This window comes from Taudactylus pleione, unplaced genomic scaffold (genome assembly GCF_031769625.1).
Source record: "Taudactylus pleione unplaced genomic scaffold, aTauple2 ptg000026l, whole genome shotgun sequence".
Classification (NCBI taxonomy): Eukaryota; Metazoa; Chordata; class Amphibia; order Anura; family Myobatrachidae; genus Taudactylus; species Taudactylus pleione.
The window spans coordinates 91936-162403 of record NW_028284428.1 but is presented as its reverse complement, the minus strand read 5'-3'; positions in this window follow the sequence as shown (position 1 = coordinate 162403).

The window sequence follows — 70468 nt, the reverse complement described above, 5'->3', positions numbered from 1 at the left end:
AACTGAAACAGCAGAGGGGGACCTGCTGAGAAACCCTCAGAGGCGGCCGAAGCACCTACAAAAACTGAAACAGCATAGGGGACCTGCTGAGAACCCCTAAGAGGCGGCTGAAGCACCGACAAAAAGTGAAACAGCAGAGGGGGACTTGCTGAGAATCCCAAAGAGGCGGCCGAAGCACCAATAAAAACTGAAACAGCAGAGGGGGACCTGCTGAGAACCCCTAAAAGGCGGCAGAAGCGCCGACAAAAACTGAAACAGCAGAGGGGGACATGCTGGGAAACCCTCAGAGGCGGCCGAAGCGCCTACAAAAACTGAAACAGCATAGGGGACCTGCTGAGAACCCCTAAGAGGCGGCTGAAGCACCGACAAAAAGTGAAACAGCAGAGGGGGACCTGCTGAGAATCCCAAAGAGGCGGCCGAAGCACCAATAAAAACTGAAACAGCAGAGGGGGACCTGCTGAGAACCCCTAAAAGGCGGCAGAAGCGCCGACAAAAACTGAAACAGCAGAGGGGGACCTGCTGAGAAACCCTAAGAGGCAGCCAAAGAGCTGACACAAAGTGAATCAGCAGAGAGGGACCTGCTGAAAACCCCTAAGAGGCGGCCAAAGGCCCGAAAAATACTGAAACAGCAGAGGGGGACCTGCTGAGAACCCCTAAGAGGCGGCCGAAGCGTCGACAAAAACTGAAACAGCAGAGGGGGACCTGCTGAGAAACCCTCAGAGGCGGCCAAAGGCCCACCAAAAAGTGAAACAGCAGAGGGGACCTGCTGAGAACCCCTAAGAGGCGGCCGAATCGCCGACGGAAACTGAAATAGCAGAGGGGGACCTGCTGAGAACCTTTAAGAGGCAGCCGAAGCGCTGACAAAAACTGAAACAGCAGAGGGAATCCAGCTGAGAACCCCTAAGAGGCGGCCGAAGGCCCGACAAAAACTGAAACAGCAGAGGGGGAACTCCAGAGAACTCCTAAGAGGTAGCCAAAGCACCGACAAAAAGTGAAACAGCAGAGGGGAACCTGCTGAGAACCCCTAAGAGGCAGAGGAAGCGCCGACAAAATCTGAAACAGCAGAGGGAATCCTGCTGAGAACCCCTAAGAGGCGGCCGAAGCGCCAACACAAACTGAAACAGCAGAGGGGGAACTCCAGAGAACTCCTAAGAGGTGGCCGTAGCACCGACAAAAACTGAAACAGCAGAGGGTTGAACTCCTGAGAACACCTAAGAGATGGCCGAAGCACCGACAAAAACTGAAACAGCAGAGGGGGACCTGCTGAGAACCCTTAAGAGGCGTCCGAAGCACCGACAAAAACTGAAACAGCAGAGGGGGACCTGCTGAGAACCCGTAAGAGGCGGCCGAAGTGCCAACAAAAACTGAAACTGCAGAGGGGGACCTGCTGAGAACCCTTAAGAGGCGGCCAAAGCGCCGACATAAACTGAAAAAGCAGGGGGGACCTGCTGAGAACCCCTAAGAGGCGGTGGAAGCACCATCAAAAACTGAGACAGCAGAGGGGGACCTGTTGAGAACACCTAAGAGGCGGCCGAAGCACCGACAAAAACTGAAACTGCAGAGGGGGACCTGCTGAGAACCCCTAAGAGGCGGCCAAATCGCCGACAAAAAGTGAAACAACAGAGGGGGACCTGCTGAGAACCCCTAAGAGGCGGCAGAAGCACCGACAAAAAGTGAAACAGCAGAGGGGGACCTGCTGAGAACCCCAAAGAGGCCGCCAAAGCGCCGACAAAAAGGAAGACAGCAGAGGGGGACCTGCTGAGAACCCCTAAGAGGCAGCCAGATCGCCAACACAAAGTGAAACAGCAGAGGGGGACCTACTGAGAACCCCTAAGAGGCGGCCGAAGTGCCAACAAAAAGTGAAACAGCAGAGGGGGACCTGCTGAGAACCCCTAAGAGGCGGCCGAAGCGCCAACGAAAATTTAAACAGCAAAGAGGGACCTGCTGAGAACCCCTAAGAGGCAGCCGAAGCGCCGACAAAATGTGAAACAGCACAGGGGGACCTGCTGAGAACCTCTAAGAGGCGGCCGAAGCGCTGACACAAAGTGAAACAGCAGAGGGGGACCTGCTGAGAACCCCTAAGAGGCGGCCGAAGCGCCAACACAAAGTGAAACAGCAGAGAGGGACTTGCTGAGAAACCCTAAGAGGCGTCCAAAGCACAGACAAAAACTGAAACAGCAGAGGGGGACCTGCAGAGAACCCCTAAGAGGCAGCCGAAGGCCCAAGAAAAACTGAAACAGCAGAATGGGACCTGCTGAGAACCCCTAAGAGGTGGCCGAATGCTCGACAAAAACTGAAACAGCAGAGGGGGACCTGCTGAGAACCCCTAAGAGGCGGCCGAAGCATCGACAAAAACTGAAACAGCAGAGGGGGACCTGCTGAGAAACCCTCAGAGGCGGCCAAAGGCCTGACAAAAACTGAAACAGCAGAGGGGACATCCTGAGAACCCCTAAGAGGTGGCCGAAGGCCCGTGAAAAACTGAAACAGCAGAGGGGGACCTGCTGAGAACCCCAAAGAGGCAGCCGAAACACCGACAAAAACTGAAACAGCAGAGGGGGACCTGCTGAGAACCCCTAAAAGGCGGCAGAAGCGCCGACAAAAACTGAAACAGCAGAGGCGGACCTGCTCAGAACCCATAAGAGGCAGCCGAAGTGCTGACACAAAGTGAAACAGCAGAGGGGGACCCCCTGAAAAACCCCAAAGAGGCGGCCAAAGGCCCGAAAAAACTGAAAAAGCAGAGGGGGACCTGCTGAGAACCCCTAAAAGGTGGCCGAAGGCCCGATAAAAACTGAAACAGCAGAGGGTGTCCTGCTGAGAACCCCTAAGAGGCCACTGAAGCGCCGACAAAGAGTGAAACAGCTGAGGGGGACCTGCTGAGAACCCCTAAGAGGCGGCCAAACAACCGACAAAAACTGAAACAGCACAGGGGGAGCTACTGAGAACCCCTAAGAGGCGGCCGAAGCGCCAACAAAAAGTGAAACAACAGAAGGGGACCTGCTGAGAACCCCTAAGAGGCGGCCGAAGCGCCGACAAAAACTGAAACAGCAGAGGGGGACCTGCTGAGAAACCCTCAGAGGCGGCCAAAGGCCCAACAAAAAGTAAAACAGCAGAGGGGACCTGCTGAGAACCCCTAAGAGGCGGCCGAATCGCCGACGGAAACTGAAATAGCAGAGGGGGAACTGCTGAGAACCCCTAAGAGGCAGCCGAAGCGATGACAAAAACTGAATCAGCAGAGGGAATCCAGCTGAGAACCCCTAAGAGGTGGCCGAAGCGCCGACACAAACTGAAACAGCAGAGGGGGAACTCCAGAGAACTCCTAAGAGGTGGCCAAAGCGCCGACAAAAAGTGAAACAGCAGAGGGGAACCTGCTGAGAACCCCTAAGAGGCAGCCAAAGCGCCGACAAAATCTGAAACAGCAGAGGGAATCCTGCTGAGAACCCCTAAGAGGCGGCCGAAGCGCCAACACAAACTGAAACAGCAGAGGGGGAACTCCAGAGAACTCCTAAGAGGAGGCCGTAGCACCGACAAGAACTGAAACAGCAGAGGGTTGAACTCCTGAGAACACCTAAGAGATGGCCGAAGCACCGACAAAAACTGAAACAGCAGAGGGGGACCTGCTGAGAACCCTTAAGAGGCGTCCGAAGCACCGACAAAAACTGAAACAGCAGAGGGGGAGCTGCTGAGAACCCATAAGAGGCGGCCGAAGTGCCAACAAAAACTGAAACTGCAGAGGGGGACCTGCTGAGAACCCTTAAGAGGCGGCCAAAGCGCCGACATACACTGAAAAAGCAGAGGGGGACCTGCTGAGAACCCCTAAGAGGCGGCCGAAGCACCATCAAAAACTGAGACAGCAGAGGGGGACCTGTTGAGAACACCTAAGAGGTGGCCGAAGCACCGACAAAAACTGAAACTGCAGAGGGGGACCTGCTGAGAACCCCTAAGAGGCGGCCAAAGCACCGACAAAAAGTGAAACAACAGAGGGGGACCTGCTGAGAACCCCTAAGAGGCGGCAGAAGCGCCGACAAAAAGTGAAACAGCAGAGGGGGACCTGCTGAGAACCCCAAAGAGGCGGCCGAAGCGCCGACAAAAAGTAAGACAGCAGAGGGGGACCTGCTGAGAACCCCTAAGAGGCAGCCAGATCGCCGACACAAAGTGAAACAGCAGAGGGGGACCTACTGAGAACCCCTAAGAGGCGGCCGAAGTGCCAACAAAAAGTGAAACAGCAGAGGGGGACCTGCTGAGAACCCCTAAGAGGCGGCCGAAGCGCCAACGAAAATTTAAACAGCAAAGAGGGACCTGCTGAGAACCCCTAAGAGGCAGCCGAAGCGCCGACAAAATGTGAAACAGCACAGGGGGACCTGCTGAGAACCTCTAAGAGGCGGCCGAAGCGCCGACACAAAGTGAAACAGCAGAGGGGGACCTGCTGACAACCCCTAAGAGGCGGCCGAAGTGCCAACACAAAGTGAAACAGCAGAGAGGAACCTGCTGAGAACCCCTAAGAGGCAGCCAAAGCGCCGACAAAATCTGAAACAGCAGAGGGAATCCTGCTGAGAACCCCTAAGAGGCGGCCGAAGCGCCAACACAAACTGAAACAGCAGAGGGGGAACTCCAGAGAACTCCTAAGAGGTGGCCGTAGCACCGACAAGAACTGAAACAGCAGAGGGTTGAACTCCTGAGAACACCTAAGAGATGGCCGAAGCACCGACAAAAACTGAAACAGCAGAGGGGGACCTGCTGAGAACCCTTAAGAGGCGTCCGAAGCACCGACAAAAACTGAAACAGCAGAGGGGGAGCTGCTGAGAACCCATAAGAGGCGGCCGAAGTGCCAACAAAAACTGAAACTGCAGAGGGGGACCTGCTGAGAACCCTTAAGAGGCGGCCAAAGCGCCGACATACACTGAAAAAGCAGAGGGGGACCTGCTGAGAACCCCTAAGAGGCGGCTGAAGCACCATCAAAAACTGAGACAGCAGAGGGGGACCTGTTGAGAACACCTAAGAGGTGGCCGAAGCACCGACAAAAACTGAAACTGCAGAGGGGGACCTGCTGAGAACCCCTAAGAGGCGGCCAAAGCACCGACAAAAAGTGAAACAACAGAGGGGGACCTGCTGAGAACCCCTAAGAGGCGGCAGAAGCGCCGACAAAAAGTGAAACAGCAGAGGGGGACCTGCTGAGAACCCCAAAGAGGCGGCCGAAGCGCCGACAAAAAGTAAGACAGCAGAGGGGGACCTGCTGAGAACCCCTAAGAGGCAGCCAGATCGCCGACACAAAGTGAAACAGCAGAGGGGGACCTACTGAGAACCCCTAAGAGGCGGCCGAAGTGCCAACAAAAAGTGAAACAGCAGAGGGGGACCTGCTGAGAACCCCTAAGAGGCGGCCGAAGCGCCAACGAAAATTTAAACAGCAAAGAGGGACCTGCTGAGAACCCCTAAGAGGCAGCCGAAGCGCCGACAAAATGTGAAACAGCACAGGGGGACCTGCTGAGAACCTCTAAGAGGCGGCCGAAGCGCCGACACAAAGTGAAACAGCAGAGGGGGACCTGCTGACAACCCCTAAGAGGCGGCCGAAGCGCCAACACAAAGTGAAACAGCAGAGAGGGACCTGCTGAGAAACCCTAAGAGGCGGCCAAAGCACCGACAAAAACTGAAACAGCAGAGGGGGACCTGCAGAGAACCCCTAAGAGGCAGCCGAATGCCCAAGAAAAACTGAAACAGCAGAATGGGACCTGCTGAGAACCCCTAAGAGGTGGCCGAAGGCTCGACAAAAACTGAAACAGCAGAAAGGGACCTGCTGAGAACCCCTAAGAGGCGGCCGAAGCATCGACAAAAACTGAAACAGCAGAGGGGGACCTGCTGAGAAACCCTCAGAGGCGGCCGAAGGCCTGACAAAAACTGAAACAGCAGAGGGGACCTCCTGAGAACCCCTAAGAGGCGGCCGAAGGCCCGTCAAAAACTGAAACAGCAGAGGGGTACCTGCTGAGAACCCCTAAAAGGCGGCAGAAGCGCCGACAAAAACTGAAACAGCAGAGGGGGACCTGCTCAGAACCCATAAGAGGCAGCCGAAGCGCTGACACAAAGTGAAACAGCAGAGGGGGACCCCCTGAAAAACCCCAAAGAGGCGGCCAAAGGCCCGAAAAAAACTGAAACAGCAGAGGGGGACCTGCTGAGAACCCCTAAGAGGTGGCCGAAGCACAGACAAAAACTGAAACAGCAGAGGGGGACCTGCTGAAAACCCCTAAAAGGTGGCCGAAGGCCCGATAAAAACTGAAACAGCAGAGGGTGTCCTGCTGAGAACCCCTAAGAGGCCACCGAAGCGCCGACAAAGAGTGAAACAGCAGAGGGGGACCTGCTGAGAACCCCTAAGAGGCGGCCGAAGCGCCTACAAAAAGTGAAAAAGCAGAGGGGGACCTGCTGAGAACCCCTAAGAGGAGGTCGAAGCACCGACACAAACTGAAACAGCAGAGGGGGAACTCCTGAGAACACCTAAGAGACGGCCGAAGCACAGACAAAAACTGAAACAGCAGAGGGGGACCTGCTGAGAACCCGTAAGAGGTGGCCGAAGTGCCAACAAAAACTGAAACTGCAGAGGGGGACCTGCTGAGAACCCCTAAGAGGCGGCCAAAGCGCCGACATAAACTGAAAAAGCAGGGGGAACTGCTGAGAACCCCTAAGAGGCGGCCGAAGCGCCAATAATAACTGAGACAGCAGAGGCGGACCTGTTGAGAACCCCTAAGAGGCGGCCGAAGCGCCGACAAAAAGTGAAACAGCAGAGGGGGACCTGCTGAGAACCCCTAAGAGGCAGCCAAAGCGCCGACACAAAGTGAAACAGCAGAGGGAGACCAGCTGAGAACCCCTAAGAGGCGGCCGAAGCGCCAACAAAAAGTGAAACAGCAGAGGGGGACCTGCTGAGAACCCCTAAGAGGCGGCCGAAGCGCCCACAAAAAGTGAAACAGCAGAGGGGGACCTGCAGAGAACCCCTAAGAGGCAGCCGAAGGCCCGAGAAAAACTGAAACAGCAGAATGGGACCTGCTGAGAACCCCTAAGAGGCGGCCGAAGGCTCGACAAAAACTGAAACAGCAGAGGGGGACCTGCTGAGAACCCCTAAGAGGCGGCCGAAGCATCGACAAAAACTGAAACAGCAGAGGGGGACCTGCTGAGAAACCCTCAGAGGCGGCCGAAGGCCTGACAAAAACTGAAACAGCAGAGGGGACCTCCTGAGAACCCCTAAGAGGCGGCCGAAGGCCCGTCAAAAACTGAAACAGCAGAGGGGTCCTGCTGAGAACCCCAAAGAGGCAGCCGAAACACCGACAAAAACTGAAACAGCAGAGGGGGACCTGCTGAGAACCCCTAAAAGGCGGCAGAAGCGCCGACAAAAACTGAAACAGCAGAGGCGGACCTGCTCAGAACCCATAAGAGGCAGCCGAAGCGCTGACACAAAGTGAAACAGCAGAGGGGGACCCCCTGAAAAACCCCAAAGAGGTGGCCAAAGGCCCGAAAAAACTGAAACAGCAGAGGGGGACCTGCTGAGAACCCCTAAGAGGTGGCCGAAGCACCGACAAAAACTGTAACAGCAGAGGGAGACCTGCTGAAAACCCCTAAAAGGTGGCCGAAGGCCCGATAAAAACTGAAACAGCAGAGGGTGTCCTGCTGAGAACCCCTAAGAGGCCACCGAAGCGCCGACAAAGAGTGAAACAGCTGAGGGGGACCTGCTGAGAACCCCTAAGAGGCGGCCAAACCACCGACAAAAACTGAAACAGCAGAGGGGGAGCTACTGAGAACCCCTAAGAGGCGGCCAAAGCGCCAACAAAAAGTGAAACAACAGAAGGGGACCTGCTGAGAACCCCTAAGAGGCGGCCGAAGCGCCGCCATAAAGTGAAACAACAGAGGGGGACCTGCTGAGAAGCCCTAAGAGGCGGCCGAAGCGCCGACAAAAACTGAAACAGCAGAGGGGGACCTGCTGAGAAACCCTCAGAGGCGGCCAAAGGCCCAACAAAAAGTGAAACAGCAGAGGGGACCTGCTGAGAACACCTAAGAGGCGGCCGAATCGCCGATGGAAACTGAAATAGCAGAGGGGGACCTGCTGAGAACCCTTAAGAGGCAGCCGAAGCACCGACAAAAACTGAAACAGCAGAGGGAATCCAGCTGAGAACCCCTAAGAGGCGGCCGAAACGCCGACACAAACTGAAACAGCAGAGGGGGACTCCAGAGAACTCCTAAGAGGTGGCCAAAGCGCCGACAAAAAGTGAAACAGCAGAGGGGAACCTGCTGAGAACCCCTAAGAGGCAGCCGAAGCGCCGACAAAATCTGAAACAGCAGAGGGAATCCTGCTGAGAACCCCTAAGAGGCGGCCGAAGCGCCAACACAAACTGAAACAGCAGAGGGGGAACTCCAGAGAACTCCTAAGAGGTGGCCGTAGCACCGACAAAAACTGAAACAGCAGAGGGTTGAACTCCTGAGAACACCTAAGAGATGGCCAAAGCACCGACAAAAACTGAAACAGCAGAGGGGGACCTGCTGAGAACCCTTAAGAGGCGTCCGAAGCACTGACAAAAACTGAAACAGCAGAGGGGGACCTGCTGAGAACCCGTAAGAGGCGGCCGAAGTGCCAACAAAAACTGAAACTGCAGAGGGGGACCTGCTGAGAACCCTTAAGAGGCGGCCAAAGCGCCGACATACACTGAAAAAGCAGAGGAAGACCTGCTGAGAACCCCTAAGAGGCGGCCGAAGCACCATCAAAAACTGAGACAGCTGAGGGGGACCTGTTGAGAACACCTAAGAGGCGGCCGAAGCACCGACAAAAACTGAAACTGCAGAGGGGGACCTGCTGAGAACCCCTAAGAGGCGGCCAAAGCGCCGACAAAAAGTGAAACAACAGAGGGGGACCTGCTGAGAACCCCTAAGAGGCGGCAGAAGCGCCGACAAAAAGAGAAACAGCAGAGGTGGACCTGCTGAGAACCCCAAAGAGGCGGCCGAAGCGCCGACAAAAAGTAAGACAGCAGAGGGGGACCTGCTGCGAACCCCTAAGAGGCAGCCAGATCGCCGACACAAAGTGAAACAGCAGAGGGGGACCTGCTGAGAACCCCTAAGAGGCGTCAGAAGCGCCGACAAAAAGAGAAACAGCAGAGGGGGACCTACTGAGAACCCCTAAGAGGCGGCCGAAGTGCCAACAAAAAGTGAAACAGCAGAGGGGGACCTGCTGAGAACCACTAAGAGGCGGCCGAAGCGCCAACGAAAATTTAAACAGCAAAGAGGGACCTGCTGAGAACCCCTAAGAGGCAGCCGAAGCGCCGACAAAATGTGAAGCAGAACAGGGGGACCTGCTGAGAACCTCTAAGAGGCGGCCGAAGCACCGACACAAAGTGAAACAGCAGAGGGGGACCTGCTGAGAACCCCTAAGAGGCGGCCGAAGCGCCAACACAAAGTGAAACAGCAGAGAGGGACCTGCTGAGAAACCCTAAGAGGCGGCCAAAGCACCGACAAAAACTGAAACAGCAGAGGGGGACCTGCAGAGAACCCCTAAGAGGCAGCCGAAGGCCCGAGAAAAACTGAAACAGCAGAATGGGACCTGCTGAGAACCCCTAAGAGGCGGCCGAAGGCTCGACAAAAACTGAAACAGCAGAAAGGGACCTTCTGAGAACCCCTAAGAGGCGGCCGAAGCATCGACAAAAACTGAAACAGCAGAGGGGGACCTGCTGAGAAACCCTCAGAGGCGGCCGAAGGCCTGACAAAAACTGAAACAGCAGAGGGGACCTCCTGAGAACCCCTAAGAGGCGGCCGAAGGCCGTCAAAAACTGAAACAGCAGAGGGGGACCTGCTGAGAACCCCTAAAAGGCGGCAGAAGCGCCGACAAAAACTGAAACAGCAGAGGGGGACCTGCTCAGAACCCATAAGAGGCAGCCGAAGCGCTGACACAAAGTGAAACAGTAGAGGGGGACCCCCTGAAAAACCCCAAAGAGGCGGCCAAAGGCCCGAAAAAAACTGAAACAGCAGAGGGGGACCTGCTGAGAACCCCTAAGAGGTGGCCGAAGCACAGACAAAAACTGAAACAGCAGAGGGGGACCTGCTGAGAACCCCTAAGAGGAGGTCGAAGCACCGACAAAAAGTGAAACAGCAGAGGGGGACCTGCTGAGAACCCCTTAAGAGGCAGCCAAAGCGCCGACACAAAGTGAAACAGCAGAGGGAGACCAGCTGAGAACCCCTAAGAGGCGGCCGAAGCGCCAACAAAAAGTGAAACAGCAGAGGGGGACCTGCTGAGAACCCCTAAGAGGCGGCCAAAGCGCCAACAAAAAGTGAAACAGCAGAGGGGACCTCCTGAGAACCCCTAAGAGGCAGCCGAAGGCCCGTCAAAAACTGAAACAGCAGAGGGGGACCTGCTGAGAACCCCAAAGAGGCAGCCGAAACACCGACAAAAACTGAAACAGCAGAGGGGGACCTGCTGAGAACCCCTAAAAGGCGGCAGAAGCGCCGACAAAAACTGAAACAGCAGAGGGGGACCTGCTGAGATCCCATAAGAGGCAGCCGAAGCGCCGACACAAAGTGAAACAGCAGAGGGGGACCCCATGAAAAACCCCAAGGAGGCGGCCAAAGGCCCGAAAAAAACTGAAACAGCAGAGGGGGACCTGCTGAGAACCCCTAAGAGGCGGCCGAAGGCCTGATAAAAACTGAAACAGCAGAGGGTGTCCTGCTGAGAACCCCTAAGAGGCCGCCGTAGCGCCGACAAAGAGTGAAACAGCAGAGGGGGACCTGCTGAGAACCCCTAAGATGCGGCCGAAGCGCCTACAAAAAGTGAAAAAGCAGAGGGGGACCTGCTGAGAACCCCTAAGAGGCGGCCGAAGCACCGACACAAACTGAAACAGCAGAGGGGGAACTCCTGAGAACTCCTAAGAGGCGGCCAAAGCGCCGACAAAAAGTGAAACAGCAGAGGGGAACCTGCTGAGAACCCCTAAGAGGTGGCCGAAGTGCCAACAAAAACTGAAACAGCAGAGGGGGACCTGCTGAGAACCCCTAAGAGGCGGCCAAAGTGCCGACATAAACTGAAAAAGCAGGGGGACCTGCTGAGAACCCCTAAGAGGCAGCTGAAGTGCCAATAATAACTGAGACAGCAGAGGGGGACCTGTTGAGAAACCCTAAGAGGCGGCCGAAGCGCCGACAAAAACTGAAACAGCAGGGGGGGACCTGCTGAGAACCCCAAAGAGGCTGCCGAAGCGCCGACAAAAAGTGAAACAGCAGAGGGGGACCTCCTGAGAACCCCTAAGAGGCGGCCGAAGGCCCGTCAAAGACTGAAACAGGAGAGGGGGACCTGCTGAGAACCCCTAAGAGGCAGCAGAAGCGCCAACACAAAGTGAAACAGCAGAGGGTGACCTCCTGAAAACCCCTAAGAGGTGTCCAAAGGCCCGAAAAAAACTGAAACAGCAGAGGGGGACCTGCTGAGAACCCCTAAGAGGTGGCCGAAGCACCGACAAAAACTGAAACAGCAGAGGGGGACCTGCTGAAAACCCCTAATAGACGGCCGAAGACCCGATAAAAATTGAAACAGCAGAGGGTGTCCTGCTGAGAACCCCTAAGAGGCCGCCGAAGCTCCGACAAAGAGTGAAAAAGCAGAGGGGGACCTGCTGAGAACCCCTAAGAGGCGGCCGAAGCGCCGACAAAAAGTGAAAAAGCAGAGGGGGACCTGCTGAGAAACCCTAAGAGGCGGCCGATGCGCCAACACAAAGTGAAACAGCAGAGGGGGACCTGCTGAGAACCACTAAGAGGCGGCCTAAGTCCCGACAAAAATGGAAACATCAGAGGAGGACCTGCTGAGAACCCTTAAGAGGCGGCCGAAGCGCCGACAAAAAGTGTAACAGCAGTAGGGGACCATCTGAGAACCCCTAAGAGGCGGCCGATGCGCCAACAAAAAGTGAAACAGCAGAGGCGGAGCAGCTGAGAACCCCTAAGAGGTGGCCGAAGCACCGACACAAAGTGAAACAGCAGAGGGGGACCTGCTGAGAACCCCTAAGAGGCAGCAGAAGTGCTGACAAAAAGTGAAACAGCAGAGGGGGACCTGCTGAGAACCCCTAAGAGGCGGCCGAATCGCCGACAGAAACTGAATCAGCAGAGGGGGACCTGCTGAGCACCCCTAAGAGGCTGCCGAAGCGCCGACCAAAACTGAAACAGCAGAGGTGGACCTGCTGAGAACCCCTAAGAGGCGGCCGAAGCGCCAACAAAAAGTGAAAAAGCAGAGGGGACCTCCTGAGAACCCCTAAGAGGTGGCCGAAGGCCCGTCAAAGACTGAACAGCAGAGGGGGACCTGCTGAGAACCCCAAAGAGGCAGCCGAAACACCGACAAAAACTGAAACAGCAGAGGCGGACCTGCTGAGAACCCCTAAGAGGTGGCCGAAGCGCCGACAAAAAACTGAAACAGCAGAGGGGGACCTGCTGAGAACCCCAAAGAGGCGGCCGAAGCGCCGACAAAAAGTGAAACAGCAGAGGGGGTCCTGCTGAGAACCCCTAAGAGGCAGCCAAAGAGCCGACACAAAGTGAAACAGCAGAGGGAGACCTGCTGAGAACCCCTAAGAGGCTGCCGAAGTGCCAACAAAAAGTGAAACAGCAGAGGGGGACCTGCTGAGAACCCCTAAGAGGCGGCCGAAGTGCCAACAATAATTGAAACAGCAAAAGGGGACCTGCTGTGAACCCATAAGAGGCAGCCGAAGCGCCGACAAAAAGTGAAACAGCAGAGGGGGACCTGCTGAGAACCTCTAAGAGGCTTCCGAAGCGCCGACAAAAAGTGAAATAGCAGAGTGGGAACTGCTAAGAACACCTAAGAGGCGGCCAAAGCGCCAACAAAAATTTAAACAGCAAAGAGGGACCTGCTGAGAACCCCTAAGAGGCAGCCGAAGCGCTGACAAAATGTGAAACAGAACAGGGGGACCTGCTGAGAACCTCTAAGAGGCAGCCGAAGCGCCGACACAAAGTGAAACAGCAGAGGGGGACCTGCTGAGAACCCCTAAGAGGCGGCCGAAGCGCCAACACAAAGTGAAACAGCAGAGAGGGACCTGCTGAGAAACCCTAAGAGGCGGCCAAAGCACCGACAAAAACTGAAACAGCAGAGGGGGACCTGCAGAGAACCCCTAAGAGGCAGCCGAAGGCCCGAGAAAAACTGAAACAGCAGAATGGGACCTGCTGAGAACCCCTAAGAGGCTACCGAAGGCTCGACAAAAACTGAAACAGCAGAGGGGGACCTGCTGAGAACCCCTAAGAGGCGGCCGAAGCATCGACAAAAACTGAAACAGCAGAGGGGGACCTGCTGAGAAACCCTCAAAGGCGGCCGAAGGCCTGACAAAAACTGAAACAGCAGAGGGGACCTCCTGAGAACCCCTAAGAGGCGGCCTAAGGCCCGTCAAAAACTGAAACAGCAGAGGGGGACCTGCTGAGAACCCCAAAGAGGCAGCCGAAACACCGACAAAAACTGAAACAGCAGATCGGGACCTGATGAGAACCCCTAAAAGGCGGCAGAAGCGCCGACAAAAACTGAAACAGCAGAGGGGGACCTGCTCAGAACCCATAAGAGGCAGCCGAAGCGCTGACACAAAGTGAAACAGCAGAGGGGGACCCCCTAAAAAACCCCAAAGAGGCGGCCAAAGGCCCGAAAAAAACTGAAACAGCAGAGGGGGACCTGCTGAGAACCCCTAAGAGGTGGCCGAAGCACAGATAAAAACTGAAACAGCAGAGGGTGTCCTGCTGAGAACCCCTAAGAGGCCACCGAAGCGCCGACAAAGAGTGAAACAGCAGAGTAGGACCTGCTGAGAACCCATAAGAGGCGGCCGAAGCGCCTACAAAAAGTGAAAAAGCAGAGGGGGACCTGCTGAGAACCCCTAAGAGGCGGTCGAAGCACCGACACAAACTGAAACAGCAGAGGGGGAACTCCTGAGAACACCTAAGAGACGGCCGAAGCACCGACAAAAACTGAAACAGCAGAGGGGGACCTGCTGAGAACCCGTAAGAGGTGGCCGAAGTGCCAACAAAAACTGAAACAGCAGAGGGGGACCTGCTGAGAACCCCTAAGAGGCGGCCAAAGCGCAGACATAAACTGAAAAAGCAGGGGGAACTGCTGAGAACCCCCAAGAGGTGGCCAAAGCGCCAATAATAACTGAGACAGCAGAGGCGGACCTGTTGAGAACCCCTAAGAGGCGGCCGAAGCGCCGACAAAAAGTGAAACAGCAGAGGGGGACCTGCTGAGAACCCCTAAGAGGCAGCCAAAGCGCCGACACAAAGTGAAACAGCAGAGGGAGACCTGCTGAAAACCCCTAAGAGGTGGCCGAAGCACCAACAAAAAGTGAAACAGCAGAGGGGGACCTGCTGAGAACCCCTAAGAGGCCGCCGAAGCTCCGACAAAGAGTGAAAAAGCAGAGGGGGACCTGCTGAGAACCCCTAAGAGGCGGCCGAAGCGCCGACAAAAAGTGAAAAAGCAGAGGGGGACCTGCTGAGAACCCCTAAGAAGCGGCCGATGCGCCAACACAAAGTGAAACAGCAGAGGGGGACCTGCTGAGAACCCCTAAGAGGCGGCCGAAGCATCGACAAAAACTGAAACAGCAGAGGGGGACCTGCTGAGAAACCCTCAGAGGCGGCCGAAGACCCGTCAAAAACTGAAACAGCAGAGGGGGACCTGCTGAGAACCCCAAAGAGGCAGCCGAAACACCGACAAAAACTGAAACAGCAGAGGGGTCCTGCTGAGAACCCCTAAAAGGCGGCAGAAGCGCCGACAAAAACTGAAACAGCAGTGGGGGACCTGCTCAGAACCCATAAGAGGCAGCCGAAGCGCTGACACAAAGTGAAACAGCAGAGGGGGACCCCCTGAAAAACCCCAAAGAGGCGGCCAAAGGCCCGAAAAAAACTGAAACAGCAGAGGGGGACCTGCTGAGAACCCCTAAGAGGTGTCCGAAGCACAGACAAAAACTGAAACAGCAGAGGGGGACCTGCTGAAAACCCCTAAAAGGAGGCCGAAGGCCCGATAAAAACTGAAACAGCAGAGGGTGTCCTGCTGAGAACCCCTAAGAGGCCACCAACGTGCCGACAAAGAGTGAAACAGCAGAGTAGGACCTGCTTAGAACCCCTAAGAGGCGGCTGAAGCGCCTACAAAAAGTGAAAAAGCAGAGGGGGACCTGCTGAGAACCCATAAGAGGCAGCCGAAGCACCGACACAAAGTGAAACAGCAGAGGGGGGCCCCCTGAAAAACCCCAAGGAGGCGGCCAAAAGCCCGAAAAAAACTGAAACAGCAGAGGGGGACCTGCTGAGAACCCCTAAGAGGCGGCCGAAGGCCCGATAAAAACAGAAACAGCAGAGGGTGTCCTGCTGAGAACCCCTAAGAGACCGCCGAAGCGCCGACAAAGAGTGAAATTGCAGAGGGGGACCTGCTGAGAACCCCTAAGATGCGGCCGAAGCGCCTACAAAAAGTGAAAAAGCAGAGGGTGACCTGCTGAGAACCCCTAAGAGGCGGCCGAAGCACCGACACAAACTGAAACAGCAGAGGGGGAACTCCTGAGAACTCCTAAGAGGCGGCCAAAGCGCCGACAAAAAGTGAAACAGCAGAGGGGAACCTGCTGAGAACCCCTAAGAGGTGGCCGTAGCACCGACAAAAACTGAAACAGCAGAGGGTGACCTCCTGAGAACACCTAAGAGACGGCCGAAGCACCGACAAAAACTGAAACAGCAGAGGGGGACCTGCTGAGAACCCGTAAGAGGTGGCCGAAGTGCCAACAAAAACTGAAACAGCAGAGGGGGACCTGCTGAGAACCCCTAAGAGGCGGCCAAAGTGCCGACATAAACTGAAAAAGCAGGGGGACCTGCTGAGAACCCCTAAGAGGCAGCCGAAGTGCCAATAATAACTGAGACAGCAGAGGGGGACCTGTTGAGAACCCCTAAGAGGCGGCCGAAGCGCTGACAAAAACTGAAACAGCAGGGGGGGACCTGCTGAGAACCCCAAAGAGGCGGCCGAAGCGCCGACAAAAAGTGAAACAGCAGAGGGGGACCTCCTGAGAACCCCTAAGAGGCGGCCGAAGGCCCGTCAAAGACTGAAACAGCAGTGGGGGACCTGCTGAGAACCCCTAAGAGGCATCCGAAGCGCCGACACAAAGTGAAACAGCAGAGGGTGACCTTCTGAAAACCCCTAAGAGGTGGCCAAAGGCCCGAAAAAAACTGAAACAGCAGAGGGGGACCTGCTGAGAACCCCTTAGAGGTGGCCGAAGCACCGACAAAAACTGAAGCAGCAGAGGGGGACCTGCTGAAAACCCATAATAGACGGCCGAAGAGCCGATAAAAATTGAAACAGCAGAGGGTGTCCTGCTGAGAACCCCTAAGAGGCCGCCGAAGCTCCGACAAAGAGTGAAAAAGCAGAGGGGGACCTGCTGAGAACCCCTAAGAGGCGGCCGAAGCGCCGACAAAAAGTGTAAAAGCAGAGGGGGACCTGCTGAGAACCCCTAAGAGGCGGCCGATGCGCCAACACAAAGTGAAACAGCAGAGGGGGACCTGCTGAGAACCACTAAGAGGCGGCCTAAGTCCCGACAAAAATGGAAACATCAGAGGAGGACCTGCTGAGAACCCTTAAGAGGTGGCCGAAGCGCCGACAAAAAGTGTAACAGCAGAAGGGGACCAGCTGAGAACCCCTAAGAGGCGGCCGATGCGCCAACAGAAAGTGAAACAGCAGAGGCGGAGCTGCTGAGAACCCCTAAGAGGCGGCCGAAGCACCGACACAAAGTGAAACAGCAGAGGGGGACCTGCTGAGAACCCCTAAGAGGCAGCAGAAGTGCTGACAAAAAGTGAAACAGCAGAGGGGGACCTGCTGAGAACCCCTAAGAGACGGCCGAATCGCCGACAGAAACTGAATCAGCAGAGGGGGACCTGCTGAGCACCCCTAAGAGGCTGCCGAAGCGCCGACCAAAACTGAAACAGCAGAGGTGGACCTGCTGAGAACCCCTAAGAGGCGGCCGAAGCGCCAACAAAAAGTGAAAAAGCAGAGGGGACCTCCTGAGAACCCCTAAGAGGTGGCCGAAGGCCCGTCAAAGACTGAACAGCAGAGGGGGACCTGCTGAGAACCCCAAAGAGGCAGCCAAAACACCGACAAAAACTGAAACAGCAGAGGCGGACCTGCTGAGAACCCCTAAGAGGTGGCCGAAGCGCCGACAAAAAACTGAAACAGCAGAGGGGGACCTGCTGAGAACCCCAAAGAGGCGGCCGAAGCGCCGACAAAAAGTGAAACAGCAGAGGGGGACCTGCTGAGAACCCCTAAGAGGCAGCCAAAGCGCCGACACAAAGTGAAACAGCAGAGGGAGACCTGCTGAGAACCCCTAAGAGGCAGCCGAAGTGCCAACAAAAAGTGAAACAGCAGAGGGGGACCTGCTGAGAACCCCTAAGAGGTGGCCGAAGTGCCAACAATAATTGAAACAGCAAAGGGGGACCTGCTGTGAACCCATAAGAGGCAGCCGAAGCGCCGACAAAAAGTGAAACAGCAGAGGGGGACCTGCTGAGAACCTCTAAGAGGCTTCCGAAGCGCCGACAAAAAGTGAAATAGCAGAGTGGGAACTGCTAAGAACCCCTAAGAGGCGGCCAAAGCGCCAACGAAAATTTAAACAGCAAAGAGGGACCTGCTGAGAACCCCTAAGAGGCAGCCGAAGCGCCGATAAAATGTGAAACAGCACAGGGGGACCTGCTGAGAACCTCTAAGAGGCGGCCGAAGCGCCGACACAAAGTGAAACAGCAGAGGGGGACCTGCTGAGAACCCCTAAGAGGCGTCCGAAGCGCCAACACAAAGTGAAACAGCAGAGAGGGACCTGCTGAGAAACCCTAAGAGGCGGCCAAAGCACCGACAAAAACTGAAACAGCAGAGGGGGACCTGCAGAGAACCCCTAAGAGGCAGCCGAAGGCCCGAGAAAAACTGAAACAGCAGAATGGGACCTGCTGAGAACCCCTAAGAGGCTACCGAAGGCTCGACAAAAACTGAAACAGCAGAGGGGGACCTGCTGAGAACCCCTAAGAGGCGGCCGAAGCATCGACAAAAACTGAAACAGCAGAGGGGGACCTGCTGAGAAACCCTCAGAGGCGGCCGAAGGCCTGACAAAAACTGAAACAGCAGAGGGGACCTCCTGAGAACCCCTAAGAGGCGGACGAAGGCCCGTCAAAAACTGAAACAGCAGAGGGTGACATGCTGAGAACCCCAAAGAGGCTGCCGAAACACCGACAAAAACTGAAACAGCAGAGGGGGACCTGATGAGAACCCCTAAAAGGCGGCAGAAGCGCCGACAAAATCTGAAACAGCAGAGGGGGACCTGCTCAGAACCCATAAGAGGCAGCCGAAGCGCTGACACAAAGTGAAACAGCAGAGGGGGACCCCCTGAAAAACCCCAAAGAGGCGGCCAAAGGCCCGAAAAAAACTGAAACAGCAGAGGGGGACCTGCTGAGAACCCCTAAGAGGTGGCCGAAGCACAGACAAAAACTGAAACAGCAGAGGGGGACCTGCTGAAAACCCCTAAAAGGAGGCCGAAGGCCCGATAAAAACTGAAACAGCAGAGGGTGTCCTGCTGAGAACCCCTAAAAGGCCACCGAAGCGCCGACAAAGAGTGAAACAGCAGAGTAGGACCTGCTGAGAACCCATAAGAGGCGGCCGAAGCACCTACAAAAAGTGAAAAAGCAGAGGGGGACCTGCTGAGAACCCCTAAGAGGCGGTCGAAGCACCGACACAAACTGAAACAGCAGAGGGGGAACTCCTGAGAACACCTAAGAGACGGCCGAAGCACCGACAAAAACTGAAACAGCAGAGGGGGACCTGCTGAGAACCCGTAAGAGGTGGCCGAAGTGCCAACAAAAACTGAAACAGCAGAGGGGGACCTGCTGAGAACCCCTAAGAGGCGGCCAAAGTGCCAACATAAACTGAAAAAGCAGGGGGAACTGCTGAGAACCCCCAAGAGGCGGCCAAAGCGCCAATAATAACTGAGACAGCAGAGGCGGACCTGTTGAGAACCCCTAAGAGGCGGCCGAAGCGCCGACAAAAAGTGAAACAGCAGAGGGGGACCTGCTGAGAACCCCTAAGAGGCAGCCAAAGCGCCGACACAAAGTGAAACAGCAGAGGGAGACCTGCTGAAAACCCCTAAGAGGCGGCCGAAGCGCCAACAAAAAGTGAAACAGCAGAGGGGGACCTGCTGAGAACCCCTAAGAGGCCGCCGAAGCTCCAACAAAGAGTGAAAAAGCAGAGGGGGACCTGCTGAGAACCCCTAAGAGGCGGCCGAAGCGCCGACAAAAAGTGAAAAAGCAGAGGGGGACCTGCTGAGAACCCCTAAGAAGCGGCCGATGCGCCAACACAAAGTGAAACAGCAGAGGGGGACCAGCTGAGAACCCCTAAGAGGTGGCCGAAGCATCGACAAAAACTGAAACAGCAGAGGGGGACCTGCTGAGAAACCCTCAGAGGCGGCCGAAGGCCTGACAAAAACTGAAACAGCAGAGGGGACCTCCTGACAACCCCTAAGAGGCGGCCGAAGACCCGTCAAAAACTGAAACAGCAGAGGGGGACCTGCTGAGAACCCCAAAGAGGCAGCAGAAACACCGACAAAAACTGAAACAGCAGAGGGGGACCTGCTGAGAACCCCTAAAAGGCGGCAGAAGCACCGACAAAAACTGAAACAGCAGAGGGGGACCTGCTCAGAACCCATAAGAGGCAGCCGAAGCGCTGACACAAAGTGAAACAGCAGAGGGGGACCCCCTGAAAAACCCCAAAGAGGCGGCCAAAGGCCCGAAAAAAACTGAAACAGCAGAGGGGGACCTGCTGAGAACCCCTAAGAGGTGTCCGAAGCACAGACAAAAACTGAAACAGCAGAGGGGGACCTGCTGAAAACCCCTAAAAGGAGGCCGAAGGCCCGATAAAAACTGAAACAGCAGAGGGTGTCCTGCTGAGAACCCCTAAGAGGCCACCAAAGCGCCGACAAAGAGTGAAACAGCAGAGTAGGACCTGCTGAGAACCCCTAAGAGGCGGCCGAAGCGCCTACAAAAAGTGAAAAAGCAGAGGGGGACCTGCTGAGAACCCCTAAGAGGCGGTCGAAGCACCGACACAAACTGAAACAGCAGAGGGGGAACTCCTGAGAACACCTAAGAGACGGCCGAAGCACCGACAAAAACTGAAACAGCAGAGGGGGACCTGCTGAGAACCCGTAAGAGGTGGCCGAAGTGCCAACAAAAACTGAAACAGCAGAGGGGGACCTGCTGAGAACCCCTAAGAGGCGGCCAAAGCGCAGACATAAACTGAAAAAGCAGGGGGAACTGCTGAGAACCCCCAAGAGGCGGCCAAAGCGCCAATAATAACTGAGACAGCAGAGGCGGACCTGTTGAGAACCCCTAAGAGGCGGCCGAAGCGCCGACAAAAAGTGAAACAGCAGAGGGGGACCTGCTGAGAACCCCTAAGAGGCAGCCAAAGCGCCGACACAAAGTGAAACAGCAGAGGGAGACCTGCTGAAAACCCCTAAGAGGCGGCCGAAGCGCCAACAAAAAGTGAAACAGCAGAGGGGGACCTGCTGAGAACCCCTAAGAGGCCGCCGAAGCTCCGACAAAGAGTGAAAAAGCAGAGGGGGACCTGCTGAGAACCCCTAAGAGGCGGCCGAAGCGCCGACAAAAAGTGAAAAAGCAGAGGGGGACCTGCTGAGAACCCCTAAGAAGCGGCCGATGCGCCAACACAAAGTGAAACAGCAGAGGGGGACCAGCTGAGAACCCCTAAGAGGTGGCCGAAGCATCGACAAAAACTGAAACAGCAGAGGGGGACCTGCTGAGAAACCCTCAGAGGCGGCCGAAGGCCTGACAAAAACTGAAACAGCAGAGGGGACCTCCTGACAACCCCTAAGAGGCGGCCGAAGACACGTCAAAAACTGAAACAGCAGAGGGGGACCTGCTGAGAACCCCAAAGAGGCAGCAGAAACACAGACAAAAACTGAAACAGCAGAGGGGGACCTGCTGAGAACCCCTAAAAGGCGGCAGAAGCGCCGACAAAAACTGAAACAGCAGAGGGGGACCTGCTCAGAACCCATAAGAGGCAGCCGAAGCGCTGACACAAAGTGAAACAGCAGAGGGGGACCCCCTGAAAAACCCCAAAGAGGCGGCCAAAGGCCCGAAAAAAACTGAAACAGCAGAGGGGGACCTGCTGAGAACCCCTAAGAGGTGTCCGAAGCACAGACAAAAACTGAAACAGCAGAGGGGGACCTGCTGAAAACCCCTAAAAGGAGGCCGAAGGCCCGATAAAAACTGAAACAGCAGAGGGTGTCCTGCTGAGAACCCCTAAGAGGCCACCAAAGCGCCGACAAAGAGTGAAACAGCAGAGTAGGACCTGCTGAGAACCCCTAAGAGGCGGCCGAAGCGCCTACAAAAAGTGAAAAAGCAGAGGGGGACCTGCTGAGAACCCCTAAGAGGCGGTCGAAGCACCGACACAAACTGAAACAGCAGAGGGGGAACTCCTGAGAACACCTAAGAGACGGCCGAAGCACCGACAAAAACTGAAACAGCAGAGGGGGACCTGCTGAGAACCCGTAAGAGGTGGCCGAAGTGCCAACAAAAACTGAAACAGCAGAGGGGGACCTGCTGAGAACCCCTAAGAGGCGGCCAAAGCGCCGACATAATCTGAAAAAGCAGGGGGAACTGCTGAGAACCCCCAAGAGGCGGCCGAAGCGCCAATAATAACTGAGACAGCAGAGGCGGACCTGTTGAGAACCCCTAAGAGGCGGCCGGAGCGCCGACAAAAAGTGAAACAGCAGAGGGGGACCTGCTGAGAACCCCTAAGAGGCAGCCAAAGTGCCAACACAAAGTGAAACAGCAGAGGGAGACCTGCTGAAAACCCCTAGGAGGCGGCCGAAGCACCAACAAAAAGTGAAACAGCAGAGGGGGACCTGCTGTGAACCCCTAAGAGGCGGCCGAAGCGCCAACAAAAAGTGAAACAGCAGAGGGGACCTCCTGCGAACCCCTAAGAGGCAGCCGAAGGCCCGTCAAAAACTGAAACAGCAGAGGGGGACCTGCTGAGAACCCCAAAGAGGCAGCCGAAACACCGACAAAAACTGAAACAGCAGAGGGGGACCTGCTGAGAACCCCTAAAAGGCGGCAGAAGCACCGACAAAAACTGAAACAGCAGAGTGGGACCTGCTGAGAACCCATAAGAGGCAGCCGAAGCACCGACACAAAGTGAAACAGCAGAGGGGGGCCCCCTGAAAAACCCCAAGGAGGCGGCCAAAGGCCCGAAAAAAACTGAAACAGCAGAGGGGGACCTGCTGAGAACCCCTAAGAGGCGGCCGAAGGCCCGATAAAAACTGAAACAGCAGAGGGTGTCCTGCTGAGAACCCCTAAGAGACCGCCGAAGCGCCGACAAAGAGTGAAATTGCAGAGGGGGACCTGCTGAGAACCCCTGAGATGCGGCCGAAGCGCCTACAAAAAGTGAAAAAGCAGAGGGGGACCTGCTGAGAACCCCTAAGAGGCGGCCGAAGCACCGACACAAACTGAAACAGCAGAGGGGGAACTCCTGAGAACTCCTAAGAGGTGGCCAAAGCGCCGACAAAAAGTGAAACAGCAGAGGGGAACCTGCTGAGAACCCCTAAGAGGTGGCCGTAGCACCGACAAAAACTGAAACAGCAGAGGGTGACCTCCTGAGAACACCTAAGAGACGGCCAAAGCACCGACAAAAACTGAAACAGCAGAGGGGGACCTGCTGAGAATCCGTAAGAGGTGGCCGAAGTGCCAACAAAAACTGAAACAGCAGAGGGGGACCTGCTGAGAACCCCTAAGAGGCGGCCAAAGTGCCGACATAAACTGAAAAAGCAGGGGGACCTGCTGAGAACCCCTAAGAGGCAGCCGAAGTGCCAATAATAACTGAGACAGCAGAGGGGGACCTGTTGAGAACCCCTAAGAGGCGACTGAAGCGCTGACAAAAACTGAAACAGCAGGGGGCGACCTGCTGAGAACCCCAAAGAGGCGGCCGAAGCGCCGACAAAAAGTGAAACAGCAGAGGGGGACCTCCTGAGAACCCCTAAGAGGCGGCCGAAGGCCCGTCAAAGACTGAAACAGCAGTGGGGGACCTGCTGAGAACCCCAAAGAGGCAGCCGAAGCGCCGACACAAAGTGAAACAGCAGAGAGTGACCTTCTGAAAACCCCTAAGAGGTGGCCAAAGGCCCGAAAAAAACTGAAACAGCAGAGGGGGACCTGCTGAGAACCCCTTAGAGGTGGCCGAAGCACCGACAATAACTGAAGCAGCAGAGGGGGACCTGCTGAAAACCCATAATAGACGGCCGAAGAGCCGATAAAAATTGAAACAGCAGAGGGTGTCCTGCTGAGAACCCCTAAGAGGCGGCCGAAGCGCCGACAAAAAGTGAAAAAGCAGAGGGGGACCTGCTGAGAACCCCTAAGAAGCGGCCGATGCGCCAACACAAAGTGAAACAGCAGAGGGGGACCTGCTGAGAACCCCTAAGAGGCGGCCGAAGCGCCGACAAAAAGTTAAACAGCAGAGGGGGACCAGCTGAGAAACCCTAAGAGGCGGCCGATGCGCCGACAAAAAGTGAAACAGCAGAGGCGGAGCTGCTGAGAACCCCTAAGAGGCGGCCGAAGCACCGACACAAAGTGAAACAGCAGAGGGGGACCTGCTGAGAACCCCTAAGAGGCAGCAGAAGTGCTGACAAAAAGTGAAACAGCAGAGGGGGACCTGCTGAGAACCCCTAAGAGGCGGCCGAATCGCCGACAGAAACTGAATCAGCAGAGGGGGACCTGCTGAGCACCACTAAGAGGCTGCCGAAGCGCCGACTAAAACTGAAACAGCAGAGGTGGACCTGGTGAGAACCCCTAAGAGGCGGCCGAAGCACCAACAAAAAATTGAAACAGCAGAGGGGACCTCCTGAGAACCCCTAAGAGGCGGCCGAAGGCCCGTCAAAGACTGAAACAGCAGAGGGGGACCTGCTGAGAACTCCAAAGAGGCAGCCGAAACACCGACAAAAACTGAAACAGCAGAGGCGTACCTGCTAAGAACCCCTAAAAGGCGGCAGAAGCGCCGACAAAAACTGAAACAGCAGAGGGGGACCTGCTGAGAACCCATAAGAGGGAGCCGAAGCGCCGACACAAAGTGAAACAGCAGAGGGGGACCCCCTGAAATACCCCAAAGAGGCGGCCAAAGGCCCGAAAAAAACTGAAACAGCAGAGGGGGATCTGCTGAGAACCCCTAAGAGGTGGCCGAAGCACCGACAAAAGCTGAAACAGCAGAGGGGGACCTGCTGAAAACCCCTAAAAGGCGGCCGAAGGCCCAATAAAAACTGAAACAGCAGAGGGTGTCCAGCTGAGAACCCCTAAGAGGCCGCCGAAGCGCCGACAAAGAGTGAAACAGCAAAGGGGGACCTGCTGAGAACCCCTAAGAGGTGGCCGAAGCGCCTACAAAACGTGAAAAAGCAGAGGGGGACCTGCTGAGAACCCCTAAGAGGCGGCCGAAGCACCGACACAAACTGAAACAGCAGAGGGGGAATTCCGGAGAACTCCTAAGAGGCGGCCAAAGCGCCGACAAAAAGTGAAACAGCAGAGGGGAACCTGCTGAGAACCCCTAAGAGGTGGCCGTAGCACCGACAAAAACTGAAACAGCAGAGGGTGACCTCCTGAGAACACCTAAGAGACGGCCGAAGCACCGACAAAAACTGAAACAGCAGAGGGGGACCTGCTGAGAACCCGTAAGAGGTGGCCGAAGTGTCAACAAAAACTGAAACAGCAGAGGGGGACCTGCTGAGAACCCCTAAGAGGCGGCCAAAGCGCCGACATAAACTGAAAAAGCAGGGGGACCTGCTGAGAACCCCTAAGAGGCAGCCGAAGAGCCAATAATAACTGAGACAGCAGAGGGGGACCTGTTTAGAACCCCTAAGAGGTGGCCGAAGCGCCGACAAAAAACTGAAACAGCAAAGGGGGACCTGCTGAGAACCCCAAAGAGGCGGCCGAAGCGCCGACAAAAAGTGAAACAGCAGAGGGGGACCTGCTGAGAACCCCTAAGAGGCAGCCAAAGCGCCGACACAAAGTGAAACAGCAGAGGGAGACCTGCTGAGAACCCCTAAGAGGCGGCCGAAGCGCCAACAAAAAGTGAAACAGCAGAGGGGGACCTGCTGAGAACCCCTAAGAGGTGGCGGAAGTGCCAACAATAATTGAAACAGCAAAGGGGGACCTGCTGTGAACCCATAAGAGGCAGCCGAAGGCCCGACAAAAAGTGAAACAGCAGAGGGGGACCTGCTGAGAACCTCTAAGAGGCTTCCGAAGTGCCGACAAAAAGTGAAATAGCAGAGCGGGAACTGCTGAGAACCCCTAAGAGGCGGCTGAAGCTCCGACACAAAGTGAAACAGCAGAGGGGGACCTGCTGAGAACCCCTAAGAGGCGTCCGAAGTGCCAACACAAAGTGAAACAGCAGAGGGAGACCTGCTGAGAAACCCTAAGAGGCGGCCGAAGCACCGACAAAAACTGAAACAGCAGAGGGGGACCTGCAGAGAACCCCTTTGAGGCGGCCGAAGGCCCAACAAAAACTGAAACAGCAGAGTGGTACCTGCTGAGAACCCATAAGAGGGGGCCGAAGGCTCGACAAAAACTGAAACAGCAGAGGGGGACCTGCTGAGAACCCCTAAGAGGCGGCCGAAGCATCGACAAAAACTGAAACAGCAGAGGGGGACCTGCTGAGAAACCCTCAGAGGCAGCCGAAGTGCCTACAAAAATTGAAACAGCAGATGGGGACCTGCTGAGAACCCCTAAGAGGCAGCCGATGCACCAACAAAAAGTGAAAAAGCAGAGGGGGACCTGCTGAGAACCCCAAAGAGGCAGCCGAAACACCGACAAAAACTGAAACAGCAGAGGGGGACCTGCTGAGAACCCCTAAAAGGCGACAGAAGCGCTGACAAAAAATGAAACAGCAGAGGGGGACCTGCTGAGAACTCCTAAGAGGCAGCCGAAGCACCGACACAAAGTGAAACAGCAGAGGGGGACCTCCTGAAAACCCCTAAGAGGCGGCCAAAGCCCCGAAAAAAACTGAAACAGCAGAGGGGGACCTGCTGAGAACCCCTAAGAGGCGGCCGAAGTGCCGACATATATTGAAACAGCATTGGGGGACCTACTGAGAACCCCTAAGAGGCGGCCGAATGCCGATAAAAACTGAAACATCAGAGGGGACCTGATAAGAACCCGTGACAGGCGGCCTAAGGCCCGACAAAAAGTGAAACAGCAGAGGGGGACCTGCTGAAAACCCCTAAGAGGTGGCCGAAGCACCGACAAAAAGTGAAACAACAGAGGGAGACCTGCTGAGAACCCCTAAGAGGCGGCCAAAGCATCTACAAATAGTGAAACAGCAGAGGGGTACCTGCTGAGAACCCCTAAGAGGCGGCCGAAGCGCCGACAAAAAGTGAAACAGCAGAGGGGGACCTGCTGAGAGCCCCTCAGAGGTGGCCGAAGCACCGACAAAAAGTGAAATAGCAAAGGGGACCTGCTGAGAACCCCTAAGAGGTGGCCAAAGCGCTGACAAAAACTGAAACAGCAGAGGGGGTCCTGCTGAGAACCCCTAAGAGGCGACCGAAGGCCCGACAAAAACTGAAACAGCAGAGGGGGACCTGCTGAGAACCCCTAAGAGGCGGCCAAAGCGCCGACAAAAAGTGGAACAGCAGAGGGGGACCTGCTGAGAACCCCTAAGAGGCAGACGAAGCTTCTACAAAAAGTGAAACAGCATTGGGGGACCTGCAGAGAACCCCAAAGAGGCGGCCAAAGCACCGACAAAAGTGAAACAGCAGAGGGTGACCTGCTGAGAACACCAAAGAGGCAGGTGAAGCGCCGACAAAATCTGAAACAGCAGAGGGGGACCTGCTGAAAACCCCTAAGAGGTGGCCGAAGCGCCGGCAAAAAGTGAAACAGCAGAGTGGGACTTGCTGAGAACCCCTAAGAGGCGGCCAAAGTGCCGACAAAAAGTGAAAAAAAAGAGGGGGACCTGCTGAGAACCCCTAAGAGGCGGTCGAAGCGCCAACAAAAAGTAAAACAGCAGAGGGGGACAAGCAGAGAACGCCTAAGAGGCGGATGAAGGCCCGACAAAAACTGAAACAGCAGAGTGGGACCTGCTGAGAACCCCTAAGAGGCGGCCGAAGGCTCGACAAAAACTGAAACAGCAGAGGGGGACCTGCTGAGAACCCCTAAGAGGCAGCCGAAGCACCGACAAAAACTGAAACAGCAGAGGGGGACCTGCTGAGAACCCCTAAAAGGCAGCCGAAGTGCCGACACAAAGTGAAACAGCAGAGGGGGACCTCCTGAAAACCCCTAAGAAGCGGCCAACGGCCCGAAAAAAACTGAAATAGCAGAGGGGGACATGCTGAGAACCCCTAAGAGGTGGCCGAAGCGTCGACAAAAACTGAAACAGCAGAGGGGGACCTGCTGAGATACCCTCAGAGGCGGCCGAAGGCCCGACAAAAACTGAAACAGCAGAGGGGACCTGATGAGAACCCCTAAGAGGCGGCCGAATCGCCAACGGAAACTGAAATAGCAGAGGGGGACCTGCTGAGAACCCCTATGAGGCGGCCGAAGCACCGACAAAAACTGAAACAGCAGAGGGCATCCTGCTGAGAACCCCTAAGAGGCGGCCAAAGCGCCGACACAAACTGAAACAGCAGAGGGGGAACTCCTGAGAACTCCTAAGAAGCGGCCAAAGCACCGACAAAAAGTGAAACAGCAGAGGAGAACCTGCTGAGAACCCATAAGAGGTGGCCGTAGCACCGACAAAAACTGAAACAGCAGAGGGTGACCTCCTGAGAACACCTAAGAGGCGGCCGATGCACCGACAAAACTGAAACAGCAGAGGGGGACCTGCTGAGAACACCTAAGAGGCGTCCAAAGCACCGACAAAAACTGAAACAGCAGAGTGGGACCTGCTGAGAACCCGTAAGAGGTGGCCGAAGTGCCAACAAAAACTGAAACAGCATAGGGGGACCTGCTGAGAACCCCTAAGAGGTGGCCAGAGCGCCAACACAAACTGAAAAAGCAGGGGGACCTGCTGAGAACCCCTAAGAGGCAGCCAAAGTGCCAACAAAAACTGAGACAGCAGAGGGGGACCTGCTGAGAAACCCTAAGAGGCGGCCGAAGCACCGACAAAAACTGAAACAGCAGAGGGGGACCTGCAGAGAACCCCTTTGAGGTGGCCGAAGGCCCGACAAAAACTGAAACAGCAGAGTGGTACCTGCTGAGAACCCCTAAGAGGCGGCCGAAGGCTCGACAAAAACTGAAACAGCAGAGGGGGACCTGCTGAGAACCCCTAAGAGGCGGCCGAAGCGTCGACAAAAACTGAAACAGCAGAGAGGGGCCTGCTGAGAAACCCTCAGAGGCAGCAGAAGGCCCGACAAAAACTGAAACAGCAGAGAGGACCTCCTGAGAACCCCTAAGAGGTGGTCGAAGCACCGACAAAAAGTGAAACAGCAGAGGGGGACCTGCTGAGAACCCCAAAGAGGCAGCCGAAGCACCGACAAAAACTGAAACAGCAGAGGGGGACCTGCTGAGAACCCCTAAAAGGCGGCCGAAGTGCCAACAAAAACTGAAACAGCAAAGGGGACCTGCTGAGAACCCCTAAGAGGCGGCCAAAGCGCCGACACAAACTGAAAAAGCAGGGGAACCTGCTGAGAAACCCTAAGAGGCAGCCGAAGTGCCAACAAAAACTGAGACAGCAGAGGGGGACCTGCTGAGAACCCCTAAGAGGCGGCCGAAGCGCCAACACAAAGTGAAACAGCAGAGGGAGACCTGCTGAGAAACCCTAAGAGGCGGCCGAAGGCTCGAATAAAACTGAAACAGCAGAGGGTGACCTCCTGAAAACCCCTAAGAGGTGGCCAAAGGCCCGAAAAAACTGAAACAGCAGAGGGGGACCTGCTGAGAACCCCTAAGAGGCGGCCGAAGCACCAACACAAAGTGAAACAGCAGAGGGAGACCTGCTGAGAAACCCTAAGAGGCGGCCGAAGCACCGACAAAAACTGAAACAGCAGAGGGGGACCTGCAGAGAACCCCTTTGAGGCGGCCGAAGGCCCGACAAAAACTGAAACAGAAGAGTGGTACCTGCTGAGAACCCCTAAGAGGCGGCCGAAGGCTCGACAAAAACTGAAACAGCATAGTGGGACCTGCTGAGAACCTCTACGAGGCGGCCGAAGCGTCGACAAAAACTGAAACAGCAGAGGGGGACCTGCTGAGAAACCCTCAGAGGCAGCCGAAGGCCCGACAAAAACTGAAACAGCAGATGGGACCTCCTGAGAACCCCTAAGAGGCGGCCGAAGGCCCGTCAAAAACTGAAACAGCAGAGGGGGACCTGCTGAGAACCCCAAAGAGGCAGCCGAAACACCGACAAAAACTGAAACAGCAGAGGGTGACCTGCTGAGAACCCCTAAAAGGCGGCAGAAGCGCCGACAAAAACTGAAACAGCAGAGGGGGACCTGCTCAGAACCCATAAGAGGCTGCCGAAGCGCTGACACAAAGTGAAACAGCAGAGGGGGACCCCTTGAAAAACCCCAAAGAGGCGGCCAATGGCCCGAAAAAAACTGAAACAGCAGAGTGGGACCTGCTGAGAACCCCTAAGAGGTGGCCGAAGCACAGACAAAAACTGAAACAGCAGAGGGGGACCTGCTGAAAACCCCTAAAGGAGGCCGAAGGCCCGATAAAAACTGAAACAGCAGAGGGTGTCCTGCTGAGAACCCCTAAGAGGCCACCGAAGCGCCGACAAAGAGTGAAACAGCAGAGTAGGACCTGCTGAGAACCCCTAAGAGGCGGCCGAAGCGCCTAAAAAAAGTGAAAAAGCAGAGGGGGACCTGCTGAGAACCCCTAAGAGGCGGTTGAAGCACCGACACAAACTGAAACAGCAGAGGGGGAACTCCTGAGAACACCTAAGAGACGGCCGAAGCACCGACAAAAACTGAAACAGCAGAGGGGGACCTGCTGAGAACCCGTAAGAGGTGGCCGAAGTGCCAACAAAAACTGAAACAGCAGAGGGGGACCTGCTGAGAACCCCTAAGAGGCGGCCAAAGCGCCGACATAAACTGAAAAAGCAGGGGGAACTGCTGAGAACCCCCAAGAGGCGGCCGAAGCGCCAATAATAACTGAGACAGCAGAGGCGGACCTGTTGAGAACCCCTAAGAGTCGGCCGAAGCGCCGACAAAAAGTGAAACAGCAGAGGGGGACCTGCTGAGAACCCCTAAGAGGCAGCCAAAGCGCCAACACAAAGTGAAACAGCAGAGGGAGACCTGCTGAAAACCCCTAAGAGGCGACCGAAGGCCCGACAAAAACTGAAACAGCAGAGGGGGACCTGCTGAGAACCCCTAAGAGGCGGCCAAAGCGCCGACAAAAAGTGGAACAGCAGAGGGGGACCTGCTGAGAACCCCTAAGAGGCAGACAAAGCTTCTACAAAAAGTGAAACAGCATTGGGGGACCTGCAGAGAACCCCAAAGAGGCGGCCAAAGCACCGACAAAAGTGAAACAGCAGAGGGTGACCTGCTGAGAACACCAAAGAGGCAGGTGAAGCGCCGACAAAATCTGAAACAGCAGAGGGGGACCTGCTGAAAACCCCTAAGAGGTGGCCGAAGCGCCGGCAAAAAGTGAAACAGCAGAGTGGGACTTGCTGAGAACCCCTAAGAGGCGGCCAAAGTGCCGACAAAAAGTGAAAAAAAAGAGGGGGACCTGCTGAGAACCCCTAAGAGGCGGTCGAAGCGCCAACAAAAAGTAAAACAGCAGAGGGGGACAAGCAGAGAACGCCTAAGAGGCGGATGAAGGCCCGACAAAAACTGAAACAGCAGAGTGGGACCTGCTGAGAACCCCTAAGAGGCGGCCGAAGGCTCGACAAAAACTGAAACAGCAGAGGGGGACCTGCTGAGAACCCCTAAGAGGCAGCCGAAGCACCGACAAAAACTGAAACAGCAGAGGGGGACCTGCTGAGAACCCCTAAAAGGCAGCCGAAGTGCCGACACAAAGTGAAACAGCAGAGGGGGACCTCCTGAAAACCCCTAAGAAGCGGCCAACGGCCCGAAAAAAACTGAAATAGCAGAGGGGGACATGCTGAGAACCCCTAAGAGGTGGCCGAAGCGTCGACAAAAACTGAAACAGCAGAGGGGGACCTGCTGAGATACCCTCAGAGGCGGCCGAAGGCCCGACAAAAACTGAAACAGCAGAGGGGACCTGATGAGAACCCCTAAGAGGCGGCCGAATCGCCAACGGAAACTGAAATAGCAGAGGGGGACCTGCTGAGAACCCCTATGAGGCGGCCGAAGCACCGACAAAAACTGAAACAGCAGAGGGCATCCTGCTGAGAACCCCTAAGAGGCGGCCAAAGCGCCGACACAAACTGAAACAGCAGAGGGGGAACTCCTGAGAACTCCTAAGAAGCGGCCAAAGCACCGACAAAAAGTGAAACAGCAGAGGAGAACCTGCTGAGAACCCATAAGAGGTGGCCGTAGCACCGACAAAAACTGAAACAGCAGAGGGTGACCTCCTGAGAACACCTAAGAGGCGGCCGATGCACCGACAAAACTGAAACAGCAGAGGGGGACCTGCTGAGAACACCTAAGAGGCGTCCAAAGCACCGACAAAAACTGAAACAGCAGAGTGGGACCTGCTGAGAACCCGTAAGAGGTGGCCGAAGTGCCAACAAAAACTGAAACAGCATAGGGGGACCTGCTGAGAACCCCTAAGAGGTGGCCAGAGCGCCAACACAAACTGAAAAAGCAGGGGGACCTGCTGAGAACCCCTAAGAGGCAGCCAAAGTGCCAACAAAAACTGAGACAGCAGAGGGGGACCTGCTGAGAAACCCTAAGAGGCGGCCTAAGCACCGACAAAAACTGAAACAGCAGAGGGGGACCTGCAGAGAACCCCTTTGAGGTGGCCGAAGGCCCGACAAAAACTGAAACAGCAGAGTGGTACCTGCTGAGAACCCCTAAGAGGCGGCCGAAGGCTCGACAAAAACTGAAACAGCAGAGGGGGACCTGCTGAGAACCCCTAAGAGGCGGCCGAAGCGTCGACAAAAACTGAAACAGCAGAGAGGGGCCTGCTGAGAAACCCTCAGAGGCAGCAGAAGGCCCGACAAAAACTGAAACAGCAGAGAGGACCTCCTGAGAACCCCTAAGAGGTGGTCGAAGCACCGACAAAAAGTGAAACAGCAGAGGGGGACCTGCTGAGAACCCCAAAGAGGCAGCCGAAGCACCGACAAAAACTGAAACAGCAGAGGGGGACCTGCTGAGAACCCCTAAAAGGCGGCCGAAGTGCCAACAAAAACTGAAACAGCAAAGGGGACCTGCTGAGAACCCCTAAGAGGCGGCCAAAGCGCCGACACAAACTGAAAAAGCAGGGGAACCTGCTGAGAAACCCTAAGAGGCAGCCGAAGTGCCAACAAAAACTGAGACAGCAGAGGGGGACCTGCTGAGAACCCCTAAGAGGCGGCCGAAGCGCCAACACAAAGTGAAACAGCAGAGGGAGACCTGCTGAGAAACCCTAAGAGGCGGCCGAAGGCTCGAATAAAACTGAAACAGCAGAGGGTGACCTCCTGAAAACCCCTAAGAGGTGGCCAAAGGCCCGAAAAAACTGAAACAGCAGAGGGGGACCTGCTGAGAACCCCTAAGAGGCGGCCGAAGCACCAACACAAAGTGAAACAGCAGAGGGAGACCTGCTGAGAAACCCTAAGAGGCGGCCGAAGCACCGACAAAAACTGAAACAGCAGAGGGGGACCTGCAGAGAACCCCTTTGAGGCGGCCGAAGGCCCGACAAAAACTGAAACAGAAGAGTGGTACCTGCTGAGAACCCCTAAGAGGCGGCCGAAGGCTCGACAAAAACTGAAACAGCATAGTGGGACCTGCTGAGAACCTCTACGAGGCGGCCGAAGCGTAGACAAAAACTGAAACAGCAGAGGGGGACCTGCTGAGAAACCCTCAGAGGCAGCCGAAGGCCCGACAAAAACTGAAACAGCAGATGGGACCTCCTGAGAACCCCTAAGAGGCGGCCGAAGGCCCGTCAAAAACTGAAACAGCAGAGGGGGACCTGCTGAGAACCCCAAAGAGGCAGCCGAAACACCGACAAAAACTGAAACAGCAGAGGGTGACCTGCTGAGAACCCCTAAAAGGCGGCAGAAGCGCCGACAAAAACTGAAACAGCAGAGGGGGACCTGCTCAGAACCCATAAGAGGCTGCCGAAGCGCTGACACAAAGTGAAACAGCAGAGGGGGACCCCTTGAAAAACCCCAAAGAGGCGGCCAATGGCCCGAAAAAAACTGAAACAGCAGAGTGGGACCTGCTGAGAACCCCTAAGAGGTGGCCGAAGCACAGACAAAAACTGAAACAGCAGAGGGGGACCTGCTGAAAACCCCTAAAGGAGGCCGAAGGCCCGATAAAAACTGAAACAGCAGAGGGTGTCCTGCTGAGAACCCCTAAGAGGCCACCGAAGCGCCGACAAAGAGTGAAACAGCAGAGTAGGACCTGCTGAGAACCCCTAAGAGGCGGCCGAAGCGCCTAAAAAAAGTGAAAAAGGAGAGGGGGACCTGCTGAGAACCCCTAAGAGGCGGTTGAAGCACCGACACAAACTGAAACAGCAGAGGGGGAACTCCTGAGAACACCTAAGAGACGGCCGAAGCACCGACAAAAACTGAAACAGCAGAGGGGGACCTGCTGAGAACCCGTAAGAGGTGGCCGAAGTGCCAACAAAAACTGAAACAGCAGAGGGGGACCTGCTGAGAACCCCTAAGAGGCGGCCAAAGCGCCGACATAAACTGAAAAAGCAGGGGGAACTGCTGAGAACCCCCAAGAGGCGGCCGAAGCGCCAATAATAACTGAGACAGCAGAGGCGGACCTGTTGAGAACCCCTAAGAGTCGGCCGAAGCGCCGACAAAAAGTGAAACAGCAGAGGGGGACCTGCTGAGAACCCCTAAGAGGCAGCCAAAGCGCCAACACAAAGTGAAACAGCAGAGGGAGACCTGCTGAAAACCCCTAAGAGGCGGCCGAAGCGCCAACAAAAAGTGAAACAGCAGAGGGGGACCTGCTGTGAACCCCTAAGAGGCGGCCGAAGCGCCAACAAAAAGTGAAACAGCAGAGGGGACCTCCTGCGAACCTCTAAGAGGCAGCCGAAGGCCCGTCAAAAACTGAAACAGCAGAGGGGGACCTGCTGAGAACCCCAAAGAGGCAGCCGAAACACCGACAAAAACTGAAACAGCAGAGGGGGACCTGCTGAGAACCCCTAAAAGGCGGCAGAAGCGCCAACAAAAACTGAAACAGCAGAGGGGGACCTGCTGAGAACCCATAAGAGGCAGCCGAAGCGCCGACACAAAGTGAAACAGCAGAGGGGGGCCCCCTGAAGAACCCCAAGGAGGCGGCCAAAGGCCCGAAAAAAACTGAAACAGCAGAGGGGGACCTGCTGAGAACCCCTAAGAGGCGGCCGAAGGCCCGATAAAAACTGAAACAGCAGAGGGTGTCCTGATGAGAACCCCTAAGAGGCCGCCGAAGCGCCGACAAAGAGTGAAACAGCAGAGGGGGACCTGCTGAAAACCCCTAAGATGCGGCCGAAGCGCCTACAAAAAGTGAAAAAGCAGAGGGGGACCTGCTGAGAACCCCTTAGAGGCGGCCGAAGCACAAACACAAACTGAAACAGCAGAGGGGGAACTCCTGAGAACTCCTAAGAGGCGGCCAAAGCTCCGACAAAAAGTGAAACAGCAGAGGGGAACCTGCTGAGAACCCCTAAGAGGTGGCCGTAGCACCGACAAAAACTGAAACAGCAGAGGGTGACCTCCTGAGAACACCTAAGAGACGGCCGAAGCACCGACAAAAACTGAAACAGCAGAGGGGGACCTGCTGAGAACACGTAAGAGGTGGCCGAAGTGCCAACAAAAACTGAAACAGCAGAGGGGGACCTGCTGAGAACCCCTAAGAGGCGGCCAAAGTGCCGACATAAACTGAAAAAGCATGGGGACCTGCTGAGAACCCCTAAGAGGCAGCCGAAGTGCCAATAATAACTGAGACAGCAGAGGGGGACCTGTTGAGAACCCCAAAGAGGCGGCCGAAGCGCCGACAAAAGCTGAAACAGCAGGGGGGGACCTGCTGAGAACCCCAAAGAGGCGGCCGAAGCGCCGACAAAAAGTGAAACAGCAGAGGGGGACCTCCTGAGAACCCCTAAGAGGCGGCCGAAGGCCCGTCAAAGACTGAAACAGCAGAGGGGGACCTGCTGAGAACCCCTAAGAGGCAGCCGAAGCGCCGACACAAAGTGAAACAGCAGAGGGTGACCTCCTGAAAACCCCTAAGAGGTGACAAAGGCCCGAAAAAAACTGAAACAGCAGAGGGGGACCTGCTGAGAACCCCTTAGAGGTGGCCGAAGCACCGACAAAAACTGAAACAGCAGAGGGGGACCTGCTGAAAACCCATAATAGACGGCCGAAGACCCGATAAAAATTGAAACAGCAGAGGGTGTCCTGCTGAGAACCCCTAAGAGGCAGCCGAAGCTCCGACAAAGAGTGAAAAAGCAGAGGGGGACCTGCTGAGAACCCCTAAGAGGCAGCCGAAGCGCCGACAAAAAGTGAAAAAGCAGAGGGGGACCTGCTGAGAACCCCTAAGAAGCGGCCGATGCGCCAACACAAAGTGAAACAGCAGAGGGGGACCTGCTGAGAACCCCTAAGAGGCGGCCTAAGTCCTGACAAAAATGGAAACATCAGAGGAGGACCTGCTGAGAACCCTTAAGAGGCGTCCGAAGCGCAGACAAAAAGTTAAACAGCGGAGGGGGACCAGCTGAGAACCCCTAAGAGGCGGCTGATGCGCCGATAAAAAGTGAAACAGCAGAGGCGGAGCTGCTGAGAACCCCTAAGAGGCGGCCAAAGCACCGACACAAAGTGAAACAGCAGAGGGGGACCTGCTGAGAACCCATAAGAGGCAGCAGAAGTGCTGACAAAAAGTGAAACAGCAGAGGGGGACCTGCTGAGAACCCCTAAGAGGCGGCCGAATCGCCAACAAAAAGTGAAACAGCAGAGGGGACCTCCTGAGAACCCCTAAGAGGCGGCCGAAGGCCCGTCAAAGACTGAAACAGCAGAGGGGGACCTGCTGAGAACCCCAAAGAGGCAGCCGAAACACCGACAAAAACTGAAACAGCAGAGGCGGACCTACTAAGAACCCCTAAAAGGCGGCAGAAGCGCCGACAAAAACTGAAACAGCAGAGGGGGACCTGCTGAGAACCCATAAGAGGCAGCCGAAGCGCTGACACAAAGTGAAACAGCAGAGGGGGACCCCCTGAAATACCCCAAAAAGGCGGCCAAAGGCCCAAAAAAAACTGAAACAGCAGAGGGGGACCTGCTGAGAACCCCTAAGAGGTGGCCAAAGCACCGACAAAAACTGAAACAGCAGAGGGGGACCTGCTGAAAACCCCTAAAAGGCGGCCGAAGGCCCGATAAAAACTGAAACAGCAGAGGGTGTCCAGCTGAGAACCCCTAAGAGGCCGCCGAAGCGCCGACAAAGAGTGAAACAGCAAAGGGGGACCTGCTGAGAACCCCTAAGAGGTGGCCGAAGCGCCTACACAAAGTGAAAAAGCAGAGGGGGACCTGCTGAGAACCCCTAAGAGGCGGCCGAAGCACCGACACAAACTGAAACAGCAGAGGGGGAATTCCGGAGAACTCCTAAGAGGCGGCCAAAGCGCCGACAAAAAGTGAAACAGCAGAGGGGAACCTGCTGAGTACCCCTAAGAGGTGGCCGTAGCACCGACAAAAACTGAAACAGCAGAGGGTGACCTCCTGAGAACACCTAAGAGACGGCCGAAGCACTGACAAAAACTGAAACAGCAGAGGGGGACCTGCTGAGAACCCGTAAGAGATGGCCGAAGTGTCAACAAAAACTGAAACAGCAGAGGGGGACCTGCTGAGAACCCCTAAGAGGCGGCCAAAGCGCCGACATAAACTGAAAAAGCAGGGGGACCTGCTGAGAAACCCTAAGAGGCAGCCGAAGCGCCAATAATAACTGAGACAGCAGAGGGGGAACTGTTGAGAACCCCTAAGAGGTGGCCGAAGCGCCGACAAAAAACTGAAACAGCAGAGGGGGACCTGCTGAGAACCCCAAAGAGGCGGCCGAAGCGCCGACAAAAAGTGAAACAGCAGAGGGGGACCTGCTGAGAACCCCTAAGAGGCAGCCAAAGCGCCGACACAAAGTGAAACAGCAGAGGGGGACCTGCTGAGAACCCCTAAGAGGTGGCCGAAGCGCCAACAATAATTGAAACAGCAAAGGGGGACCTGCTGTGAACCCATAAGAGGCAGCCGAAGCGCCGACAAAAAGTGAAACAGCAGAGGGGGACCTGCTGAGAACCTCTAAGAGGCTTCCGAAGTGCCGACAAAAAGTGAAATAGCAGAGCGGGAACTGCTGAGAACCCCTAAGAGGCGGCTGAAGCTCCGACACAAAGTGAAACAGCAGAGGGAGACCTGCTGAGAAACCCTAAGAGGCGGCCGAAGCACAGACAAAAACTGAAACAGCAGAGGGGGACCTGCAGAGATCCCCTTTGAGGCGGCCGAAGGCCCGACAAAAACTGAAACAGCAGAGTGGTACCTGCTGAGAACCCCTAAGAGGCGGCCGAAGGCTCGACAAAAACTGAAACAGCAGAGGGGGACCTGCTGAGAACCCCTAAGAGGCGGCAGAAGCGTCGACAAAAACTGAAACAGCAGAGGGGGACCTGCTGAGAAACCCTCAGAGGCAGCCGAAGGCCCGACAAAAACTGAAACAGCAGAGAGGGCCTCCTGAGAACCCCTAAGAGGCGGTCAAAGCACCGACAAAAAGAGAAACAGCAGAGGGGGACCTGCTGAGAACCCCAAAGAGGCGGCCGAAGGCTCGACAAAAACTGAAACAGCAGAGGGGGACCTGCTGAGAACCCCTAAGAGGCAGCCGAAGCACTGACAAAAACTGAAACAGCAGAGGGGGACCTGCTGAGAACCCCTAAAAGGCAGTCGAAGTGCCAACACAAAGTGAAACAGCAGAGGGGGACCTCCTGAAAACCCCTAAGAAGCGGACAACGGCCCGAAAAAAACTGAAATAGCAGAGGGGGACATGCTGAGAACCCCTAAGAGGTGGCCGAAGCATCGACAAAAACTGAAACAGCAGAGGGGGACCTGCTGAGAAACCCTCAGAGGCGGCCGAAGGCCCGACAAAAACTGAAACAGCAGAAGGGACCTGCTGAAAACCCCTAAAAGGCGGCCGAAGGCCCTATAAAAACTGAATCAGCAGAGGGGGACCTGCTGAGCACCCCTAAGAGGCTGCTGAAGCGCCAACCAAAACTGAAACAGCAGAGGTGGAACTGCTTAGAACCCCTAAGAGGTGGCCAAAGCGCTGACAAAAATTGAAACAGCAGTGGGGGACATGCTGAAATCGCCTAAGAGGCGGCCGAAGCGCCGACAAAAAGTGAAAAAGCAGAGGGGGACCTGCTGAGAACCCCTAAGAGGCGGCCGATGCGCCAACACAAAGTGAAACAGCAGAGGGGGACCTGCTGAGAACCCCTAAGAGGCGGCCTAAGTCCCGACAAAAATGGAAACATCAGAGGGTGACCTGCTGAGAACCCTTAGAAGGCGGCCAAAGCGCTGACAAAAAGTGAAACAGCAGAGGGGGACCAGCTGAGAACCCCTAAGAGGCGGCCGATGCACCGACAAAAAGTGAAACAGTAGAGGCGGAGCTGCTGAGATCCCCTAAGAGGCGGCCGAAGCACCGACACAACGTGAAACAGCAGAGGTGGACCTGCTGAGAACCCCTAAGAGGCAGCTGAAGTGCTGACAAAAAGTGAAACAGCAGAGGGGGACCTGCTGAGAACCCCTAAGAGGCGGCCGAATCGCTAACAGAATCTGAATCAGCAGAGGGGGACCTGCTGATCACCCCAAAGAGGCTGCCGAAGCGCCGACCAAAACTGAAACAGCAGAGGTGGAACTGCTGAGAACCCCTAAGAGGTGGCCGAAGCACTGACAAAAATTGAAACAGCAGAGGGGGACATGCTGAGATCCCCTAAGAGGCGGACGAAGTGCCTACAAAAATTGAAACAGCAGATGGGGACCTTCTGAGAACCCCTAAGAGGCAGCCGAAGCACCAACAAAAAGTGAAACAGCAGAGGGGGACCTGCTGAGAACCCCAAAGAGGCAGCCGAAGCAACGACAAAAAATGAAACAGCAGAGGGGGACCTGCTGAGAACCCCTAAGAGGCGGCAGAAGCGCCGACAAAAAATGAAACAACAGAGGGGGACCTGCTGAGAACTCCTAAGAGGCAGCCGAAGCGCTGAAACAAAGTGAAACAGCAGAGGGGGACCTCCTGAAAAGCCCTAACAGGCGGCCAAAGGCCCGAAAAAAACTGAAACAGCAGAAGGGGACCTGCTGAGAACCCCTAAGAGGCGGCCGAAGTACCGACATATATTTAAACAGCATTGGGGGACCTACTGAGAACCCCTAAGAGGCAGCCGAATGCCGACAAAAACTGAAACATCAGAGGGGACCTGCTAAGAACCCGTGACAGGTGGCCTAAGGCCCGACAAAAAGTGAAACAGCAGAGGGGGACCTGCTGAAAACCCCTAAGAGGTGGCCGAAGCACCGACAAAAAGTGAAACAACAGAGGGAGACCTGCTGAGAACCCCTAAGAGGTGGCCGAAGCATCTACAAAAAGTGAAACAGCAGAGGGGTACCTGCTGAGAACCCCTAAGAGGCGGCCGAAGCGCCGACAAAAACTGAAACAGCAGAGGGGGACCTGCTGAGAGCCCCTCAGAGGTGGCAGAAGCACCGACAAAAAGTGAAATAGCAGAGGGGGACCTGCTGAGAACCCCTAAGAGGTGGCCAAAGCGCTGACAAAAACTGAAACAGCAGAGGGGGTCCTGCTGAGAACCCCTAAGAGGCAGCCGAAGCGTTGACAAAACCTGAAACAGCAGAGGTGGACCTGCTGAGAACCCCTAAGAGGCGGCAGAAGTGCCAAAAAAAATTGAAACAGCAGAGGGGGACCTGCTGAGAACCCCTAAGAGGCGACCGAAGGCCCAACAAAAACTGAAACAGCAGAGGGGGACCTGCTGAGGACCCCTAAGAGGCGGCCAAAGCGCCGACAAAAAGTGGAACAGCAGAGGGGGACCTGCTGAGAACCCCTAAGAGGCGGCCGAAGCACCTATAAAAAGTGAAACAGCATTGGGGGACCTGCAGAGAACCCCTAAGAGGCGGCCAAAGCACGGACAAAAGTGAAACAGCAGAGGGTGACCTGCTGAGAACCCCAAAGAGGCGGTGGAAGCACCGACAAAAAGTGAACCAGCAGAGGGGGACCTGCTGAGCACCCCTAAGAGGCTGCCGAAGCGCTGACTCAAAACTGAAACAGCGAGGTGGACCTGGTGAGAACCCCTAAGAGGCGGCCGAAGCGCCAACAAAAAGTGAAACAGCAGAGGGGACCTCCTGAGAACCCCTAAAAGGCGGCAAAAGGCCCGTCAAAGACTGAAACAGCAGAGGGGGACCTGCTGAGAACCCCAAAGAGGCAGCCGAAACACCGACAAAAACTGAAACAGCAGAGGCGGACCTGCTGAGAACCCCTAAAAGGCGGCAAAAGCGCCGACAAAAACTGAAACAGCAGAGGGGGACCTGCTGAGAACCCATAAGAGGCAGCCAAAGCGCCGACACAAAGTGAAACAGCAGAGGGGGACCCCCTGAAATACCCCAAAGAGGCGGCCAAAGGCCCGAAAAAAACTGAAACAGCAGAGGGGGACCTGCTGAGAACCCCTAAGAGGTGGCCGAAGCACCGACAAAAACTGAAACAGCAGAGGGGGACCTGCTGAAAACCCCTAAAAGGCGGCCGAAGGCCCGATAAAAACTGAAACAGCAGAGGGTGTCCAGCTGAGAACCCCTAAGAGGCCGCCGAAGTGCCGACAAAGAGTGAAACAGCAAAGGGGGACCTGCTGAGATCCCCTAAGAGGCGGCCGAAGCGCCTACAAAAAGTGAAAAAGCAGAGGGGGACCTGCTGAGAACCCCTAAGAGGCGGCCGAAGCACCGACACAAACTGAAACAGCAGAGGGGGAACTCCGGAGAACTCCTAAGAGGCGGCCAAAGCGCTGACAAAAAGTGAAACAGCAGAGGGGAACCTGCTGAGAACCCCTAAGAGGTGGCCGTAGCACCGACAAAAACTGAAACAGCAGAGGGTGACCTCCTGAGAACACCTAAAAGACGGCCGAAGCACCGACAAAAACTGAAACAGCAGAGGGGGACCTGCTGAGAACCCGTAAGAGGTGGCCGAAGTGTCAACAAAAACTGAAACAGCAGAGGGGGACCTGCTGAGAACCCCTAAGAGGCGGCCAAAGCGCCGACATAAACTGAAAAAGCAGGGGGACCTGCTGAGAACCCCTAAGAGGCAGCCGAAGCGCCAATAATAACTGAGACAGCAGAGGGGGACCTGTTGAGAACCCCTAACAGGTGGCCGAAGCGCCGACAAAAAACTGAAACAGCAGAGGGGGACCTGCTGAGAACCCCAAAGAGGCGGCCGAAGCGCCAACAAAAAGTGAAACAGCAGAGGGGGACCTGCTGAGAACCCCTAAGAGGCAGCCAAAGCGCTGACACAAAGTGAAACAGCAGAGGGAGACCTGCTGAGAACCCCTAAGAGGCGGCCGAAGCGCCAACAAAAAGTGAAACAGCAGAGGGGGACCTGCTGAGAACCCCTAAGAGGTGGCCGAAGTGCCAACAATAATTGAAACAGCAAAGGGGGACCTGCTGTGAACCCATAAGAGGCAGCCGAAGCGCCGACAAAAAGTGAAACAGCAGAGGGGGACCTGCTGAGAACCTCTAAGAGGCTTCCGAAGTGCCGACAAAAAGTGAAATAGCAGAGCGGGAACTGCTGAGAACCCCTAAGAGGCGGCTGAAGCTCCGACACAAAGTGAAACAGCAGAGGGGGACCTGCTGAGAACCCCTAAGAGGCGGCCGAAGCGCCAACACAAAGTGAAACAGCAGAGGGAGACCTGCTGAGAAACCCTAAGAGGCGGCCGAAGCACCGACAAAAACTGAAACAGCAGAGGGGGACCTGCAGAGAACCCCTTTGAGGCGGCCGAAGGCCCGTCAAAACTGAAACAGCAGAGTGGTACCTGCTGAGAACCCCTAAGAGGCGGCCGAAGGCTCGACAAAAACTGAAAGAGCAGAGGGGGACCTGCTGAGAACCCCTAAGAGGCGGCCGAAGCGTCGACAAAAACTGAAACAGCAGAGGGGGACCTGCTGAGAAACCCTCAGAGGCAGCCGAAGGCCCGACAAAAACTGAAACAGCAGAGAGGGCCTCCTGAGAACCCCTAAGAGGCGGTCGAAGCACCGACAAAAAGAGAAACAGCAGAGGGGGACCTGCTGAGAACCCCAAAGAGGCAGCCAAAGCACCGACAAAAACTGAAACAGCAGAGGGGGACCTGCTGAGAACCCCTAAAAGGCGGCAGAAGTGCAGAAAAAAACTGATACAGCAGAGGGGGACCTGCTGAGAACCCCTAAGAGGCAGCCGAAGCGCCGACACAAAGTGAAACAGCAGAGGGTGACCTCCTGAAAACCCCTAAAAGACGGCCGAAGACCCAATAAAAATTGAAACAGCAGAGGGTGTCCTGCTGAGAACCCCTAAGAGGCCGCCGAAGCGCCGACAAAGTGTGAAAAAGCAGAGGGGGACCTGCTGAGAACCCCTAAGAGGCGGCCGAAGCGCCGACAAAAAGTGAAAAAGCAGAGGGGGACCTGCTGAGAACCCCTAAGAGGCGGCCGATGCGCCAACACAAAGTGAAACAGCAGAGGGGGACCTGCTGAGAACCCCTAAGAGGCGGCATAAGTCCCGACAAAAATGGAAACATCAGAGGAGGACCTGCTGAGAACCCTTTAGAGGCGGCCAAAGCGCCGACAAAAATTGAAACAGCAGAGGGGGACCAGCTGAGAAACACTAAGAGGCGGCCGATGCACCGACAAAAAGTGAAACAGCAGAGGCGGAGCTGCTGAGAACCCCTAAGAGGCGCCCGAAGCACCGACAAAAACTGAAACAGCAGAGGACATCCTGCTGAGAACCCCTAAGAGGCGGCCAAAGCGCCAACACAAACTGAAACAGCAGAGGGGGAACTCCTGAGAACTCCTCAGAAGCGGCCAAAGCACCGACAAAAAGTGAAACAGCAGAGGAGAACCTGCTGAGAACCCCTAAGAGGTGGCCGTAGCACCGACAAAAACTGAAACAGCAGAGAGTGACCTCCTGAGAACACCTAAGAGGCGGCCGCTGCACCGACAAAACTGAAACAGCAGAGGGGGACCTGCTGAGAACACCTAAGAGGCGGCCGAAGTGCATACAAAAATTGAAACAGCAGAAGGGGACCTGCAGAGAACCCCTTTGAGGCGGCCGAAGGCCCGTCAAAAACTGAAACAGCAGAGTGGTACCTGCTGAGAACCCCTAAGAGGCGGCCGAAGGCTCGACAAAAACTGAAACAGCAGAGGGGGACCTGCTGAGAACCCCTAAGAGGCGGCCGAAGCGTCGACAAAAACTGAAACAGCAGAGGGGGACCTGCTGGGAAACCCTCAGAGGCAGCCGAAGGCCCGACAAAAACTGAAACAGCAGAGAGGGCCTCCTGAGAACCCCTAAGAGGTGGTCGAAGCACCGACAAAAAGAGAAACAGCAGAGGGGGACCTGCTGAGAACCCCAAAGAGGCAGCCAAAGCACCGACAAAAACTGAAACAGCAGAGGGGGACCTGCTGAGAACCCCTAAAAGGCGGCAGAAGTGCAGAAAAAAACTGATACAGCAGAGGGGGACCTGCAGAGAACCCCTAAGAGGCAGCCGAAGCGCCGACACAAAGTGAAACAGCAGAGGGTGACCTCCTGAAAACCCCTAAAAGACGGCCGAAGACCCAATAAAAATTGAAACAGCAGAGGGTGTCCTGCTGAGAACCCCTAAGAGGCCGCCGAAGCGCCGACAAAGTGTGAAAAAGCAGAGGGGGACGTGCTGAGAACCCCTTAGAGGCGGCCGAAGCGCCGACAAAAAGTGAAAAAGCAGAGGGGGACCTGCTGAGAACCCCTAAGAGGCGGCCGATGCGCCAACACAAAGTGAAACAGCAGAGGGGGACCTGCTGAGAACCCCTAAGAGGCGGCATAAGTCCCGACAAAAATGGAAACATCAGAGGAGGACCTGCTGTGAACCCTTTAGAGGCGGCCAAAGCGCCGACAAAAATTGAAACAGCAGAGGGGGACCAGCTGAGAAACACTAAGAGGCGGCCGATGCACCGACAAAAAGTGAAACAGCAGAGGCGGAGCTGCTGAGAACCCCTAAGAGGGGCCCGAAGCACCGACACAAAGTGAAACTGCAGAGGGGGACCTGCTAAGAACCGCTAAGAGGCAGCTGAAGTGCTGACAAAAAGTGAAACAGCAGAGGGGGACCTGCTGAGAACCCCTAAGAGGCAGCCGAATCGCCGAGGGAAACTGAATCAGCAGAGGGGGACCTGCTGATCACCCCTAAGAGGCTGCTGAAGCGCCGACCGAAACTAAAGCAGCAGAGGTGGAACTGCTGAGAACCCCTAAGAGGTGGCCGAAGCGCTGACAAAAATTGAAACAGCAGAGGGGGACATGCTGAGATCCCGTAAGAGGCGGCCGAAGTGCCTACAAAAATTGAAACAGCAGAAGGGGACCTGCTGAGAACCCCTAAGAGGCAGCCGATGCACCAACAAAAAGTGAAACAGCAGAGGGGGACCTGCTGAGAACCCCAAAGAGGCAGCCGAAACACCGACAAAAACTGAAACAGCAGAGGGGGACCTGCTGAGAACCCCTAAAAGGCGGCAGAAGCGCCGACAAAAAATGAAACAGCAGAGGGGGACCTGCTGAGAACTCCTAAGAGGCAGCCGAAGCGCCGACACAAAGTGAAACAGCAGAGGGGGACCTCCTGAAAACCCCTAAGAGGCGGCCAAAGCCCCGAAAAAAACTGAAACAGCAGAGGGGGACCTGCTGAGAACCCCTAAGAGGTGGCCGAAGTGCCGACATATATTGAAACAGCATTGGGGGACCTACTGAGAACCCCTAAGAGGCGGCCGAATGCCGATAAAAACTGAAACATCAGAGGGGACCTGATAAGAACCCGTGACAGGCGGCCTAAGGCCCGACAAAAAGTCAAACAGCAGAGGGGGACCTGCTGAAAACCCCTAAGAGGTGGCCGAAGCACCAACAAAAAGTGAAACAACAGAGGGAGACCTGCTGAGAACCCCTAAGAGGCGGCCAAAGCATCTACAAATAGTGAAACAGCAGAGGGATACCTGCTGAGAACCCCTAAGAGGCGGCCGAAGCGCCGACAAAAAGTGAAACAGCAGAGGGGGACCTGCTGAGAGCCACTCAGAGGTGGCCGAAGCACCGACAAAAAGTGAAATAGCAAAGGGGGACCTGCTGAGAACCCCTAAGAGGTGGCCAAAGCGCTGACAAAAACTGAAACAGCAGAGGGGGTCCTGCTGAGAACCCCTAAGAGGCAGCCGAAGCGTCGACAAAACCTGAAACAGCAGAGGTGGACCTGCTGAGAACCCCTAAGAGGCGGCAGATTCGCCAAAAAAAATTGAAACAGCAGAGGGGGACCTGCTGAGAACCCCTAAGAGGCAGCCGAAGCGTCGACAAAACCTGAAACAGCAGAGGTGGACCTGCTGAGAACCCCTAAGAGGCGGCAGATTCGCCAAAAAAAATTGAAACAGCAGAGGGGGACCTGCTGAGAACCCCTAAGAGGCGACCGAAGGCCCGACAAAAACTGAAACAGCAGAGGGGGACCTGCTGAGAACCCCTAAGAGGCGGCCAAAGCGCCGACAAAAAGTGGAACAGCAGAGGGGGACCTGCTGAGAACCCCTAAGAGGCGGCCGAAGCTTCTACAAAAAGTGAAACAGCATTGGGGGACCTGCAGAGAACCCCAAAGAGGCGGCCAAAGCATCGACAAAAGTGAAACAGCAGAGGGTGACCTGCTGAGAACACCAAAGAGGCGGTGGAAGCACCGACAAAAAGTGAACCAGCAGAGGGGGACCTGCTGAGAACCATTAAGAGGCGGGTGAAGCGCCGACAAAATCTGAAACAGCAGAGGGGGACCTGCTGAAAACCCCTAAGAGGTGGCCGAAGCGCCGGCAAAAAGTGAAACAGCAGAGTGGGACTTGCTGAGAACCCCTAAGAGGCGGCCAAAGTGCCGACAAAAAGTGAAAAAAAAGAGGGGGACCTGCTGAGAACCCCTAAGAGGCGGCCGAAGCGCCAACAAAAAGTAAAACAGCAGAGGGGGACAAGCAGAGAACGCCTAAGAGGCGGCTGAAGGCCCGATAAAAACTGAAACCGCAGAGTGGGACCTTCTGAGAACCCATAAGAGGCGGCCGAAGGCTCGACAAAAACTGAAACAGCAGAGGGGGACCTGCTGAGAACCCCAAAGAGGCAGCCGAAGCACCGACAAAAACTGAAACAGCAGAGGGGGACCTGCTGAGAACCCCTAAAAGGCAGCCGAATTGCCGACACAAAGTGAAACAGCAGAGGGGGACCTCCTGAAAACCCCTAAGAAGCGGCCAACGGCCGAAAAAAACTGAAATAGCAGAGGGGGACATGCTGAGAACCCCTAAGAGATGGCCGAAGCGTCAACAAAAACTGAAACAGCAGAGGGGGACCTGCTGAGATACCCTCAGAGGCAGCCGAAGGCCCGACAAAAACTGAAACAGCAGAGGTGACCTGATGAGAACCCCTAAGAGGCGGCCGAATCGCCAACGGAAACTGAAACAGCAGAGGGGGACCTGCTGAGAACCCCTAAGAGGCGGCCGAAGCACCGACAAAAACTGAAACAGCAGAGGGCATCCTGCTGAGAACCCCTAACAGGCGGCCAAAGCGCCGACACAAACTGAAACAGCAGAGGGGGAACTCCTGAGAACTCCTAAGAAGCGGCCAAAGCACCGACAAAAAGTATAACAGCAGAGGAGAACCTGCTGAGAACCCCTAAGAGGTGGCCGTAGCACAGACAAAAACTGAAACAGCAGAGGGTGACCTCCTGAGAACACCTAAGAGGCGGCCGATGCACCGACAAAACTGAAACAGCAGAGGGGGACCTGCTGAGAACACCTAATAGGCAGCCAAAGCGCCGACACAAAGTGAAACAGCAGAGGGAGACCTGCTGAGAACCCCTAAGAGGCGGCCGAAGCGCCAACAAAAAGTGAAACAGCAGAGGGGGACCTGCTGAGAACCCCTAAGAGGTGGCCGAAGTGCCAACAATAATTGAAACAGCAAAGGGGGACCTGCTCTGAACCCATAAGAGGCAGCCGAAGGCCCGACAAAAAGTGAAACAGCAGAGGGGGACCTGCTGAGAACCTCTAAGAGGCTTCCGAAGTGCCGACAAAAAGTGAAATAGCAGAGCGGGAACTGCTGAGAACCCCTAAGAGGCGGCTGAAGCTCCGACACAAAGTGAAACAGCAGAGGGGGACCTGCTGAGAACCCCTAAGAGGCGTCCGAAGTGCCAACACAAAGTGAAACAGCAGAGGGAGACCTGCTGAGAAACCCTAAGAGGCGGCCGAAGCACCAACAAAAACTGAAACAGCAGAGGGGGACCTGCAGAGAACCCCTTTGAGGCGGCCGAAGGCCCAACAAAAACTGAAACAGCAGAGTGGTACCTGCTGAGAACCCATAAGAGGGGGCCGAAGGCTCGACAAAAACTGAAACAGCAGAGGGGGACCTGCTGAGAACCCCTGAGAGGCGGCCGAAGCGTCGACAAAAACTGAAACAGCAGAGGGGGACCTGCTGAGAAACCCTCAGAGGCAGCCGAAGTGCCTACAAAAATTGAAACAGCAGATGGGGACCTGCTGAGAACCCCTAAGAGGCAGCCGATGCACCAACAAAAAGTGAAAAAGCAGAGGGGGACCTGCTGAGAACCCCAAAGAGGCAGCCGAAACACCGACAAAAACTGAAACAGCAGAGGGGGACCTGCTGAGAACCCCTAAAAGGCGACAGAAGCGCCGACAAAAAATGAAACAGCAGAGGGGGACCTGCTGAGAACTCCTAAGAGGCAGCCGAAGCACCGACACAAAGTGAAACAGCAGAGGGGGACCTCCTGAAAACCCCTAAGAGGCGGCCAAAGCCCCGAAAAAAACTGAAACAGCAGAGGGGGACCTGCTGAGAACCCCTAAGAGGCGGCCGAAGTGCCGACATATATTGAAACAGCATTGGGGGACCTACTGAGAACCCCTAAGAGGCGGCCGAATGCCGATAAAAACTGAAACATCAGAGGGGACCTGATAAGAACCCGTGACAGGCGGCCTAAGGCCCGACAAAAAGTGAAACAGCAGAGGGGGACCTGCTGAAAACCCCTAAGAGGTGGCCGAAGCACCGACAAAAAGTGAAACAACAGAGGGAGACCTGCTGAGAACCCCTAAGAGGCGGCCAAAGCATCTACAAATAGTGAAACAGCAGAGGGGTACCTGCTGAGAACCTCTAAGAGGCAGCCGAAGCGCCGACAAAAAGTGAAACAGCAGAGGGGGACCTGCTGAGAGCCCCTCAGAGGTGGCCGAAGCACCGACAAAAAGTGAAATAGCAAAGGGGACCTGCTGAGAACCCCTAAGAGGTGGCCAAAGCGCTGACAAAAACTGAAACAGCAGAGGGGGTCCTGCTGAGAACCCCTAAGAGGCGACCAAAGGCCCGACAAAAACTGAAACAGCAGAGGGGGACCTGCTGAGAACCCCTAAGAGGCGGCCAAAGCGCCGACAAAAAGTGGAACAGCAGAGGGGGACCTGCTGAGAACCCCTAAGAGGCAGATGAAGCTTCTACAAAAAGTGAAACAGCATTGGGGGACCTGCAGAGAACCCCAAAGAGGCGGCCAAAGCATCGACAAAAACTGAAACAGCAGAGAGGGGCCTGCTGAGAAACCCTCAGAGGCAGCAGAAGGCCCGACAAAAACTGAAACAGCAGAGAGGACCTCCTGAGAACCCCTAAGAGGTGGTCGAAGCACCGACAAAAAGTGAAACAGCAGAGGGGGACCTGCTGAGAACCCCAAAGAGGCAGCCGAAGCACCGACAAAAACTGAAACAGCAGAGGGGGACCTGCTGAGAACCCCTAAAAGGCGGCCGAAGTGCCAACAAAAACTGAAACAGCAAAGGGGACCTGCTGAGAACCCCTAAGAGGCGGCCAAAGCGCCGACACAAACTGAAAAAGCAGGGGAACCTGCTGAGAACCCCTAAGAGGCAGCCGAAGTGCCAACAAAAACTGAGACAGCAGAGGGGGACCTGCTGAGAACCCCTAAGAGGCGGCCGAAGCGCCAACACAAAGTGAAACAGCAGAGGGAGACCTGCTGAGAAACCCTAAGAGGCGGCCGAAGGCTCGACTAAAACTGAAACAGCAGAGGGTGACCTCCTGAAAACCCCTAAGAGGTGGCCAAAGGCCCGAAAAAACTGAAACAGCAGAGGGGGACCTGCTGAGAACCCCTAAGAGGTGGCCGAAGCACCAACACAAAGTGAAACAGCAGAGGGAGACCTGCTGAGAAACCCTAAGAGGCGGCCGAAGCACCGACAAAAACTGAAACAGCAGAGGGGGACCTGCAGAGAACCCCTTTGAGGCGGCCGAAGGCCCGACAAAAACTGAAACAGAAAAGTGGTACCTGCTGAGAACCCCTAAGAGGCGGCCGAAGGCTCGACAAAAACTGAAACAGCATAGTGGGACCTGCTGAGAACCTCTACGAGGCGGCCGAAGCGTCGACAAAAACTGAAACAGCAGAGGGGGACCTGCTGAGAAACCCTCAGAGGCAGCCGAAGGCCCGACAAAAACTGAAACAGCAGATGGGACCTCCTGAGAACCCCTAAGAGGCGGCCGAAGGCCCGTCAAAAACTGAAACAGCAGAGGGGGACCTGCTGAGAACCCCAAAGAGGCAGCCGAAACACCGACAAAAACTGAAACAGCAGAGGGTGACCTGCTGAGAACCCCTAAAAGGCGGCAGAAGCGCCGACAAAAACTGAAACAGCAGAGGGGGACCTGCTCAGAACCCATAAGAGGCTGCCGAAGCGCTGACACAAAGTGAAACAGCAGAGGGGGACCCCTTGAAAAACCCCAAAGAGGCGGCCAATGGCCCGAAAAAACTGAAACAGCAGAGTGGGACCTGCTGAGAACCCCTAAGAGGTGGCCGAAGCACAGACAAAAACTGAAACAGCAGAGGGGGACCTGCTGAAAACCCCTAAAGGAGGCCGAAGGCCCGATAAAAACTGAAACAGCAGAGGGTGTCCTGCTGAGAACCCCTAAGAGGCCACCGAAGCGCCGACAAAGAGTGAAACAGCAGAGTAGGACCTGCTGAGAACCCCTAAGAGGCGGCTGAAGCGCCTAAAAAAAGTGAAAAAGCAGAGGGGGACCTGCTGAGAACCCCTAAGAGGCGGTCGAAGCACCGACACAAACTGAAACAGCAGAGGGGGAACTCCTGAGAACACCTAAGAGACGGCCGAAGCACCGACAAAAACTGAAACAGCAGAGGGGGACCTGCTGAGAACCCGTAAGAGGTGGCCGAAGTGCCAACAAAAACTGAAACAGCAGAGGGGGACCTGCTGAGAACCCCTAAGAGGCGGCCAAAGCGCCGACATAAACTGAAAAAGCAGGGGGAACTGCTGAGAACCCCCAAGAGGCGGCCGAAGCGCCAATAATAACTGAGACAGCAGAGGCGGACCTGTTGAGAACCCCTAAGAGTCGGCCGAAGCGCCGACAAAAAGTGAAACAGCAGAGGGGGACCTGCTGAGAACCCCTAAGAGGCAGCCAAAGCGCCAACACAAAGTGAAACAGCAGAGGGAGACCTGCTGAAAACCCCTAAGAGGCGGCCGAAGCGCCAACAAAAAGTGAAACAGCAGAGGGGGACCTGCTGTGAACCCCTAAGAGGCGGCCGAAGCGCCAACAAAAAGTGAAACAGCAGAGGGGACCTCCTGTGAACCTCTAAGAGGCAGCCGAAGGCCCGTCAAAAACTGAAACAGCAGAGGGGGACCTGCTGAGAACCCCAAAGAGGCAGCCGAAACACCGACAAAAACTGAAACAGCAGAGGGGGACCTGCTGAGAACCCCTAAAAGGCGGCAGAAGCGCCGACAAAAACTGAAACAGCAGAGGGGGATGTGCTGAGAACCCATAAGAGGCAGCCGAAGCGCCGACACAAAGTGAAACAGCAGAGGGGGGCCCCCTGAAGAACCCCAAGGAGGCGGCCAAAGGCCCGAAAAAAACTGAAACAGCAGAGGGGGACCTGCTGAGAACCCCTAAGAGGCGGCCGAAGGCCCGATAAAAACTGAAACAGCAGAGGGTGTCCTGCTGAGAACCCCTAAGAGGCCGCCGAAGCGCCGACAAAGAGTGAAACAGCAGAGGGGGACCTGCTGAAAACCCCTAAGATGCGGCCGAAGCGCCTACAAAAAGTGAAAAAGCAGAGGGGGACCTGCTGAGAACCCCTAAGAGGCGGCCGAAGCACCGACACAAACTGAAACAGCAGAGGGGGAACTCCTGAGAACTCCTAAGAGGCGGCCAAAGCGCCGACAAAAAGTGAAACAGCAGAGGGGAACCTGCTGAGAACCCCTAAGAGGTGGCCGTAGCACCGACAAAAACTGAAACAGCAGAGGGTGACCTCCTGAGAACACCTAAGAGACGGCCGAAGCACCGACAAAAACTGAAACAGCAGAGGGGGACCTGCTGAGAACACGTAAGAGGTGGCCGAAGTGCCAACAAAAACTGAAACAGCAGAGGGGGACCTGCTGAGAACCCCTAAGAGGCGGCCAAAGTGCCGACATAAACTGAAAAAGCATGGGGACCTGCTGAGAACCCCTAAGAGGCAGCCGAAGTGCCAATAATAACTGAGACAGCAGAGGGGGACCTGTTGAGAACCCCTAAGAGGCGGCCGAAGCGCCGACAAAAGCTGAAACAGCAGGGGGGGACCTGCTGAGAACCCCAAAGAGGCGGCCGAAGCGCCGACAAAAAGTGAAACAGCAGAGGGGGACCTCCTGAGAACCCCTAAGAGGCGGCCGAAGGCCCGTCAAAGACTGAAACAGCAGAGGGGGACCTGCTGAGAACCCCTAAGAGGCAGCCGAAGCGCCGACACAAAGTGAAACAGCAGAGGGTGACCTCCTGAAAACCCCTAAGAGGTGGCCAAAGGCCCGAAAAAAACTGAAACAGCAGAGGGGGACCTGCTGAGAACCCCTTAGAGGTGGCCGAAGCACCGACAAAAACTGAAACAGCAGAGGGGGACCTGCTGAAAACCCATAATAGACGGCCGAAAACCCGATAAAAATTGAAACAGCAGAGGGTGTCCTGCTGAGAACCCCTAAGAGGCAGCCGAAGCTCCGACAAAGAGTGAAAAAGCAGAGGGGGACCTGCTGAGAACCCCTAAGAGGCAGCTGAAGCGCCGACAAAAAGTGAAAAAGCAGAGGGGGACCTGCTGAGAACCCCTAAGAAGCGGCCGATGCGCCAACACAAAGTGAAACAGCAGAGGGGGACCTGCTGAGAACCCCTAAGAGGCGGCCTAAGTCCTGACAAAAATGGAAACATCAGAGGAGGACCTGCTGAGAACCCTTAAGAGGCGTCCGAAGCACAGACAAAAAGTTAAACAGCGGAGGGGGACCAGCTGAGAACCCCTAAGAGGCGGCCGATGCGCCGACAAAAAGTGAAACAGCAGAGGCGGAGCTGCTGAGAACCCCTAAGAGGCGGCCGAAGCACCGACACAAAGTGAAACAGCAGAGGGGGACCTGCTGAGAACCCATAAGAGGCAGCAGAAGTGCTGACAAAAAGTGAAACAGCAGAGGGGGACCTGCTGAGAACCCCTAAGAGGCGGCCGAATCGCCAACAAAAAGTGAAACAGCAGAGGGGACCTCCTGAGAACCCCTAAGAGGCGGCCGAAGGCCCGTCAAAGACTGAAACAGCAGAGGGGGACCTGCTGAGAACCCCAAAGAAGCAGCCGAAACACCGACAAAAACTGAAACAGCAGAGGCGGACCTACTAAGAACCCCTACAAGGCGGCAGAAGCGCCGACAAAAACTGAAACAGCAGAGGGGGACCTGCTGAGAACCCATAAGAGGCAGCCGAAGCGCTGACACAAAGTGAAACAGCAGAGGGGGACCCCCTGAAATACCCCAAAAAGGCGGCCAAAGGCCCCAAAAAAACTGAAACAGCAGAGGGGGACCTGCTGAGAACCCCTAAGAGGTGGCCGAAGCACCGACAAAAACTGAAACAGCAGAGGGGGACCTGCTGAAAACCCCTAAAAGGCGGCCGAAGGCCCGATAAAAACTGAAACAGCAGAGGGTGTCCAGCTGAGAACCCCTAAGAGGCCGCCGAAGCGCCGACAAAGAGTGAAACAGCAAAGGGGGACCTGCTGAGAACCCCTAAGAGGTGGCCGAAGCGCCTACACAAAGTGAAAAAGCAGAGGGGGACCTGCTGAGAACCCCTAAGAGGCGGCCGAAGCACCGACACAAACTGAAACAGCAGAGGGGGAATTCCGGAGAACTCCTAAGAGGCGGCCAAAGCGCCGACAAAAAGTGAAACAGCAGAGGGGAACCTGCTGAGTACCCCTAAGAGGTGGCCGTAGCACCGACAAAAACTGAAACAGCAGAGGGTGACCTCCTGAGAACACCTAAGAGACGGCCGAAGCACTGACAAAAACTGAAACAGCAGAGGGGGACCTGCTGAGAACCCGTAAGAGGTGGCCGAAGTGTCAACAAAAACTGAAACAGCAGAGGGGGACCTGCTGAGAACCCCTAAGAGGCGGCCAAAGCGCCGACATAAACTGAAAAAGCAGGGGGACCTGCTGAGAACCCCTAAGAGGCAGCCGAAGCGCCAATAATAACTGAGACAGCAGAGGGGGACCTGTTGAGAACCCCTAAGAGGTGGCCGAAGCGCCGACAAAAAACTGAAACAGCAGAGGGGGACCTGCTGAGAACCCCAAAGAGGCGGCCGAAGCGCCGACAAAAAGTGAAACAGCAGAGGGGGACCTGCTGAGAACCCCTAAGAGGCAGCCAAAGCGCCGACACAAAGTGAAACAGCAGAGGGGGACCTGCTGAGAACCCCTAAGAGGTGGCCGAAGTGCCAACAATAATTGAAACAGCAAAGGGGGACCTGCTGTGAACCCATAAGAGGCAGCCGAAGCGCCGACAAAAAGTGAAACAGCAGAGGGGGACCTGCTGAGAACCTCTAAGAGGCTTCCGAAGTGCCGACAAAAAGTGAAATAGCAGAGCGGGAACTGCTGAGAACCCCTAAGAGGCGGCTGAAGCTCCGACACAAAGTGAAGCAGCAGAGGGGGACCTGCTGAGAACCACTAAGAGGCGGCCGAAGCGCCAACACAAAGTGAAACAGCAGAGGGAGACCTGCTGAGAAACCCTAAGAGGCGGCCGAAGCACAGACAAAAACTGAAACAGCAGAGGGGGACCTGCAGAGAACCCCTTTGAGGCGGCCGAAGGCCCGACAAAAACTGAAACAGCAGAGTGGTACCTGCTGAGAACCCCTAAGAGGCGGCCGAAGGCTCGACAAAAACTGAAACAGCAGAGGGGGACCTGCTGAGAACCCCTAAGAGGCGGCTGAAGCGTCGACAAAAACTGAAACAGCAGAGGGGGACCTGCTGAGAAACCCTCAGAGGCAGCCGAAGGCCCGACAAAAACTGAAACAGCAGAGAGGGCCTCCTGAGAACCCCTAAGAGGCGGTCGAAGCACCGACAAAAAGAGAAACAGCAGAGGGGGACCTGCTGAGAACCCCAAAGAGGCGGCCGAAGGCTCGACTAAAACTGAAACAGCATAGGGGGACCTGCTGAGAACCCCTAAGAGGCAGCCGAAGCACTGACAAAAACTGAAACAGCAGAGGGGGACCTGCTGAGAACCCCTAAAAGGCAGTCGAAGTGCCAACACAAAGTGAAACAGCAGAGGGGGACCTCCTGAAAACCCCTAAGAAGCGGCCAACGGCCCGAAAAAAACTGAAATAGCAGAGGGGGACATGCTGAGAACCCCTAAGAGGTGGCCGAAGCATCGACAAAAACTGAAACAGCAGAGGGGGACCTGCTGAGAAACCCTCAGAGGCGGCCGAAGGCCCGACAAAAACTGAAACAGCAGAGGGGACCTGCTGAAAACCCCTAAAAGGTGGCCGAAGGCCCGATAAAAACTGAATCAGCAGAGGGGGACCTGCTGAGCACCCCTAAGAGGCTGCTGAAGCGCCGACCAAAACTGAAACAGCAGAGGTGGAACTGCTTAGAACCCCTAAGAGGTGGCCAAAGCGCTGACAAAAATTGAAACAGCAGTGGGGGACATGCTGAAATCGCCTAAGAGGCGGCCGAAGCGCCGACAAAAAGTGAAAAAGCAGAGGGGGACCTGCTGAGAACCCCTAAGAGGCGGCCGATGCGCCAACACAAAGTGAAACAGCAGAGGGGGACCTGCTGAGAACCCCTAAGAGGCGGCCTAAGTCCCGACAAAAATGGAAACATCAGAGGGTGACCTGCTGAGAACCCTTAGAAGGCGGCCAAAGCGCTGACAAAAAGTGAAACAGCAGAGGGGGACCAGCTGAGAACCCCTAAGAGGCGGCCGATGCACCGACAAAAAGTGAAACAGTAGAGGCGGAGCTGCTGAGATCCCCTAAGAGGCGGCCGAAGCACCGACACAAAGTGAAACAGCAGAGGTGGACCTGCTGAGAACCCCTAAGAGGCAGCTGAAGTGCTGACAAAAAGTGAAACAGCAGAGGGGGACCTGCTGAGAACCCCTAAGAGGCGGCCGAATCGCTAACAGAATCTGAATCAGCAGAGGGGGACCTGCTGATCACCCCAAAGAGGCTGCCGAAGCACCGACCAAAACTGAAACAGCAGAGGTGGAACTGCTGAGAACCCCTAAGAGGTGGCCGAAGCACTGACAAAAATTGAAACAGCAGAGGGGGACATGCTGAGATCCCCTAAGAGGCGGACGAAGTGCCTACAAAAATTGAAACAGCAGATGGGGACCTTCTGAGAACCCCTAAGAGGCAGCCGAAGCACCAACAAAAAGTGAAACAGCAGAGGGGGACCTGCTGAGAACCCCAAAGAGGCAGCCGAAGCACCGACAAAAAATGAAACAGCAGAGGGGGACCTGCTGAGAACCCCTAAGAGGCGGCAGAAGCGCCGACAAAAAATGAAACAACAGAGGGGGACCTGCTGAGAACACCTAAGAGGCAGCCGAAGCGCCGAAACAAAGTGAAACAGCAGAGGGGGACCTCCTGAAAAGCCCTAACAGGCGGCCAAAGGCCCGAAAAATACTGAAACAGCAGAAGGGGACCTGCTGAGAACCCCTAAGAGGCGGCCGAAGTACCGACATATATTTAAACAGCATTGGGGGACCTACTGAGAACCCCTAAGAGGCAGCCGAATGCCGACAAAAACTGAAACATCAGAGGGGACCTGCTAAGAACCCGTGACAGGTGGCCTAAGGCCCGACAAAAAGTGAAACAGCAGAGGGGGACCTGCTGAAAACCCCTAAGAGGTGGCCGAAGCACCGACAAAAAGTGAAACAACAGAGGGAGACCTGCTGAGAACCCCTAAGAGGTGGCCGAAGCATCTACAAAAAGTGAAACAGCAGAGGGGTACCTGCTGAGAACCCCTAAGAGGCGGCCGAAGCGCCGACAAAAACTGAAACAGCAGAGGGGGACCTGCTGAGAGCCCCTCAGAGGTGGCCGAAGCACCGACAAAAAGTGAAATAGCAGAGGGGGACCTGCTGAGAACCCCTAAGAGGTGGCCGAAGCGCTGACAAAAACTGAAACAGCAGAGGGGGTCCTGCTGAGAACCCCTAAGAGGCAGCCGAAGCGTCGACAAAACCTGAAACAGCAGAGGTGGACCTGCTGAGAACCCCTAAGAGGCGGCAGAAGTGCCAAAAAAAATTGAAACAGCAGAGGGGGACCTGCTGAGAACCCCTAAGAGGCGACCGAAGGCCCAACAAAAACTGAAACAGCAGAGGGGGACCTGCTGAGGACCCCTAAGAGGCGGCCAAAGCGCCGACAAAAAGTGGAACAGCAGAGGGGGACCTGCTGAGAACCCCTAAGAGGCGGCCGAAGCACCTATAAAAAGTGAAACAGCATTGGGGGACCTGCAGAGAACCCCTAAGAGGCGGCCAAAGCACGGACAAAAGTGAAACAGCAGAGGGTGACCTGCTGAGAACCCCAAAGAGGCGGTGGAAGCACCGACAAAAAGTGAACCAGCAGAGGGGGACCTGCTGAGCACCCCTAAGAGGCTGCCGAAGCGCTGACTCAAAACTGAAACAGCGAGGTGGACCTGGTGAGAACCCCTAAGAGGCGGCCGAAGCGCCAACAAAAAGTGAAACAGCAGAGGGGACCTCCTGAGAACCCCTAAAAGGCGGCAAAAGGCCCGTCAAAGACTGAAACAGCAGAGGGGGACCTGCTGAGAACCCCAAAGAGGCAGCCGAAACACCGACAAAAACTGAAACAGCAGAGGCGGACCTGCTGAGAACCCCTAAAAGGCGGCAAAAGCGCCGACAAAAACTGAAACAGCAGAGGGGGACCTGCTGAGAATCCATAAGAGGCAACCAAAGCGCCGACACAAAGTGAAACAGCAGAGGGGGACCCCCTGAAATACCCCAAAGAGGCGGCCAAAGGCCCGAAAAAAACTGAAACAGCAGAGGGGGACCTGCTGAGAACCCCTAAGAGGTGGCCGAAGCACCGACAAAAACTGAAACAGCAGAGGGGGACCTGCTGAAAACCCCTAAAAGGCGGCCGAAGGCCCGATAAAAACTGAAACAGCAGAGGGTGTCCAGCTGAGAACCCCTAAGAGGCCGCCGAAGTGCCGACAAAGAGTGAAACAGCAAAGGGGGACCTGCTGAGATCCCCTAAGAGGCGGCCGAAGCGCCTACAAAAAGTGAAAAAGCAGAGGGGGACCTGCTGAGAACCCCCAAGAGGCGGCCGAAGCACCGACACAAACTGAAACAGCAGAGGGGGAACTCCGGAGAACTCCTAAGAGGCGGCCAAAGCGCTGACAAAAAGTGAAACAGCAGAGGGGAACCTGCTGAGAACCCCTAAGAGGTGGCCGTAGCACCGACAAAAACTGAAACAGCAGAGGGTGACCTCCTGAGAACACCTAAAAGACGGCCGAAGCACCGACAAAAACTGAAACAGCAGAGGGGGACCTGCTGAGAACCCGTAAGAGGTGGCCGAAGTGTCAACAAAAACTGAAACAGCAGAGGGGGACCTGCTGAGAACCCCTAAGAGGCGGCCAAAGCGCCGACATAAACTGAAAAAGCAGGGGGACCTGCTGAGAACCCCTAAGAGGCAGCCGAAGCGCCAATAATAACTGAGACAGCAGAGGGGGACCTGTTGAGAACCCCTAAGAGGTGGCCGAAGCGCCGACAAAAAACTGAAACAGCAGAGGGGGACCTGCTGAGAACCCCAAAGAGGCGGCCGAAGCGCCGACAAAAAGTGAAACAGCAGAGGGGGACCTGCTGAGAACCCCTAAGAGGCAGCCAAAGCGCCGACACAAAGTGAAACAGCAGAGGGAGACCTGCTGAGAACCCCTAAGAGGCGGCCGAAGCGCCAACAAAAAGTGAAACAGCAGAGGGGGACCTGCTGAGAACCCCTAAGAGGTGGCCGAAGTGCCAACAATAATTGAAACAGCAAAGGGGGACCTGCTGTGAACCCATAAGAGGCAGCCGAAGCGCCAACAAAAAGTGAAACAGCAGAGGGGGACCTGCTGAGAACCTCTAAGAGGCTTCCGAAGTGCCGAAAAAAAGTGAAATAGCAGAGCGGGAACTGCTGAGAACCCCTAAGAGGCGGCTGAAGCTCCGACACAAAGTGAAACAGCAGAGGGGGACCTGCTGAGAACCCCTAAGAGGCGGCCGAAGCGCCAACACAAAGTGAAACAGCAGAGGGAGACCTGCTGAGAAACCCTAAGAGACGGCCGAAGCACCGACAAAAACTGAAACAGCAGAGGGGGACCTGCAGAGAACCCCTTTGAGGCGGCCGAAGGCCCGTCAAAACTGAAACAGCAGAGTGGTACCTGCTGAGAACCCCTAAGAGGCGGCCGAAGGCTCGACAAAAACTGAAAGAGCAGAGGGGGACCTGCTGAGAACCCCTAAGAGGCGGCCGAAGCGTCGACAAAAACTGAAACAGCAGAGGGGGACCTGCTGAGAAACCCTCAGAGGCAGCCGAAGGCCCGACAAAAACTGAAACAGCAGAGAGGGCCTCCTGAGAACCCCTAAGAGGCGGTCGAAGCACCGACAAAAAGAGAAACAGCAGAGGGGGACCTGCTGAGAACCCCAAAGAGGCAGCCAAAGCACCGACAAAAACTGAAACAGCAGAGGGGGACCTGCTGAGAACCCCTAAAAGGCGGCAGAAGTGCAGAAAAAAACTGATACAGCAGAGGGGGACCTGCTGAGAACCCCTAAGAGGCAGCCGAAGCGCCGACACAAAGTGAAACAGCAGAGGGTGACCTCCTGAAAACCCCTAAAAGACGGCCGAAGACCCAATAAAAATTGAAACAGCAGAGGGTGTCCTGCTGAGAACCCCTAAGAGGCCGCCGAAGCGCCGACAAAGTGTGAAAAAGCAGAGGGGGAGCTGCTGAGAACCCCTAAGAGGCGGCCGAAGCGCCGACAAAAAGTGAAAAAGCAGAGGGGGACCTGCTGAGAACCCCTAAGAGGCGGCCGATGCGCCAACACAAAGTGAAACAGCAGAGGGGGACCTGCTGAGAACCCCTAAGAGGCGGCATAAGTCCCGACAAAAATGGAAACATCAGAGGAGGACCTGCTGAGAACCCTTTAGAGGCGGCCAAAGCGCCGACAAAAATTGAAACAGCAGAGGGGGACCAGCTGAGAAACACTAAGAGGCGGCCCATGCACCGACAAAAAGTGAAACAGCAGAGGCGGAGCTGCTGAGAACCCCTAAGGGGCGCCCGAAGCACCAACAAAAACTGAAACAGCAGAGGACATCCTGCTGAGAACCCCTAAGAGGCGGCCAAAGCGCCAACACAAACTGAAACAGCAGAGGGGGAACTCCTGAGAACTCCTAAGAAGCGGCCAAAGCACCGACAAAAAGTGAAACAGCAGAGGAGAACCTGCTGAGAACCCCTAAGAGGTGGCCGTAGCACCGACAAAAACTGAAACAGCAGAGAGTGACCTCCTGAGAACACCTAAGAGGCGGCCGCTGCACCGACAAAACTGAAACAGCAGAGGGGGACCTGCTGAGAACACCTAAGAGGCGGCCGAAGTGCATACAAAAATTGAAACAGCAGAAGGGGACCTGCAGAGAACCCCTTTGAGGCGGCCGAAGGCCCGTCACAAACTGAAACAGCAGAGTGGTACCTGCTGAGAACCCCTAAGAGGCGGCCGAAGGCTCGACAAAAACTGAAACAGCAGAGGGGGACCTGCTGAGAACCCCTAAGAGGCGGCCGAAGCGTCGACAAAAACTGAAACAGCAGAGGGGGACCTGCTGAGAAACCCTCAGAGGCAGCCGAAGGCCCGACAAAAACTGAAACAGCAGAGAGGGCCTCCTGAGAACCCCTAAGAGGTGGTCGAAGCACCGACAAAAAGAGAAACAGCAGAGGGGGACCTGCTGAGAACCCCAAAGAGGCAGCCAAAGCACCGACAAAAACTGAAACAGCAGAGGGGGACATGCTGAGAACCCCTAAAAGGCGGCAGAAGTGCAGAAAAAAACTGATACAGCAGAGGGGGACCTGCAGAGAACCCCTAAGAGGCAGCCGAAGCGCCGACACAAAGTGAAACAGCAGAGGGTGACCTCCTGAAAACCCCTAAAAGACGGCCGAAGACCCAATAAAAATTGAAACAGCAGAGGGTGTCCTGCTGAGAACCCCTAAGAAGCCGCCGAAGCGCCGACAAAGTGTGAAACAGCAGAGGGGGACCTGCTGAGAACCCCTTAGAGGCGGCCCAAGCGCCGACAAAAAGTGAAAAAGCAGAGGGGGACCTGCTGAGAACCCCTAAGAGGCGGCCGATGCGCCAACACAAAGTGAAACAGCAGAGGGGGACCTGCTGAGAACCCCTAAGAGGCGGCATAAGTCCCGACAAAAATGGAAACATCAGAGGAGGACCTGCTGTGAACCCTTTAGAGGCGGCCAAGGCGCCGACAAAAATTGAAACAGCAGAGGGGGACCAGCTGAGAAACACTAAGAGGCAGCCGATGCACCGACAAAAAGTGAAACAGCAGAGGCGGAGCTGCTGAGAACCCCTAAGAGGCGCCCGAAGCACCGACACAAAGTGAAACTGCAGAGGGGGACCTGCTAAGAACCCCTAAGAGGCGGCCGAATCGCCGAGGGAAACTGAATCAGCAGAGGGGGACCTGCTGATCACCCCTAAGAGGCTGCTGAAGCGCCGACCGAAACTAAAACAGCAGAGGTGGAACTGCTGAGAACCCCTAAGAGGTGGACGAAGCGCTGACAAAAATTGAAACAGCAGAGGGGGACATGCTGAGATCCCGTAAGAGGCGGCCGAAGTGCCTACAAAAATTGAAACAGCAGAAGGGGACCTGCTGAGAACCCCTAAGAGGCAGCCGATGCACCAACAAAAAGTGAAACAGCAGAGGGGGACCTGCTGAGAACCCCAAAGAGGCAGCCGAAACACCGACAAAAACTGAAACAGCAGAGGGGGACCTGCTGAGAACCCCTAAAAGGCGGCAGAAGCGCCGACAAAAAATGAAACAGCAGAGGGGGACCTGCTGAGAACTCCTAAGAGGCAGCCGAAGCGCCGACACAAAGTGAAACAGCAGAGGGGGACCTCCTGAAAACCCCTAAGAGGCGGCCAAAGCCCCGAAAAAAACTGAAACAGCAGAGGGGGACCTGCTGAGAACCCCTAAGAGGTGGCCGAAGTGCCGACATATATTGAAACAGCATTGGGGGACCTACTGAGAACCCCTAAGAGGCGGCCGAATGCCGATAAAAACTGAAACATCAGAGGGGACCTGATAAGAACCCGTGACAGGCGGCCTAAGGCCCGACAAAAAGTCAAACAGCAGAGGGGGACCTGCTGAAAACCCCTAAGAGGTGGCCGAAGCACCAACAAAAAGTGAAACAACAGAGGGAGACCTGCTGAGAACCCCTAAGAGGCGGCCAAAGCATCTACAAATAGTGAAACAGCAGAGGGATACCTGCTGAGAACCCCTAAGAGGCGGCCGAAGCGCCGACAAAACCTGAAACAGCAGAGGTGGACCTGCTGAGAACCCATAAGAGGCGGCAGATTCGCCCAAAAAAATTGAAACAGCAGAGGGGGACCTGCTGAGAACCCCTAAGAGGCAGCCGAAGCGTCGACAAAACCTGAAACAGCAGAGGTGGACCTGCTGAGAACCCCTAAGAGGCGGCAGATTCGCCAAAAAAAATTGAAACAGCAGAGGGGGACCTGCTGAGAACCCCTAAGAGGCGACCGAAGGCCCGACAAAAACTGAAACAGCAGAGGGGACCTGCTGAGAACCCCTAAGAGGCGGCCAAAGCGCCGACAAAAAGTGGAACAGCAGAGGGGGACCTGCTGAGAACCCCTAAGAGGCGGCCGAAGCTTCTACAAAAAGTGAAACAGCATTGGGGGACCTGCAGAGAACCCCAAAGAGGCGGCCAAAGCATCGACAAAAGTGAAACAGCAGAGGGTGACCTGCTGAGAACACCAAAGAGGCGGTGGAAGCACCGACAAAAAGTGAACCAGCAGAGGGGGACCTGCTGAGAACCATTAAGAGGCGGGTGAAGCGCCGACAAAATCTGAAACAGCAGAGGGGGACCTGCTGAAAACCCCTAAGAGGTGGCCGAAGCGCCGGCAAAAAGTGAAACAGCAGAGTGGGACTTGCTGAGAACCCCTAAGAGGCGGCCAAAGTGCCGACAAAAAGTGAAAAAAAAGAGGGGGACCTGCTGAGAACCCCTAAGAGGCGGCCGAAGCGCCAACAAAAAGTAAAACAGCAGAGGGGGACAAGCAGAGAACGCCTAAGAGGCGGCTGAAGGCCCGAAAAAAACTGAAACCGCAGAGTGGGACCTTCTGAGAACCCATAAGAGGCGGCCGAAGGCTCGACAAAAACTGAAACAGCAGAGGGGGACCTGCTGAGAACCCCAAAGAGGCAGCCGAAGCACCGACAAAAACTGAAACAGCAGAGGGGGACCTGCTGAGAACCCCTAAAAGGCAGCCGAATTGCCGACACAAAGTGAAACAGCAGAGGGGGACCTCCTGAAAACCCCTAAGAAGCGGCCAACGGCCCGAAAAAAACTGAAATAGCAGAGGGGGACATGCTGAGAACCCCTAAGAGATGGCCGAAGCGTCAACAAAAACTGAAACAGCAGAGGGGGACCTGCTGAGATACCCTCAGAGGCAGCCGAAGGCCCGACAAAAACTGAAACAGCAGAGGGGACCTGATGAGAACCCCTAAGAGGCGGCCAAATCGCCAACGGAAACTGAAACAGCAGAGGGGGACCTGCTGAGAACCCCTAAGAGGCGGCCGAAGCACCGACAAAAACTGAAACAGCAGAGGGCATCCTGCTGAGAACCCCTAACAGGCGGCCAAAGGGCCGACACAAACTGAAACAGCAGAGGGGGAACTCCTGAGAACTCCTAAGAAGCGGCCAAAGCACCGACAAAAAGTATAACAGCAGAGGAGAACCTGCTGAGAACCCCTAAGAGGTGGCCGTAGCACAGACAAAAACTGAAACAGCAGAGGGTGACCTCCTGAGAACACCTAAGAGGCGGCCGATGCACCGACAAAACTGAAACAGCAGAGGGGGACCTGCTGAGAACACCTAAGAGGCAGCCAAAGCGCCGACACAAAGTGAAACAGCAGAGGGAGACCTGCTGAGAACCCCTAAGAGGCGGCCGAAGCGCCAACAAAAAGTGAAACAGCAGAGGGGGACCTGCTGAGAACCCCTAAGAGGTGGCCGAAGTGCCAACAATAATTGAAACAGCAAAGGGGGACCTGCTGTGAACCCATAAGAGGCAGCCGAAGGCCCGACAAAAAGTGAAACAGCAGAGGGGGACCTGCTGAGAACCTCTAAGAGGCTTCCGAAGTGCCGACAAAAAGTGAAATAGCAGAGCGGGAACTGCTGAGAACCCCTAAGAGGCGGCTGAAGCTCCGACACAAAGTGAAACAGCAGAGGGGGACCTGCTGAGAACCCCTAAGAGGCGTCCGAAGTGCCAACACAAAGTGAAACAGCAGAGGGAGACCTGCTGAGAAACCCTAAGAGGCGGCCGAAGCACCGACAAAAACTGAAACAGCAGAGGGGGACCTGCAGAGAACCCCTTTGAGGCGGCCGAAGGCCCAACAAAAACTGAAACAGCAGAGTGGTACCTGCTGAGAACCCATAAGAGGGGGCCGAAGGCTCGACAAAAACTGAAACAGCAGAGGGGGACCTGCTGAGAACCCCTATGAGGCGGCCGAAGCACCGACAAAAACTGAAACAGCAGAGGGCATCCTGCTGAGAACCCCTAAGAGGCGGCCAAAGCGCCGACACAAACTGAAACAGCAGAGGGGGAACTCCTGAGAACTCCTAAGAAGCGGCCAAAGCACCAACAAAAAGTGAAACAGCAGAGGAGAACCTGCTGAGAACCCATAAGAGGTGGCCGTAGCACCGACAAAAACTGAAACAGCAGAGGGTGACCTCCTGAGAACACCTAAGAGGCGGCCGATGCACCGACAAAACTGAAACAGCAGAGGGGGACCTGCTGAGAACACCTAAGAGGCGTCCAAAGCACCGACAAAAACTGAAACAGCAGAGTGGGACCTGCTGAGAACCCGTAAGAGGTGGCCGAAGTGCCAACAAAAACTGAAACAGCATAGGGGGACCTGCTGAGAACCCCTAAGAGGTGGCCAGAGCGCCAACACAAACTGAAAAAGCAGGGGGACCTGCTGAGAACCCCTAAGAGGCAGCCGAAGTGCCAACAAAAACTGAGACAGCAGAGGGGGACCTGCTGAGAAACCCTAAGAGGCGGCAGAAGCACCGACAAAAACTGAAACAGCAGAGGGGGACCTGCAGAGAACCCCTTTGAGGTGGCCGAAGGCTCGACAAAAACTGAAACAGCAGAGTGGTACCTGCTGAGAACCCCTAAGAGGCGGCCGAAGGCTCGACAAAAACTGAAACAGCAGAGGGGGACCTGCTGAGAACCCCTAAGAGGCGGCCGAAGCGTCGACAAAAACTGAAACAGCAGAGAGGGGCCTGCTGAGAAACCCTCAGAGGCAGCAGAAGGCCCGACAAAAACTGAAACAGCAGAGAGGACCTCCTGAGAACCCCTAAGAGGTGGTCGAAGCACCGACAAAAAGTGAAACAGCAGAGGGGGACCTGCTGAGAACCCCAAAGAGGCAGCCGAAGCACCGACAAAAACTGAAATAGCAGAGGGGGACCTGCTGAGAACCCCTAAAAGGCGGCCGAAGTGCCAACAAAAACTGAAACAGCAAAGGGGACCTGCTGAGAACCCCTAAGAGGCGGCCAAAGTGCCGACACAAACTGAAAAAGCAGGGGAACCTGCTGAGAACCCCTAAGAGGCAGCCGAAGTGCCAACAAAAACTGAGACAGCAGAGGGGGACCTGCTGAGAACCCCTAAGAGGCGGCCGAAGCGCCAACACAAAGTGAAACAGCAGAGGGAGACCTGCTGAGAAACCCTAAGAGGCGGCCGAAGGCTCGACTAAAACTGAAACAGCAGAGGGTGACCTCCTGAAAACCCCTAAGAGGTGGCCAAAGGCCCGAAAAAACTGAAACAGCAGAGGGGGACCTGCTGAGAACCCCTAAGAGGCGGCCGAAGCACCAACACAAAGTGAAACAGCAGAGGGAGACCTGCTGAGAAACCCTAAGAGGCGGCCGAAGCACCGACAAAAACTGAAACAGCAGAGGGGGACCTGCAGAGAACCCCTTTGAGGCGGCCGAAGGCCCGACAAAAACTGAAACAGAAGAGTGGTACCTGCTGAGAACCCCTAAGAGGCGGCCGAAGGCTCGACAAAAACTGAAACAGCATAGTGGGACCTGCTGAGAACCTCTACGAGGCGGCCGAAGCGTCGACAAAAACTGAAACAGCAGAGGGGGACCTGCTGAGAAACCCTCAGAGGCAGCCGAAGGCCCGACAAAAACTGAAACAGCAGATGGGACTTCCTGAGAACCCCTAAGAGGCGGCCGAAGGCCCGTCAAAAACTGAAACAGCAGAGGGGGACCTGCTGAGAACCCCAAAGAGGCAGCCGAAACACCGACAAAAACTGAAACAGCAGAGGGTGACCTGCTGAGAACCCCTAAAAGGCGGCAGAAGCGCCGACAAAAACTGAAACAGCAGAGGGGGACCTGCTCAGAACCCATAAGAGGCTGCCGAAGCGCTGACACAAAGTGAAACAGCAGAGGGGGACCCCTTGAAAAACCCCAAAGAGGCGGCCAATGGCCCGAAAAAAACTGAAACAGCAGAGTGGGACCTGCTGAGAACCCCTAAGAGGTGGCCGAAGCACAGACAAAAACTGAAACAGCAGAGGGGGACCTGCTGAAAACCCCTAAAGGAGGCCGAAGGCCCGATAAAAACTGAAACAGCAGAGGGTGTCCTGCTGAGAACCCCTAAGAGGCCACCGAAGCGCCGACAAAGAGTGAAACAGCAGAGTAGGACCTGCTGAGAACCCCTGAGAGGCGGCCGAAGCGCCTAAAAAAAGTGAAAAAGCAGAGGGGGACCTGCTGAGAACCCCTAAGAGGCGGTCGAAGCACCGACACAAACTGAAGCAGCAGAGGGGGAACTCCTGAGAACACCTAAGAGACGGCCGAAGCACCGACAAAAACTGAAACAGCAGAGGGGGACCTGCTGAGAACCCGTAAGAGGTGGCCGAAGTGCCAACAAAAACTGAAACAGCAGAGGGGGACCTGCTGAGAACCCGTAAGAGGCGGCCAAAGCGCCGACATAAACTGAAAAAGCAGGGGGAACTGCTGAGAACCCCCAAGAGGCGGCCGAAGCGCCAATAATAACTGAGACAGCAGAGGCGGACCTGTTGAGAACCCCTAAGAGTCGGCCGAAGCGCCGACAAAAAGTGAAACAGCAGAGGGGGACCTGCTGAGAACCCCTAAGAGGCAGCCAAAGCGCCAACACAAAGTGAAACAGCAGAGGGAGACCTGCTGAAAACCCCTAAGAGGCGGCCGAAGCGCCAACAAAAAGTGAAACAGCAGAGGGGGACCTGCTGTGAACCCCTAAGAGGTGGCCGAAGCGCCAACAAAAAGTGAAACAGCAGAGGGGACCTCCTGTGAACCTCTAAGAGGCAGCCGAAGGCCCGTCAAAAACTGAAACAGCAGAGGGGGACCTGCTGAGAACCCCAAAGAGGCAGCCGAAACACCGACAAAAACTGAAACAGCAGAGGGGGACCTGCTGAGAACCCCTAAAAGGCGGCAGAAGCGCCGACAAAAACTGAAACAGCAGAGGGGGACCTGCTGAGAACCCATAAGAGGCAGCCGAAGCGCCGACACAAAGTGAAACAGCAGAGGGGGGCCCCCTGAAGAACCCCAAGGAGGCGGCCAAAGGCCCGAAAAAAACTGAAACAGCAGAGGGGGACCTGCTGAGAACCCCTAAGAGGCGGCCGAAGGCCCGATAAAAACTGAAACAGCAGAGGGTGTCCTGCTGAGAACCCCTAAGAGGCCGCCGAAGCGCCGACAAAGAGTGAAACAGCAGAGGGGGACCTGCTGAAAACCCCTAAGATGCGGCCGAAGCGCCTACAAAAAGTGAAAAAGCAGAGGGGGACCTGCTGAGAACCCCTAAGAGGCGGCCGAAGCACCGACACAAACTGAAACAGCAGAGGGGGAACTCCTGAGAACTCCTAAGAGGCGGCCAAAGCGCCGACAAAAAGTGAAACAGCAGAGGGGAACCTGCTGAGAACCCCTAAGAGGTGGCCGTAGCACCGACAAAAACTGAAACAGCAGAGGGTGACCTCCTGAGAACACCTAAGAGACGGCCGAAGCGTCGACAAAAACTGAAACAGCAGAGGGGGACCTGCTGAGAACACGTAAGAGGTGGCCGAAGTGCCAACAAAAACTGAAACAGCAGAGGGGGACCTGCTGAGAACCCCTAAGAGGCGGCCAAAGTGCCGACATAAACTGAAAAAGCATGGGGACCTGCTGAGAACCCCTAAGAGGCAGCCGAAGTGCCAATAATAACTGAGACAGCAGAGGGGGACCTGTTGAGAACCCCTAAGAGGCGGCCGAAGCGCCGACAAAAGCTGAAACAGCAGGGGGGGACCTGCTGAGAACCCCAAAGAGGCGGCCGAAGCGCCGACAAAAAGTGAAACAGCAGAGGGGGACCTCCTGAGAACCCCTAAGAGGCGGCCGAAGGCCCGTCAAAGACTGAAACAGCAGAGGGGGACCTGCTGAGAACCCCTAAGAGGCAGCCGAAGCGCCGACACAAAGTGAAACAGCAGAGGGTGACCTCCTGAAAACCCCTAAGAGGTGGCCAAAGGCCCGAAAAAAACTGAAACAGCAGAGGGGGACCTGCTGAGAACCCCTTAGAGGTGGCCGAAGCACCGACAAAAACTGAAACAGCAGAGGGGGACCTGCTGAAAACCCATAATAGACGGCCGAAAACCCGATAAAAATTGAAACAGCAGAGGGTGTCCTGCTGAGAACCCCTAAGAGGCAGCCGAAGCTCCGACAAAGAGTGAAAAAGCAGAGGGGGACCTGCTGAGAACCCCTAAGAGGCAGCCGAAGCGCCGACAAAAAGTGAAAAAGCAGAGGGGGACCTGCTGAGAACCCCTAAGAAGCGGCCGATGCGCCAACACAAAGTGAAACAGCAGAGGGGGACCTGCTGAGAACCCCTAAGAGGCGGCCTAAGTCCTGACAAAAATGGAAACATCAGAGGAGGACCTGCTGAGAACCCTTAAGAGGCAGCCGAAACACCGACAAAAACTGAAACAGCAGAGGGGGACCAGCTGAGAACCCCTAAAAGGCGGCAGAAGCGCCGACAAAAACTGAAACAGCAGAGGGGGACCTGCTGAGAACCCATAAGAGGCAGCCGAAGCGCCGACACAAAGTGAAACAGCAGAGGGGGGCCCCCTGAAGAACCCCAAGGAGGCGGCCAAAGGCCCGAAAAAAACTGAAACAGCAGAGGGGGACCTGCTGCGAACCCCTAAGAGGCGGCCGAAGGCCCGATAAAAACTGAAACAGCAGAGGGTGTCCTGCTGAGAACCCCTAAGAGGCCGCCGAAGCGCCGACAAAGAGTGAAACAGCAGAGGGGGACCTGCTGAAAACCCCTAAGATGCGGCCGAAGCGCCTACAAAAAGTGAAAAAGCAGAGGGGGACCTGCTGAGAACCCCTAAGAGGCGGCCGAAGCACCGACACAAACTGAAACAGCAGAGGGGGAACTCCTGAGAACTCCTAAGAGGCGGCCAAAGCGCCGACAAAAAGTGAAACAGCAGAGGGGAACCTGCTGAGAACCCCTAAGAGGTGGCCGTAGCACCGACAAAAACTGAAACAGCAGAGGGTGACCTCCTGAGAACACCTAAGAGACGGCCGAAGCACCGACAAAAACTGAAACAGCAGAGGGGGACCTGCTGAGAACAAGTAAGAGGTGGCCGAAGTGCCAACAAAAACTGAAACAGCAGAGGGGGACCTGCTGAGAACCCCTAAGAGGCGGCCAAAGTGCCGACATAAACAGAAAAAGCATGGGGACCTGCTGAGAACCCCTAAGAGGCAGCCGAAGTGCCAATAATAACTGAGACAGCAGAGGGGGACCTGTTGAGAACCCCTAAGAGGCGGCCGAAGCGCCGACAAAAGCTGAAACAGCAGGGGGGGACCTGCTGAGAACCCCAAAGAGGCGGCCGAAGCGCCGACAAAAAGTGAAACAGCAGAGGGGGACCTCCTGAGAACCCCTAAGAGGCGGCCGAAGGCCCGTCAAAGACTGAAACAGCAGAGGGGGACCTGCTGAGAACCCCTAAGAGGCAGCCGAAGCGCCGACACAAAGTGAAACAGCAGAGGGTGACCTCCTGAAAACCCCTAAGAGGTGGCCAAAGGCCCGAAAAAAACTGAAACAGCAGAGGGGGACCTGCTGAGAACCCCTTAGAGGTGGCCGAAGCACCGACAAAAACTGAAACAGCAGAGGGGGACCTGCTGAAAACCCATAATAGACGGCCGAAAACCCGATAAAAATTGAAACAGCAGAGGGTGTCCTGCTGAGAACCCCTAAGAGGCAGCCGAAGCTCCGACAAAGAGTGAAAAAGCAGAGGGGGACCTGCTGAGAACCCCAAAGAGGCAGCCGAAGCGCCGACAAAAAGTGAAAAAGCAGAGGGGGACCTGCTGAGAACCCCTAAGAAGCGGCCGATGCGCCAACACAAAGTGAAACAGCAGAGGGGGACCTGCTGAGAACCCCTAAGAGGCGGCCTAAGTCCTGACAAAAATGGAAACATCAGAGGAGGACCTGCTGAGAACCCTTAAGAGGCATCCGAAGCACAGACAAAAAGTTAAACAGCGGAGGGGGACCAGCTGAGAACCCCTAAGAGGCGGCCGATGCGCCGACAAAAAGTGAAACAGCAGAGGCGGAGCTGCTGAGAACCCCTAAGAGGCGGCCGAAGCACCGACAAAAACTGAAACAGCAGAGGGGGACCTGCAGAGAACCCCTTTGAGGCGGCCGAAGGCCCGACAAAAACTGAAACAGAAGAGTGGTACCTGCTGA